Source organism: Musca autumnalis, unplaced genomic scaffold (genome assembly GCF_047663935.1).
Source record: "Musca autumnalis isolate F117 unplaced genomic scaffold, ASM4766393v1 scaffold_2, whole genome shotgun sequence".
NCBI classification, from domain to species: Eukaryota; Metazoa; Arthropoda; class Insecta; order Diptera; family Muscidae; genus Musca; species Musca autumnalis.
In genome coordinates this window covers 47,264,835-47,336,923 of record NW_027411755.1, presented here as the reverse complement: position 1 = coordinate 47,336,923, position 72,089 = coordinate 47,264,835, and positions in this window count along the sequence as shown.

The following is a 72,089-nucleotide window of genomic DNA, read 5'->3' as shown; positions in this document are numbered from 1 at the left end:
AATATGAGAACAATGTCTAACACTGACAACGTAATGCAAACACAAATGGGACCATTTTCCGGAAATGTTCAGATCATTAAGACAAAGTACAATGAATGTTTAGTATGTAAAGTGTGTCAGCTTTGGTGTGTACGTAATACAAAAATACAGATACGTACGCATTTATAGCATTGTGTGAACTTGAAATTTCAAATGGATTTTCAATTGGATTTTTAAACATTGTAAACGTAAAAATTATATATGGTTCATGACACAATTACCCAGGTAGTGGCATCGTAAAATTTTGAATATGAAATGTCAAGGTTGTCTTTATGCTGTTGGGGAAATTACAACAAAAACAAGTGAGCCAAGGCTATAGTCGGGTCGAGGCCGACTATATAATACCCTACACCACTACCCCTGTGCATAAGCTTTTGAATGGTAAAGTTCAAAATATTTAAATTGGGATAGCTTAGCGCATTTGCTCTGAATGTCATTAATACAGGTCAATTTTGTTGAAACGCATTTAAGTACATCGTCAGTACAGCTCAAATAAAAAAATGGAAAAGTGGGATGTACGCCAACCATCAATAGGCTTTTTTTTCTGTGAGACCCCCATCAGCCCCCAAAATTTTGTGAGGATCCGATCAAAACTCCGACCTGTTGTGTGATACACAAAAAATGGAAAAAGGGATGCATTACCTACCTACTTGACCACCTATGACAACCTACACTAGCGATCATCTGAATAGGTTTGAATTTTTTTTTTTATATGTTAAGGTATCTTCTGATGTGTTGTTATTTCAGATCCATACTATTTACTTTTTGAGAGTCCTATACTATGCTAACATTCCCAAGAAAAAAATTGACGATGTTGCCATATTTTTGGAAAATATCCCAATTATAATAAAAAAAATGTACAAAGAAGTGTCCAATTTTTGCGATCATCTGAATAGGTTTGAATCAAATAAAATTGAAAAATTGTACTACCCATGCAAATATTGCGTAGTTTTTTGGTTTAGTTTAGTAAAATGGAACATTCTGATAAATCCTACAACAAATTTGACCCGCTTTTTTAGGAACGTGGGTTCAGCTTTATTAGGAACGTGGGTTCATGGAAAAGTTAGCAAGAACTTTCAGATAAAATCAAGAAATATTCTAACAAAAACGTTTTATAAACCTGCTTTAAATGACTTTTTGATTTCGTTAGATCTCTTCTGAGCTTCGAAAATTGTCTGAATGCAAATACCAAGTGTTAGCCATATTATTAGGATGGATAAATTAGGAAAGTCATTGAAAATAATTGGTATTTTAGCTCAGGTTTAATTTTTAACTATCCTTGCAGTACAAATTTAAGTATTAACATGCTTACAAATCCACCATAGTTGACCAGTGTACTTCCCTCGTTGTAAAGGTGACATTTTCTTCTTTCCTTGCCAGGTTTTACTTTCGATATACCTCTTACAGAAGAGAGATATTGGCTTTGAAATAAAACGTTGGCCTTTTCTCCAAATAAGTTTTTTTTCAAATTCCGACCCCTGAATAATATCCGACCATTACCAAAATCAATAGGTTTTTTTCTCTGTGGGACCCCCATTAAAAACCAAAATTTCGTAACGATCCAATCAAAATTGCGACAAGTAGCGTGATTACAAAAAAATTATAAAATGGGATGTATTACCGACTACTGCGATATCTCCGTTATTTGCCCACCTACACCAACCTGCTTTACATCATTGTAAAGATGGGATTTTCTACTTTCATAGTCAGACTTTGTGTTTGGAAGGTCCCCAACCAAAGATGTGATATTCATCATTATTAATAAAATTGCAAAAATGAAAACTTGTGTTTTATTAGCGGCTATTGCGATATCTTCGTTGTTTGACCACCTACGGCAACCTATGTTACATCGTTGCAAAATCTGGCTTTCGCAATATTTCGTCCAAACTTAGTTTAAGTTCGAAGATGGGTTATATCGGTCCACTCCTGCCGATACCTCGCCCACAAAACTTTGAAAATGTTCAGAAAATTTGTGCGCCCGATTACTCTTGGAGGGAGTAACCGATTTGGTCATAGTGAAATTTCTACTAGACTTAGATGAGGTTCCAATATGGACCCAATCGGTTCACTCCTTCGGGTACCCCCCACACAAAAGTTCAGTTTAGGACCTGTTCTTGAATCGCATCGTTTTTTGTTGTAGCAACTTGTATTCACTTCCCCCATACGATGGTACAAGTTTCAACAGGGGCAGGTCCATGCTTCCTGAGAAAATAGACTGAAAGGTACAAAAAAACCCCTGTGGCGCCGTGTGTAGTTGTTGAAGCTCAAGATAAGTCTCGAAAGGATCTGCCGATTCGGTCCATATTTTGTGAAAATATAGTTATTTCCCTATATGCCCAATCTGGATATTATCATAAAGAATTTCTAAAGGCTTATAGTGGTGTCTTCATAGAGAACTAATGCTGAGCAATTGTGAGTCTATTCATCATGAAACAATAGTGGGGTTGTGAATGACAAATTCTGTCGCCCAATTGTGCATCTGTCCGTAGACCAATTTTGGCGTCCAATCGTAGGTCTTCACTTAAGGAAATTCTTTCATATAGTGGATATTCTCCTAAACTGTTCAGAAGCAAGCAAAACTCTGGCAACCAGTCTTGAATTATTTTAAAATTAAATTCTGGCGCACAATCTAAGAACAAAAACTCTTAGGTCGTGTAAAGAAATCTTGCTTTAACAAAAATCCATGAACACAATTTTGCCTAATCTAAATTTTTCATGCCCTCAGCCTTGAGGCTAATGTGGTTATATACACACTTTCATACGACCAAAATGTGCCTCACCGAAATAATAGTTTTAGGCCTCAAGTTTGTTTGGACGAAATCAATTTCAGAGACCACGATAACTCTCGTAAATCAAATTCGGGTTCGCAAAGTGCCGTTTAATACTTGCTCTTGAAACATTTTGATTTTGTTTACAACAAGTTGTTCTTTTGTCAGGGACAAGTCCATACTTCCTGAGAAAATTGCCTAAAATCTATAAAAAACCTCTTTTGAGCCGGGTAAGGCGTTGGTCAAACTTTGTAATATTTCTGCGAGTCTTGGATGAAGTTCGAAGATGGTCCACTCCATCCGGCACCTTCCCACAAAAGTTCAAACTTTTTCGCTATAACAGTACGTATGATATTTCATGAATGGAGCAATTGATTTGGTCCAAGCTTTGGATTTAGTCATATCGATGCGTTCCTACCCCACAAAATTTCAACATATTTGCTTAAGTGCAGTCTATTCGAGGATCCTTGGACATTTTTACAGAAGGTACTCCTTGCGGTCCCGTTTATAGCGATGCAGGCTATGGGTATATCCCTGTCGGGCCAAAAATCGAAAAAAATGTATCAATTTACACTAAATAGGGTAAAATATTGAAAAAATATATACGTTTTTTCTTTAATAAATAGGTACAAAAGCAGGTAAAAGTGAACCTATTTGGAATTATTATACCATCAGCATTTATGCTAACTAGGGTATATACACTTTCATAGGGGCAAAATGTGCCTCATCGTAATACTGCTTTTAGACCCCAAGTATGTTTGGACGAAATGTGTTTCAGGCAATTTGGAGTTGATTTAGCCATGTTTTACCGTCGTAATGGAGGTAGCGAAGTGATTCGAGAGCAGGTCTTAAAGTGAACTTATACGAAGTTTTGTATGAGAGGTAACAGAAGGAGTAGACAAATATAGTCCATATTCGAACCTGATCTATATCTCGTAAATATATTAGGATGTGCAAAGTATGAATTACATCGGTCACTCCCTTCAAGAGTTATCGTGCGCACAATTTTTCCTAACATTTTTGAACTTTTGTGGGGGAGGTACCTGAAGGAGTGGACCGATATGGCATATCTTCGAATTTTAAACTATGTTTGGACAAAATATTACGAAGGCCAAATGTTGAACCGAATCGGCAGATCCCTTCGAGAATTATCTTGAGCTCCAACCACTACACGCGGTGTCATAGGGGCTTTTTCCATCTTTCAGGCTATTTTCTCAGGAAGTATGGACTTGTCCCTGATGAAATTTGTACCGTCGTATGGAGGACAGTGAATACAAGTAGTTGCAACAAAAGTCGAAGCGATTTCAGAGCAGGTCCTATTCTGAACTTATTTTGTGTGGGAGGTACCCGAAGGCGTGGACCGATTGAGTCCATATTGGAACCTCACCTAAGTATGGTAGAAATTTCACGATATGCAAACTTTGGACCAAATCGGTTACTCCCTTCATGAGTTATCGTGCGCACAAATTTTCCGAACATTTTCAAACTTTTGTGGGGGAGGTACCGAAAGGAGTAGACCGATATAACCCGTCTTCGAACTTAAACTAAGTTTGGACAAAATATTACGAAATCCAAATTTTGGAATGAATCGGTAATCCGGACAATTCGATAATCCGGACACCGCCGAAACATGTGGTGTCCGCATTATCGTGATTATACTGTACATATATGTATGTAGGTTTTAGTCTAACCCCATGGACCGGTATTGTGCAATTTTATGTATTTCGATGGATTTTTGTCAAATTTTCGAACCGAGATTGCAGTAATTTGGTATTGTGTTTAGTCAGAGGATAGAATGAACAACGATGAGCTCTTTTAAAGAGTGTTGCTACATTTTCCTTCTGTAGTGGATGTAACTTCGTATTTTGGAATGAATCTCAATGGGTAGAATACCTCCACACAGAAAAATATAAGTATAAAGTGATTATCAGGGTGACGTAGGATTTATCTTGGTCCTTCTTTCATCTCAAGTGGACAGTGACCTCCCCGTGGTGACACTTGGGGAACTGCCTTTAACACCCGTTAAAGGTAGTGAGCTAACATGTGCCCCGCGTTCACCCATAAAAACGTCAAAAACTTGGGTTTGGGCGTCGGGTTAGTAACCATCCCCTAGAAAAAGCAGCCTACTATGAAAAATCGAAAGAAAAGAAATACAAATCCCTCAAAAGTTGAAGACCCCCCAAACGTTTTAAGGACCATGATCGGCGAATCTGGAATGTTCGCACTCTTTATAGAGAAGGTGCAGTTTACGCATTGGCAGATGTACTTGAAAAGTACAAGGCCGACATTACTGCCATACAGGAAATACGATGGAACGGGAAGGGCATCACAACAACACCTAAAGGTGACGCACTGTGTTATAGCTGCCATGACACAAAGCATGAGTTTGCAATTCGTTTAAAAGCAAAATTCTTCAACACCAGCTTCATTTGCGCTCATGCTCACACTGAAGACAAGGACGAACATACCAAAGATATATTTTACGAGCGCTTAGAAGAATCTTATGACTAGGCGATTTTAATGCTAAAAATGGAAATGAGAATATCTTTGGCCCAACAGTCGGGAAATTCAGTCTCCACAGTGAAACATCTGACAATGGTATGAGACTGATAAACTTTGCAGCTGCAAGAAACATAGCAGTTAGCAGTACCAGATTTAAGCTTCTCGATATTCAAAAGGTCACCTGGCTGTCGCCAGATCAAAGAAGAAATCAAATTGATCACGTTGTGATAAATGGAAACATGCATCAAGCGTGTTGGATGTACGATCGTTCCGATGTGCAAACATAGACTCGGGCCACTACCTTGTTGCAGCAAAGGTACGTACCAGATTAAACGTAGCAAACAAAGTGCGAATAGACACAACACGGAAGTTGGACATCGGTAAGCTGCAATCACAACAGCTAGCCACAGCATATTTCCACTCAACTGGCCCGATTGCTTAATCAAAGCACTCCTCGTCCCGGTAACATATCAGGACAATGGCAAAACATTGCCCAATCCATGCACACAGCCGCAAAATCAATACTTGGATACCAGAGACCTCCACCAAGGAATCCATTGTATGACCAGGAGTGTCGTGCTGCTACCGAAGAGAAAATGCGGAATATAGGGCTACTTTACAATCAGTAGCAACGCGTAGCGCACGAGAGAGGTATCGGGAGAAAAGGAGAGAGGAAAAAGAGAGAGATGGAAAAGCGGGAGTGTGAACAAATCGAGATATACGGGAGACAGAATGAAGTCCGAAAACTCTACCCAAAGAGTCAAGCATCAAATTGATGGCTTTGGTACAAGCACATCCTCCTGTGGAGACCAGCAAGGTAATTTGGTAATATTGTACTCAGGATATGGAAAGAACATTTTTCCAAACTGTTGGTATCCAATAGTAGCGAAGTCGACGAAGATAATACAGATCCAATCCCAGAATATGGTATTGAATGTATACCACCCGGTAAAGACAGCAATAAACCGGCTGAAGAATAATAAGGCAGCAGGAGCTTGATGGCCTACCAGCCGAGCTGTTTAAAACCGGAGGCGACACGCTGATAAGGTGTATGCATCAGCTAGTTAGCTCCATCCGGCAGGAAGACGAGTTCCCGACGATTGGAACCTCAGTATCCTGTGCCCCGTCCACAAGAAGGGAGATAAGACTGTATGCTCTAACTATAGGGGCATAAGTCTACTCCCTATTGCCTACAAGATCGTGTCAGGGATATTGTGCGAACGACTAAACCCCATGGTAAACGAAATAATTGGTCATACCAATGCGGCTTTAGACTGGCAAGTCACCATTGACCAGGTATTTACCCTGCGGCAAATCCTGGAGAAGACCCAAGAGATGCAGATCGACACCTACCACCTTTTTGTCGATTATAAAGCAGCCTTCGACAGCCCGCTACGTTCAAAGGTATTCCAAGCAATGTCTGAATTTGGTATCCCCGCAAGGCTCATCCGACTTTGTAAAATGACTTTAACTGACACGAGGTCCGCAGTTAAAATAGGAAATAACCTCTCCGAATAGTTTGGTACCAAACGAGAGGCAAACGTCAAAAGAAGTGGCACAATCCACACCAATAGTCACATGTACTTGCTTATGCTGATGATATAGACCGATCAGTAAAAGAAGTAACTGATACCTTTATGAAGGTCGAAGGAGAATCTGCTGGCGGTAAACGGCGAGAAGACAAAGCTGATGGTGTCGACGCGCAATGCGTCCATTGAGATCGGACCAACTGCTGAAGTTGGTTCCTAAAATTTTGAGGTAGTAAAAGACTTCGTATACCTCGGCACCGCCGTAAACAGAACAAACGACATCAGTACTCCGATTCTCTAACAAATTTTTTGAGTTACCGAAAAATGTCGGTAAAATTAAAACACAAAATTATGAATGAAAAGATCGAATAAAAGTTGACGACGCTGTTGCTTTCGGTAGAACTTTACGACTACTTTCTGTTGGTCGCTAACTTAGCGAAAAAAATCGTTAGTTACCGAATTTATAAGCATTTTTTACCGAATCGCACTACAGTTCTGAAATAAAAAGAAGAATTGTATTGGCCAACAGATGCTACTTTGGCTTAAATAAGCACTTTAAAAACAAAGTCACAACTCGTCAAACAAAAATAACGCTTTACAAAACACTGATACTACCCGTGCTGATGTATGGTTCCGAAGCCTGGGTACTTGCGCAAGCAGATAAGGCTGTGCTGGGCGTGTTTGAGAGAACAATTCTTCGAAAGATCTACGGACCGATCTGCGTTGACGGTGAATATCGACGTCGTATGAACCACGAGCTGTATCTGCTGTACAACGACATCAATATAGTTAAACGTATCGAGATGCAGCGATTGCGTTGGGTGGCCATATAAAAAGAATGAGCGATGATGAACCCGCTAAAAAGGCGTATAAATTCGAGCCACATGGCGGTGCTCGCAGAATTGGCAGGCCAAAGATTAGATGGGGCAAACAAGCGGATGAAGAGATGACAAGGCGCGGTATTCCAAAAAGCTAAGCACTATACAGAGATAATTGGAGATATTTTCTTAGTTCGGTCTATGGAACAAATGTTCTGTAATGGACCAGCTAAGGAAGTAAGTAGGTAAAGTGATTATCATTAGTTGTTATTGTATGTTATTCTCCTCCAAGGAATTATGCTTAAAGTAGAGAAAGAGCTTAGTAGTTCATATTTACTTCAATACAATGGTGGTGGAGGGTATAACAAGTTTTTCCTAACCGAACTTAACGCCGTTCTTACTTATTTTTCAATAGTAAACATCAGTGGTTTTTAGAGGTATAAATTTCGCTTATCAGAATTTAGATTTGCCATACTCAAAGCAATGGTTTGAAATAGAGTCAGATGTCTTAACGTTCTCCTACTGACGCTTGAAGCAATAGTAATCCTTCAATGTAAACTGAATGTTATTAATGCTATGATGACTTTAGTTAAAAACATGCTGCAAATTTTGATTACTTTTTTGGCCAAAAGTTACTTGTGAAAAAAATTTAAATTTCCATTTGACTTATTTTACATTTATTTTAGTTAGAATTTCGCTAACGAGTAAAAGCAAACTTCCATCAACTGAAATAGTTAAAAATAGTACACTCACTGTCTGTCGGTTATATTTAAAATTCTCAAAAACAATCCTTGCCATCCTGCAATACATACATAGTTGTTTGTAATTTCAACATTGATGGGATGAGGTTGTCTTGTAATGTTTATTTATTCATTAAACCAATACGCCAAAATAGCACTTTAAATAATTAAAACACGTTCTTATTACCGCAAACAGCCAACCACTTGTAATTACTTAACACGAACTTAAACGCTGCTCTAGGATAACACCAGTCACCGTTTGTGCCAAAAGCAACAAACTTTTCCTTGCATTGCAGCAACATGGAGCAATATAGCGCATCCAACAGCTGCCATGCTACTACATACTTGATAATATATACAGTCCTCGAAATTATACTCAAGAACACCTCGAAATCTGGCATGTACCGGCAGGGTATAACTCCATTCATTCATCCATATCCTGTAAGTTTTTTTTAGCAGGATATTGTTGTTGGTTGGATGGTTGGTGTTTAGCCTGATGCTGTCTTCCTTGTTGTCTATGAGTGTGTGTGTTTGGGTGTCCTCTTTGCCACACTAAAGTCAAGAGTTATGTAATGGTATTGGGTTACGTGAAACATCCTCACAAATCTCAAGTCCTGGGTTTCCTGCTTTACGTTTGCGTCCATTCATGCATCCATGAAATGCTAACGTGTCGGTCGGTTTCAGTGTTGTTGCTGACTAGTGGTATTGGCAGTGACAGTAGCAGCTGTTTTGCACTTGCTAAACATGAAAAAGGATAATATGATTAGATAGATGATTTTAAAGTTTATTTGGATAAATGGACATACATACAACACTGGCAGTTGTAAGCCAAGAAGTATACACTACACTCTAACAACACCAACAATAATAGCAACAACAACATTAGCTAAGAGCAACATCATTGCTAAGTACTGCAGTAAGTAGTGATTTTGCTACATTAATTTGTTGTATGCTGGTGGTGCTACATTTTCATGGTACTTCTTTCTCCCTCCCTTCTTTCCGGCAATTTCTGGAATAAACGAAGAGGAACTGCCTCTTGCTACGACGGTGTAAAGGCTAATGTTAATGGCAATGACACACTGCCATCATTATAATCAACATTACCACTTATGTTCCTTTCTTTTCCGTTCATCGTATGGTGTAGTCTGATGCAGCACCAGTAGCAGCATTACCAGTTATGGTGTTTTAAGACAATGACATTTTGACATGACAACCTCGAACATGAAAGAAGAATCATGATTTCCATTATCATGATAAGTCATGGAGGTACTGTACATTAATATTAATTTTTTATTGTTGTTTCCTATGAAAATACGAAATATTTATAGTGATAATATTTCTTGGAGTCTATGCGGAACCAGAACAGTGCGATGAATTGGAATTATTGCCATGGAATTAAATGTCCAAGGAGATGATGTTGAATGTTGTGAAGATGTAAAAGAAGTAAATGATGTGTATTTGTACCGCTTTTTGTTGGGAGTAGCATATCGTGGAATGCCCGCTCCGGACTCTTTTAGTCCCTGTCGGGACGGAGAAAATCACAGGCCGGTTTTTTCACATCCACATCCATTACACTCAAGCAGGGACGTAAGCAGGATTTTATTTCGGGGGGCCCACCTTGACCAAAAATCATGAAATTTTAAAATGTTGGGTAGAGTTACGTAACGCTATTTAAAAGGTTTTCACTTGAGTTTTTATTAATTATTGAGACAAATTATATAAAATCAGTAGAGAAGGATTTCGCAATACTTAATATACAATTTTGAAATTTGGTACAGAGTAATATATATATTATGCATTACTTCTTGGATAGTTTGAATTGAAAACAAGTAAAATAGCGTTAAGTTCGGCCGGGTCGAACTTTTCATACCCTCCACCATAAAATATTCTGAACTAAAATGGAATAATTAGTTTTCATTCCTGTCCCCAACTTTAAGTGGGTACGTTAAAATGTCAGATAATGTACATTAAATGTTTCATTCGGTAGGCCCTTTTTTATGGTGCCTATATCTATGTATGTTAACAATTTTTGGTGGGCTAGAAATTGGGAGGTACCGTTATATAGGGGTTATAATAAAACATGGACCTATGTTGACAGTTTTTGATGGGAGCCTTTAATGTCAAATAACTCCTAATTCGGTTAAAAATTGTAGCTAGAATCCTCAAAATACCGAAAATCGGTACATAACGTGGGAACTTCAAATGTCATTAACAGCTACTTCGGAGGTATGTGGGCTATACGAAAATATGAACTTAAATGAACAATTTTTGTTGGCTTTTAAATTTCAAATTACAGAAAGTTCGTCCAAAAAATAAAGCTAAGGTACCGAGGGATGTTTGTTTTGGGGCTATAAAAACATGGACCTATGTTCGGTTAAACATTTTAAGTAAAATCCTCAAAGTACCGAAAATCGGGAAGTATCGTTATATTGGGGCTATGTTGAAAATTGTTGATGCAGATGTGTGGTGACCACTACAAACTTCAAATGTCAAAATACAGTTAGTTCGGCTAAAATTTTAGCTAAAATTGCCAATTACTGAAAATTGGGAGGTACCGTTATATGGGAGCTATATCCGAACATGGACCTATGTTGACAATTTTTTATGGAGAGGTGTTGTGGCCACTAAGAACTTCAAATGTCAAATTACTGCTAGTTCGGTTTAATATTGTAGTTAAAATCATCAAATTACTGAAAATCGGGAGGTGCTTTTATATGGGAGCTTTATCAATACGTCGACCTTTCTTGACAATTTTTGGTGGAGAGGTGTGGTGACCACTAAGAATTTCAAATGTCAAATGTTCTAATTACAGATAATTCGGTTAAAACTTGTAGGTAAAATTCTCAAAATACCGAAAATCCGTCATATGGGGATACCGAAATCCGTTATACCGAGGTACCGTTATATGGGGCTATACCAAAACATGGACCTACGTTCATAATGTTTTCAAATATAAGTTTTTTGGTCACACAAAACCCTTAATATCAAATTATAGCTAATTCGGTCTAGAAATGTGAATTTAAACGTCAAAACAACTGAAATCGGGCGTTAACGTTATATGGGGGCTATTCCAAAACATTGATCTATGTCCACTAGTTTTGTTATATAAGTTTATTGACACTTAAGAACCCTAAATGTCAATTTATAGGTAAATCGGTCTTAAAATGTAGCTAAAAACGTCAAAATACCGTAAATCGGGGGTACCGTTATATGGGAGCTATACCAAAACGTGGACCTATGTCCACAAGTTTTGTTATATAAGTTCATTGACACTTAATAACCCTAAATGTCACATTATAGATAAATCGGTCTGAAAATGTAGCTAAAAACGTCAAAATACCGTAAATCGGGAGGGGGGGGGGGGGGTACCTTTATATGGGGGCTATACCAAAACGTGGACCTATCTCCACAACTTTTGTTATATAAGTTTAGCGACGCTTAAGAGCCCAAAATGTCAAATTAGAGCTACATCGGTCTGAAATGTAGCTAAAAAACTTCAAAATACCGTAAATCGGGGGTACCGTTATATGGGGGCTATACCAAAACGTGGACCTATGTCCACAACTTTTGTTATATAAGTTTATTGACACTTAAAAACCCTAAATGTCAAATTATAGCTAAATCGGTCAGAAAATGTAGCTAAAAACGTCAAAATACCATAAATCGGGGGTTACCGTTATATGGGGGCTATACCGAAACATGGACCTATGTCCACATCTTTTGTTATATAAGTTTATTGGCACTTAAGAACCCTAAATGGCAAATTATAGCTAAATCGGTCTGAAACTGTAGCTAAAAACGTCAAAATACCGTAAATCGGGGGTACCGTTATATGGGGGCTATACCAAAACGTGGAGCTATGTCCACATCTTTTGTTATATAAGTTTATTTATAGTTAAGAACCCTAAATGCCAAATTATAGCTAAATCGGTCTGAAAATGTGGCTAAAAACGTGAAAATACCGTAAATCGGGGGGTACCGTTATATGGGGGCTATACCAAAACGTGGACCTATGTCCACAAGTTTTGTGATATAAGTTTATTGACACTTAAGAACCCTAAATGTCAAATTATAGCTAAATCGGTCTGAAAATGTAGCTAAAAACGTCAAAATACCGTAAATCGGGGGGTACCGTTATATGGGGGCTATACCAAAACGTGGACCGATATAGCCCATCATCGAACTTGACCTGCCTGCAAACAAAAGACGCACTTTCCCAAAATTTCAGCGTCCTATCTCCATTTTTGTGGATGCTAGAGTGATTACCACAGACGGACGGACGGACGGACGGACGGACGTGCACAGATCGACTCAGAATTTTACCCTGATCAAGAATATATATACTTTATAGAGTCGCAAATGAGTATTTCAATGCGTTACAAACGGAAAAACAAACTTAATATACCCTCCATACTATGGTGGAGGGTATAATGAACCATATAAGACCACGTTTGGTATGGTTATCCGTATTTTGAAGTTATTAACCACATCCACGTTCGCTCTTAATTGGCACATTCGCTCTTAATTGGCATTTTGGTTTCTAATTACCGCAGAGAATTGCCACTGTTTTCGCTATCGCAAGATTTTCACAAGATTTTCTTACCTTAATTTCTAAGAATAGCGGCTGTTATACGGATTTTGGTTGGAGAACCTCCATGCTGAAAGTGATTAAAATAGATCCACGTTTTAATGATTATCGAGATATCGCCCTTTAATTTCTGTCCTATGTTTCAAAAAGTTTTTAGTTGGATAAATCTATGACCCCCATAAATTACATACCTTTTAATTGGAATTTGGTATAATGTAATATGTCAAGGTATTTTTTTTTAAATTATTTATCTGAAAAGACACTAAACGGCTTCTATGAATTAAATATCTCCAAAAAGAAGAATAACTCGCATCGGCTAGTGCATATTGGAATTGTATCGAATAATTCCAAATCGAATTCCAATCTACTGCTATTGTGTCGATAACGTAAGAAAATATTATTTATGCCAGAAAACGCAAAAACTTTCATTCTTTAACCGAAGTGATTAAGTCTGTGCAATTAAAAACAAGTGAGCCAAGGCTATAGTCGGGTCGGGGCCGACTATGTGATACTCTTCACCACTACCCCTGTGCATAAGCTTTTGACTGGTAAAATTCAAAATATTAAAATTGGGATAGTTTAGCGCCTTTGCTTTGAATGTCTTCATTAATACAGGTCAATTTTGTTGAAACGCATTGAAGTTCAATGTCAGTACAACTCAAAAAAAAAAAAAAAAAAAACAAGTAAGAAAACGTTAATTTCGGCCGGACAGAACTTTTTATATCCTCCACCAAAAATTAATTTAAAGAGAATGGAATAATTAGTTTCCTTTCATCTACGAAAGTACTTAGCTCCGCCTAATTACCAAATTTCAACCATTTTGGTAGGATAATGAAGCTAAAACCTTTAAAATACCGAATATCGGGAGGTACCTTTCTATGGGGGCTATATAAAGGCGTGAACCTATATCAACCAATTTCAGGTGGAACGTTTTATATCCTCAACGAAGACTAATTAACAAATTTCAACCATTTTGGTGGGATAATGAAGCTAAAACCTTCAAAATACCGAATATCGGGAGGTACCGTTCTATGGGGCTATATGGAGTCGTGGACTATTACCAACAAATTTCAGGTGGAAAGATTTTTTATATCCTCAACGAAGACGAATTACCAAATTTCAACCATTTTGGTTGGATACAGAAGCTAAAACATCCTAAATACCGAATATCGGGAGGTACCGTTCTATGGGGGCTATATGAAGGCATGAACCTATACCAACAAAATTCATGTGGAAAGTTTTATGCACCCAACGATAACTAAATACCAAATTTCAGCCATTTTGGTGGGATAATGAAGCTAAAACCTCCAAAATACTGAATATCGGGAGGTACCGTTCTATGGGGGCTATATGAATGCGTGGACTTATACCAACAAATTTCAAGTGGAAAGTTATAACGTGTGGTTTTCTCTAGGGCTGAGGTAAGCTCAGTCGCTGCCAGGGTCGACCTAAGGACCCACGAACCTCAAGTAAAACACGAGTGTTTACAATTTCAATGTTTATTATAAAACTCTTTGTGTTTGAGAGACGAACAATATGTGTGATGAATATGGATGAGATGTATCTTAGATAACCAATGGATAGATGACAATATGGTTGTTGTAATCGGCTCGATGGTGATCGGGTTTTAGATATGGGCTCAATGGTAGCCGGGTTGTTGTTGTTGACTCGATGGCAATCGTGTATGCTTGCGTCGGTTCTGATGTATTCGGATGTTGTCGGCTATTCGGGTGACTGTCAACTCGGCAGTCGTCGGGTGTGTGGCTCGGCTCTGTGGTGTTCGGATTGCTGTCGGCTCGTCTACAATCGTCGTGTGTGTGTCTCGGCTCTGTAGTATTCGGGTTGCTGTCGGCTCGTTGGCAATCGTCGGGTATGTGGCTCGGCTCTGTGGCATTCGGATTGATGTCGGCTCGTTGGGTATGTGGCTCGGCCCGGTGGTATTCGTGTTGCTGCCGGCTCGATGGCAATCGTCGGATATGTGGCTCGGCTCTGTCGTATTCGGGTTGCTGTCGGTAGTCGTCGGGTGTGTGCCTCGGCTCGGGTTGCTGTGGGGGAAGAGATCGGTTAATGGGAGCTGGCAAAGAGCATGGAGCTGGCTAAGAGCATGAAGCTGACTGTGAGCTGAGAGCTTGCTATGAGCTGAGAGCTTGCTAGGAGCTGGGAGCTTGCTAAGAGCTGTGAGCTTGCTAAGAGCTGGAAGCGTGCCAAGAGCTGAGAGCTTACTATGAGCTGAGAACTTGCTATGAGCTGGGAGCTTGCTAAGAGCTGTGAGCTTGCTAAGAGCTGGGAGCGTGCTAAGCGCTGAGAGCATGCTATGAGCTGGGTCGAATCGTAGCTAACTAGTATGGTAGACTGCGGACGAGCCACACGTCTATTCGTACTTTGTTCGGCTGGTGATCGACGACCTGGGTGAATAAAACCAGAATACATATTCGGGTGGTTGCACGAAGTGAATGAGAATTATAATTGAATGGGATTGTTGTTGACTCCACTGAACCCAACATATGCTATATGATAGATGATAGACCACTATTGAGTATGGGGTAAGTTTGTTTGTAAGTTTGGTACTGACGGTATAATGGAAATATTAAGGTGGGTTGGATATCAATGCTGGTCGAATGAGATGTGAGAATTGTATGAAACGGTCACGTTACAAAGTTTTATACACACAACGATAACTAAATACCAAATTTCAGCCATTTTGGAAAAATAATGAAGCTAAAACCTTAAAACTACCGAAAATCAGGAGGTACCCTTCTATGGGGGCTATATCAAAACGTGGACCGATATATCCCATTTTCAATACCAACCATCCTGCAAGTAATAAAACTTCTGTACCAAATATTGACTCTCTATATTTAAAATTGCGAGCTGTATCTTGATTTCAACAGACAGACAGACCGACAGACGGACATGGTAAATTCGAAATAGAATTTTATGCTGATCAATAATATATATACTTTATAGGGTCTCCGATGAATATTTCGATGTGTTACAAACGAAATGACAAATTTAATTGTACCCTCCATATGGTGGAGGGTATAAAAATGGAAAAGTGGAATGTACGCCAACCATCAATAGGCTTCCTTCTCTGTTAGACCTCCATCAACCCTCCCCAAAATTTCTTTAGGATCCGATCAAAATTCCGACCTGTTGTGTGATTGCAAAATGGAAAAAGGGATGCATTACCGACTATTGCGATATCTCCGTTATTTGGCCACCTACGATAACCTGCTTTACATCATTGTAAAGATGGGATTTTCTACTATCATAGTCAGACTTTGCTTTTGTAACGTCCCCAACCAAAGCTGTGAAATTCGTCATTATTATTAAAATCGCAAAAATGAAAAGTTGTGTTCTATTAGCGGCTATTGCGATATCTTCGTTGTTTGGCCACCAAAGGTGATATTTTCTACCTTCACTAGCAGATTTTGCTTTTGATATACGATATCTTCGTTGTTTGACTACCTACGACAACCTACGTTACATTGTTGCTAAGGTGATATTTTCAACTTTCATTAGCAGGTTTTGCTTTTGATATACACCATATAGAAGCAGAGATTTTAGCTTTAAAATAAAATGTTGACTTTTTCTCCAAATAAGTTTTTTGCCCATTCCGACCCCTGAATATTATCCGACCATCACCAAAATCAATAGGCTTCTTCCCCTCCAGGACCATCATCAACACCCAAAATTTGTTGACGATCGGATTAAAATTGCGACCTGTAGCGTGATACAAGGTTTAGATGGACAGACTGACAGACGGACGGACACACACCAGATCGACTCAGCTCGTCGAGACGTTAATTTTGGTATATATATGCCAATATATTTTTGGCCAAAACCAACTTATAATACCCTCCCCACTTAGTGGTGTAGGGTATAAAAAGGCGTTTGCAATTGTGGCCATTAAGAACCGTTTCTGCAGAGTTCGTATGTTCTAGGAAGTTGTTTATTGAGATCTAAGGTACAATTTTGTAATTAATTGTTTGCTTAAATTTTGATTGGTTTGATATCTGTAGACCAAAATCCGAGTAAAAACTATAACGGAAATTTGACCTTGACAATTTTGACCTTGAAGACGAGGTTGATGGATTTTATGTGTTCACAATTATAATTCTTTACGACAAGAGCTAAGACGTTGCTTCCACGAGTGAGTCCAAAGTCTTAGCGATTTAGTAGATATAGTCCTTTGGAGGCCTATAACCGCGAAAGTTGATGAGATATGGAAAAACGGCGAGACACGTGTTTTCTTATTTTTGTTGTCAGAATATGGTCAATAATTTTCCTGTGTTATATAGTGTTATATTTTGGAAAGCAAGTAAACCGTATCAGTCGGCCTTGCCGTCTTTGTGGATTGAGACGTTTATCTATCAACAGATCGAAATTCTGCTTTACAGAAAATATATTTTTCCCCAAAATTTTTATTCGGGGAGCCTTCAGAATTTTGTGGCCTTTATTAACGATTGTGGACGTTGGAAGGGTTGGCGTTTTTTATTTGGGATGATGACTTCTATTTTGTTTTTCAAAATAGTCAGGCTTAATCCCATAGTCGTTGTTTTAATATTTTTTTTAAAACAACTTTAATTTGAAGCATTGTGGCGTTTTTTTTATTGGGTTAGCGTTTGCAATTTTGTTTTTTTTATACCCTCCACCATAGTATGGAGGGTATATTAAGTTTGTTTTTCCGTTTGTAACGCATTGAAATACTCATTTGCGACCCTATAAAGTATATATATTCTTGATCAGGGTAAAATTCTAAGTCGATCTGAGCACGTCCGTCCGTCCGTCCGTCTGTGGTAATCACTCTAGCATCCACAAAAATGGAGATAGGACGCTGAAATTTTGGAAAAATGCGTCTTTTGTTTGCAGGCAGGTCAAGTTCGATGATGGGCTATATCGGTCCACGTTTTGGCCCCCATATAACGGTACCCCCCGATTTACGGTATTTTGACGTTTTTTGCTACATTTTCAAACCGATTTGGCTGTAATTTGACATTTAGGGTTCTTAAGTGTCAGTAAACATATATAACAAAACTTGTGGACATAGGTCCACGTTTTGATATAGCCCTCATATAACGGTACCCCCCGATTTACGGTATTTTGACGGTTTTAGCTACATTTTCAGACCGATTTGGCTATAATTTGACATTTAGGGTTCTTAAGTGTTAATAAACATATATAATATAACTTGTGGACATAGGTCCACGTTTCGGTATAGCCCCCATATAACGGTACCCCCGATTTGCGGTATTTTGACGTTTTTAGCTACATTTTTAGCCCGATGTAGCTATAATTTGACATTTAGGGTTTTTAAGTATCAATAAACTTATATAACAAAAGTTGTGGACATAGGTCCACGTTTTGGTATAGCCCCCATATAACGGTACCTCCCGATATACGGTATTTTGACGTTTTTAGCTACATTATCAGAGCGATGTAGCTATAATTTGACATTTAGGGTTCTTAAGCGTTAATAAACTTATATATTAGAAGTTGTGGACATAGGTCCACGTTTTGGTATAGCCCCCATATAACGGTACCCCCCGATTTGCGGTAATTTGACGTTTTTAGCTACATTTTCAGACCGATGTAGCTATAATTTGACATTTCGGGTTCTTAAATGTCAATAAACTTATATAACGAAAGTTGTGGACATAGGTCCACGTTTTGGTTTTAGCCCCCATATAACGGTACCCCCCGATTTACTGTATTTTGACGGTTTTAGCTACATTTTCAGACCGCTTTAGCTATAATTTGACATTTAGGGTTCTTAAGTATCAATAAACTTATGTGACAAAACTTGTGGACATAGGTCCACGTTTTGGTATAGCCCCCATATAACGGTACCCCCCTATTTACGGTATTTTGACGTTTTTATCTACATTTTCAGACCGATTTAGCTATCAATTGACATTTAGGGTTCTTAAATTTCAATAAACTTATATAACTAGTGGACATAGGTCCATGTTTTGGAATAGCCCCCATATAACGTTACCGCCCGATTTCAGGTATTTTGAGAATTTTACCAACAAGTTTTAACCGAATTATCTGTAATTTGAACATTTGACATTTGAGATTCTTAGTGGTCACCACACCTCTCCACCAAAATTGTCAAGAAAGCCCCCATATAACGGTACCTCCCGATTTTCAGTAATTTGATGATTTTATCTACAATATTAAACCGAACTGGCAGTAATTTGACATTTGAAGTTCTTAGTGGTCACAACACCTCTCCATCAAAAATTGTCAACATAGGTCCATGTTCGGATATAGCTCCCATGTAACGGTAACTCCCAATTTTCAGTAATTTGGCAATTTTAGCTACAATTTTTAACAGAACTAACTGTAATTTGACATTTGAAGGTTGTAGTGGTCACCACACATCTGCATCAACAATTTTCAACATAGCCCCAATATAACGATACTTCCCGATTTTCGGTACTTTGAGGATTTTACTTAAAATGTTTAACCGAACGTAGGTCCATGTTTTTGTATAGCCCCAAAACAAACCTCCCGATTTTCCGTACCTTAGCTTTATTTCTTGGACGAACTTTCTGTAATTTGAAATTTAAAAGTCAACAAAAATTCTGCAACAAAAATTGTTCATTTAAGTTCATATTTTCGTATAGCCCAGATACCTCCGAAGTAGCTGTTAATGACATTTGAAGTTCCCAAGTTATGTACCGATTTTCGATATTTTGAGGATTCTAGCTAAATTTTTTAACCGAATTGGGAGTTATTTGACATTAAAGGCTCCCATCAAAAACTGTCAACATAGGCCCACGTTTTATTATAACCCCTATATAACGGTACCTCCCAATTTCTAGCCCACCAAAAAATTGTCAACAGTTAGATATAGGCACCATAAAAAAGGACCTTCCGAATGGAGCATTTTATGTACATTATCTGACATTTTAACGTACTCACTTAAGTTGGGGACAGGAATGAATATTTTATGGTGGAGGGTATGAAAGTTCGGCCCGGCCGAACTTAATGCTTTTTTACTTGTTTTTTTTTTTTTAAATAGTCTGGCTTAATCCCATTGTTGTTTTAATATTTTAAAACAACTATTTTATTAGTGGAAAAGATTTGGCATTGTTCGCCAAGGGGTAAGGCAGGGAATACTATAGTTTCGATCCACGCCACTGGATCTCATCAGTTCCCTTGTTTCTTGTTTGTGGATATTCTCCACCGAAGTTATTTTTCAATTATTTTTTTCTTGTTGAAGAAGTCATTAAAAATATTAATACAAAACAAAAAATCATTTTCAAATTCTTCCCTCCACATATTTGCTGTACAACTGCAAAATCTTTTCAGTGTACCCAAAAAAAAACAAATAAAGCGGCATCATGACATTTAGTACAAGACTGAAGTAAAAAAATCAAAACATTTGCTCTCTTACTTTGCGTTCGGGTCGCGTGTGTGTGATTTGCCGAAAAAACTTCGTAACCATATCAATACCTACGAACGGGTTTGTAGTAAAGCAAGTAAAGAATTTTTGTACAGTTACGCTTTTAGAGACGCTTCTGCTAATATTCGTACATACATATGTATGTTTGATGTATGTGATTCTATACACACATATGTATGTACTTGGCAGATTTATAAATGTGTACTGTTTATGATTGTGGAAAATTTAAAACATTTGTTTAATAACAACAGCAATGAACTTTGACTGTGCCTGGTCTCACAATTAGGAGGGTTGGCGTTTCAAATAATGCCCAGCAAACCAATCGTACCGACATCTTAACGAAATCGGAATAAAATTCGGATGATACGGATGTCTTATCCGAAATCATAACGATATCTTAACGAAAGTTGTATGAAGTGGTTGACATAGTTTCGGAACGAAATGTCGGAGCGACGTATCGATTTCGATCAGATTTCGTAACGAAATCTGAAGAAAATTTTTGGGAAATTCGGAAAGGAAATTTCTTTCCAACATTCGTTCCGAAATCGGAACGAAATCGGTAAAACATCTGAACTATTTTCGCTCCGAAAAATCGTTTGGAAATCGGAACGAAATCTGAACGACGTTGCATCCGAAATTGTTCAGACGTGTCGGACATCCGACATTTGGTTTGCTAATAAAATTAATTTGGATTAAAGCGCAAAAGGGTTTATCTTTTGCGGATAATGTTTCTAAAGGAATGTGCCGAGTTAGTCTGTTAAACAAGTAGATTTCATTATGAAAGTCATTCCTTTCAATAGTAATCTCGCCCACCAGCCATATTGATTAGTCAACGTAGAAGATGACCAAATTGGATATTTGCGCACAATTTTAGCGAAAAATGTTTAGCTTTTGTGGTGGATGTACCCGAAGGGGTGGAACAATATGACTTATACTAAGTTTGGAAAAATATTATGTCGTCCAACATTTGGACCAAATCGGTTAATCCGTTTGAGAGATGTCATGCCCTAAATGACTGCAGATTGTCTGACCCCGGATTTCGTCCAAACATATGTGGAGTCTAAAACCATTATTTCGATTAGGGATATTTGAGGGTAAAATTATACAAATACAATAGGAAAAAAAAATCAAGTGGATAGCAGATTTTAGAAGTTTTTTAAGCACCAATATTAATTTTTCTTCATTATTTTCAAACTGAGACTGTGTAGGTTATATGTTTCTAGATATACAATAACTAGTTACAACATGGACTTATAGTAACGCATACAAGTATTTAATTCCCTAACGAAATTTTTTTTGACGAAAAGTGAAAAATATGAGGCAATTAACAAATCAAATAGTGACAAATTGCCAATGTCGACAGAAATAGAAAAGATACGTATTTTTTACGGAAGTTCATTGAAATAATTCATTAATCTGTTTTTGAAAGTCTGCTGAGAAACAGAAACGTTTTTATAGTAGGAGGCAACGAGTTCCAAAATCTATCAATTTGGGTAGAAAAGAAATTTCTAACAAATACTTGTGGTAAAGAGATTTTATTTCTATCTGAGAGTTTCTAGAAGACGATAAAAACTGGAATCAAATTAAAACAAGTAAAAAAGCATTAAGTTCGGCCGGGCCGAACTTTTCATACCCTCCACCATAAAATAATTATTCCTGTCCCCAACTTTAAGTGAGTACGTTAAAATGTCAGATAATGTACATAAAATGCTTCATTCGGGAGGCCCTTTTTATGGTGCCTATATCTAACTGTTGACAATTTTTGGTGGGCTAGAATTGGGAGGTACTGTTATATAGGGGTTATAATAAAAAAACATGGGCCTATGTTTGACAGTTTTTGATGGGAGCCTTTAATGTCAAATACCTCCTAATTGGGTTAAAAAATTTAGCTAGATTCTTCAAAATATCGAAAATCGGTACATAACATGGGAACTTCAAATGTCATTAACAGCTAGTTCGGAGGTATCTGGGCTATACGAAAATATGAACTTAAATGAACAATTTTTGTTGCAGAATTTTTGTTGACTTTTAAATTGCAAATTACAGAAAGTTCGTCCAAAAAATAAAGCTAAGGTACGGAAAATCGGGAGGTTTGTTTTGGGGCTATACAAAAACATGGACCTACGTTCGGTTAAACATTTTAAGTAAAATCCTCAAAGTACCGAAAATAGGGAAGTATCGTTATATTGGGGCTATGTTGAAAATTGTTGATGCAGATGTGTGGTGACCACTACAACCTTCAAATGTCAAATTACAGTTAGTTCTGTTAAAAATTGTAGCTAAAATTGCCAAATTACTGAAAATTGGGAGGTACCGTTACATGGGAGCTATATCCGAACATGGACCTATGTTGACAATTTTTGATGGAGAGGTGTTGTGACCACTAAGAACTTCAAATGTCAAATTACTGCTTGTTCGGTTTAATATTGTAGCTAAAATCATCAAAATTACTGAAAATCGGGAGGTACCGTTATATGGGGGCTTTCTTGACAATTTTTGGTGGAGAGGTGTGGTGACCACTAAGAATTTCAAATGTCAAATGTTCAAATTACAGATAATTCGGTTAAAACTTGTAGGTAAAAATTCTCAAAATACCTGAAATCGGGCGGTAACGTTATATGGGGGTTATTCCAAAACATGGACCTATGTCCACTAGTTATATAAGTTTATTGACATTTAAGAACCCTAAATGTCAATTGATAGCTAAATCGGTCTGAAAATGTAGATAAAAACGTCAAAATACCGTAAATCGGGGGGTACCGTTATATGGGGGCTATACCAAAACGTGGACCGATATAGCCCATCATCGAACTTGACTGCCTGCAAACAAAAGACGCATTTTCCCAAAATTTCAGCGTCCTATCTCTATTTTTGTGGATGCTAGAGTGATTACCACAGACGGACGGACGGACGTGCTCAGATCGACTTAGAATTTTAACCTGATAAAGAATATATATACTTTATAGGGTCGCAAATGAGTATTTCAATGCGTTACAAACGGAAAAACAAACTTAATATACCCTCCATACTATGGTGGAGGGTATAAAAAGAACAGAGGCATCGAATTTCAAGAAACCGATCAAATGTAAAACCCGAAGGGAAAACTGTGAATAAGTATTTCTGCAACGTCTGCCATACAAAAAATTTAAAAACTTTAAACAAAATATTTGAAAATATTTCTCACAAAACTTGTAAATGAAGTACCTTGTTAGTATATAAACTACAAAACTACATTTCATTTAAAATCTCAAAAAAGTATTTATACATATTTACAAAAATATAATAAAAAGTTCAGCATATTTTGTTCTACCAAATCATTTGGACTTCCCCTGCGTACGTCACTGAACTCAAGCATATTTGAGAAGCAATAGATGTCTCGGCCATATGAGGGACTACAACAAGGACTATTTTAATCCGTGCTATATGAACACAGCCGCCAATGAGTCGTCATCATCAGAATAAAAGAGTAACCCTCAGTCCCCCAAAGCAGTTCTTAACATCAGCCCGAAAATGCATCCTCTTTGCAATGTAAATGCAATGGATTGAGGAAATAGTGGATTTTTTGAGTCGGACGAATATCATGATATTGGCGGTGCAGGAAACCAAACTCAACAACAACTGCAGCTAAAGCGTTGTAGTAGTTACACCTACGTACTGAGAAAGGGTAGCACCAGAACTGGAGTTGAAGGATTAGCTTTTCTATTGCACCAGTCTGTTCAATACAGACCTATTGCACTTGAGCCTGTTTGGGATTGGCAGTCAGGTGTGGGTATTGAACTGATGCGGATTCTGAAACTGAAATGTTCATAGATGAGAAAAATCCAAAAAAACAAAAAATCCTCGGAGCCCTTTTTAAATAAATCGTGCTTAAAGTTCACATTTTTAGGGTTTTTTTTAAGTTTCACGATTTTGCTTGGAAATCGTAAGTCTTATCGAAATGGGATTAGAGAAAGTATTGTAGCTGTGAAAATTCTACACAAGATTGGCGTTTACGATATTTTCAAAGGTTTTACCATTTTTGAGAAATAGAAGTTCAAATTGGGACAATGCACTGACTGTATCCCCTCCTTATAAAACAATGCCAAGTACGGTGCGCCTTAACTAACTTCAAATAAAAACCGCTTACACCTGCGAAGTTTTTGGGGATTCTGAAACAGCAATGTTCATAGATGAGAAAAATGCAAAAACGAAAAAAAATCGCTGGAGGGATTTTTAAATAAATCGCGGTCAAAGTTCACCTTTTTAGTGGTTTTTTAGGTTTTTACGATTTTGCTTGGAAGTCGTAAGTCCTATCGAAATGGGATTAAAAACAGTTGTAGCTGTGAGAATTCTCTACAGGATTGACCTTAATGATATTATCGTAGGTTTTACATTTTTGAGATATAGAAGTTCAAATTGGGACAATGCACTGACTGTATACCCTCCTTATAAAACAATGTCATGTACCGTACGCCCAAACTAGCTTTAAATAAAAACCGCTTACACCTGGGAAGTTTTTGCGAATTCTGAAACAGCAATGTTCATAGATGAGAAAAATCCAAAAACAAGAAAAAATCGCTGGAGGGATTTTTATATAAATCGCTGTCAAAGTTCACATTTTTAGGGTTTCAGGATTTTGTTTGGAAACGACAAGCCCTATAAAAATTTAACTAAAGAAAATGTTGTAGCAGTGAAAATTCTCTATACTATTGAACTTTATGAGTTTTTTCTAGGTTTTACAATTTTTGAGATATAGAAATTCAGGTAATTTTTTTAGGTTTTATTGTTAGGTTTTCGCTTGAAAACGGCAAGTCTTATCGAAATGCGACTGGAGAAAGGGAAAATTTTCGGCAAGATTGGCTTTTGCAATTTTTTCCTAGGTTGTACCATTTTTAGATATATAAGTTTAAGTTGGGAAATTAAAGGCATTATATTGTTTTATAAGGAGGCGATACAGGCAGTGCACTGTCCCAGTTTGAACTTCTATATCTCATGAATGGTAAAACCTACGAAAATATCATAAAGGTCAATCTTGAAGAGAATTTTCACAGCCACAATATTTTCTCCAATCCAATTCCGATAAGACTTGCGGTTTCTAAACAACATCGTGAAAACCTAAAAAACCCTAAAAATTTGAACTTTGGCCGCGATATATTTTAAAAGAGCTCCTGCGATTTTTTTGTTCTTTTAATTTTTCTCATCAATGAACATTGTAGTTTCAGAATCCGCAAAAAACTTCCCAGGTGTAAACTCCTTTCATTTAAAATTCTTTCAAGAGCACTGTGCAAACTGTACACCACTCTAAATATATTAATAGAGATCAACTATATTCAAATCTGAATCGACTTCAATATAATTTGGCAAACATATTTCTAGTCCGAATTCGGTGACATTTTCCAAATGTCATCAAGACTAACATATATATGGGAGCTATATCCAAATCTGCACCGTTTTCAGTATAATTTACCACATTTTTATACCCTCAGCCTTTAGGCTAAAGAGGGTATTTACACTTTGATACGACCAAAAATGTGCCTTATCGAAATAATGGTTTTAGACCCCAAGTATGTTTGTACGATATCCGTTTCAGACAATTTTGAGTAGATCTAGCAATGTCCGTCTGTCTGTCTGTCTCTCTGTCTGGCTGGCTGGTGCGCACGATAACTCTCGAACGGATCAATCGATTTGGTTCAAATTTTGGGTATCGAAATATTTTGTCCAGATTCGATTTAAGTTCGAAGATGGGCCATATAGGTCCACTCCTTGAGGTACCTCCCCCACAAATGTTCAAAAATTGTCGCAAGACTTGTGCGCACGATAACTCTTGTAGGGAATAACCGATTTGGTCCATACTTTGCACATCGTGTAATTTCTACCAAAAAATAGATGAGGTTCCAATACGGACTCAATCGGTCCACTCCTTCGGGTACCTCCCACACAAAATTTCGGATAAGTTCAGTTAAGGACCTGGTCCCGAATCGCTTTGATTTTTGCTTACGCAAGTTGTATTCGCTGTCCTCTATACGACGCTGTAAATTTCATTAGGGGCAAGTCCATACTTCTTGAGAAAATAGCCTGAAAGTTACAAAAAACCCTATGACAACGTGTGTAGTGGGTGGAGCGCAATATAACTCTCGGACGGATCTTCCGATTCGGTCCAAAATTTGGCTTTCGTAATATTTTGTCCAAACTTAGTTCAAGTTCAAAGACGGATTATATCGGTCTACTCCTTCCGGTACCTCCCCCACAAAAGTTCGAAAATGTTCGGAAAATTTGTGCGCACGATTACTCTTGAAGGAAGTAGCCGATTTGATCCATACTTTGCACATCGTAAAATTTCTACCAGTCTTAGATGAGGTTCCAATATGGACTCAATCGATCCACTTCTTCGCGTACCTCCCACACAAAATTTCGGATAAGTTGAGATTAGGACCTTCTCTCGAATCGCTTTGATTTTTGTTGCAACAACTTGTATTCACTGCCCTCCATACGACGGTACATGTTTCATCAGGGGCAAGTCCATACTTCCTGAGAAAATAGCCTCAAAGATGCAAAAAGCCCCTATAACACCATGCGTAGTGGATGGAGCGCAAGATAACTATCGAACGGACCCGCCGATTCGGTCCAAAATTTGGCCTTCGTAATATTTTGTCCAAACATAATTTAAATTCGAAAATAAGCCATATCGGTCCACTCCTTCAGGAACCTCCCCCACAAAAGTTCAAAAATGTTCGGAAAAGTTGTGCGCAAGATAACTCTTGAAGGGAGTGACCGATGTAATCCATACTTTGCACATAATAATATATATACCTGATATAGATCAGATTCGAATATGGACTATATTTGTCTACTCCTTCTAGTACCTCTCACACACAATTTTGGATAAGTTCACTTTAAGACCTGCTCTCGAATCACTTTAATTTTTGTTGAAGCGATTTGCATTCACTACCTCCAGTACGACGGTACTGGACGGTTCTTTAAAAAAATTTCACTAAAATGCTAGGACGATATCACTTGAATGAGGCAAGCAATTGGTCCAAACTTTGGATCTCCTAATATTTTGTCAAAATTTAGTTTAACTTCTAAAATGGCCCACATCGGTCCTCTCTAAGGGTACCTCCCCCACAAAAGTTCAACATTAGTGCAGTTAATTCTAAATTCACATTTTTGTCGGCAAGTTCAAATGTCCAAAAAGGGCCACAAAATTCTGAAGAGACCTTAAATACATACGATCTGTCTGTAGGTGAAAGTTTCACTTCACATTGGCTGAGGGTATATATCCGTCGGCAAAACCGACTGACACTTTTTTACTTGTTTTGACTAAATTGCGTCACACATTTCAAATTTCATCAAAATCGGACATACATAGCAAGGTTGGTACACCAAAACCTCATATCTGGCGAAAATATATATTAGAGCTGTATCCAAATCTGAACCGATTCTTACCAAAATAAATAGGGTTCAACCTTTGGCCAAAAAAAGTATCTTCCCCAATGTTCATGCGAATCGGTCAATAAATGCGACCTGTACATTGTTTACAAAAATACATAGACAGACGGACATGCGTAAATCGACTCAGGTAGTGAATCTATGCAGTTCATCAAAAGGAAATATGGATCTAATTCGTTTCCTTTTGCATATTACAAACTGATACACAAAGACTTACTTAAAATATTGATAATTAAATTAATTTTCAATTGTTAATTTCAGATAAAATTATTAACTGGTCAGATATGTTTGATTGTTTTGACCCAGTCAACCATTCTTCTTGTGTTCACCTATATTGTCATTCATAGAAATTTAAAACCAAATCCATAAACTGACTGAAATTAACTTCATCAAGGATAATTAACTTAAATTGAATATTATCCTTGGTAACGAGTGCATACAACAGATGTGCAACAGAACGATATAGAGTAACATTCAAAGTAAAGGACATACTCGAATAACGTCAAGTTATGCTACATATGTATTTAAATTTTGAAAATATTACAAATATATCTACAGTGTAACATAGTTACTTATTGGGGTGGAACTAGAAAGATGTATGGGAATATAAATCACGGTGACATAGATTCTGATGGCATAAGTTTGGTATCCAAAATTGGAAAAACAAAATAAATTATCACAGGCTTTGGAATTCTGCTCTTAGTTCCGTTTATAAATTAAACGTTTTGTGGCCATAGCACCCTCATCCATTCTTAATACAGGGTCTAAGTATAGGTCTCTGTTTAGCTTCTTCAGGCCCCTTCAAAATTTTTACCTCTTGGCAGTATTACAAATTTGTCCACCTTTTCTTCGCCCAACCCTAATAACCACAGAAAGATATTTTGGTTTTTGGCACATCTGTACCACAGCCAGCCATGGGAATATATCCACAAATATTACCAAAACTACTCATATGTGTTTGATATTGCAGGTGGCATTTGGATGCCAACTACATACATACAAACATTCATGTTGGTTTTCACTTCATCATCTTCTTCTATCTATTACTTCTGATGATACCATACACATAGATATGTATGAATGTAGTAGCATAGTTGTGTTCAGTGTAACTTACATATCAGCGTAGTATTGTGGAGCATGCACGAATACATGAATTCAATCTAAATGCATAAATGAACTCTAACAGAAATATTGGAATGGTAGCGACTGGATGGTACTAGTTGCTATCATACAGTGTGAGTAATGGTTAAAAACAGTTAAATTGAAAAAAGTAGTTTAATCGTGTGGGAATCAATTCACAGCTAATAAAGTATGAAATGAAAAGGAATTCTCATATTATTCGGTGGAATAAAAGGTTTCTATTGGTATAAAAAAAGAGGAGCACAGGAAAAGGAGGTACAGTTGTTAAGAATATTGAATTATAACATGGACTGTCCTCAAAACAACATATTCCCAAGATTGGAACTTGCATTGTTCCTCAAACATATTCTGGAACAAGTAAGAAAAGCTATAAGTTATTAAGGTCGAATTTTCTATACCCTCCACCTCTAACTGTATTGAAGTAAACTGAAACAATTAATTTGTATTCTTTTATGAAAGTACTAAGCTCTTCCACTAAGTCAAGGCTTTTTCCTAAGAGAAGTGAAATATTCTAGCCGAATGAGACATCGATGTTTCCTACCCATTCAGAATCCGAAATACCAAGTTACAGTTATTCCATTTGGACGATGCATATACGAGTACAGTAGGGCGACCTAAAAAATTAAAATTATTATACCCTACATCATTATGTGGGGAGGCTATTATAAGTTGGTATTGGCCAAAAATTTTGTAACGCATCGAAATAATGGTGGTAGACCCATACTTATATATACCAAAATGAATGTCTCGACGAGCTGAGCCGATCGGCTATGTGCGTCCATCCGTCTGTCCATCTAAACATTGTAATCATGCTGCAGATTGCAATTTTGATCGGATTGTCACCAAATTTTGGGGGGTCCCGGAGGGACAGAAGCCTGTTTTTGGTGATGGTCGGATAATATTAAGGGATCGGAATGGGCAAAAAACTTAGTTGGAGAAAAGGTCAACAGTTTATTCCAAAGCAAATATCTCAGCGTCTATAAGGAGTAAACCAAACTAAAACCTGGCAACAAAAGAAGAAATATTACCTTTCTAACGATGTAAAGTAGGTTGTCGTAGGTGGTCAAACAAACAAGTCGTAAACAAAACCCAACTTTCGGTTTTACGATTTCAATTATAGTGACAAATATCAGAGCTTTGGTTGGGGACTTTCCAAAAGCATAGCCTTACTATAAAAGTAGGTTGGCGTAGGTGAGCAAATAACGGAGATATCGCAATAATTTTATTCCAAAGCAAATACCTCAGCGTCTATAAGGGGTATAGCAAGAGCAAAACCAGAAAAGGAAAATAGAAAATATCACGTTTCCAAAGATGTGAGGTATCTTGTCGTAGAGGGACAAACAACGAAGATATCACAATAGTCGCAAATGAAAGCCAAATTTTCATTTTTCCGATTTTAATTATAATGACGAAAATCACAGCTTGGGTTGGTGACCTTCCAAAGGCAAAGCGTGATTATGAAAGTAGAAAATCTCATCAGTATTATGAAGCAAAGTAGGTTGACGTATGTGGTCAAATAACGGAGATATCGCAATAATCGGTAATGCATCCCATTTTCCTTTTTTTGAAATCACGCTACAGGTCGCAATTTTGTTCGGATCGTCAGGAAATTTTGGTGGTTGATGGGGATCCCGGAGGGGAAAAAGACTACTAATTTCGTTGATGGCCGGACAATATTCTGGGGTCGGAATGGGCAAAAAACTTATTTGGAGAAAAAGTCAACGTTTTATTCCAAAGAAAATATCTTAGCATCTATAAAGGATATACCAAAAGCAAATCCTGAGAATGAAAGAAGAGAATATCACCTTTCTAACGATGTAAAGTAGGTTGTCATAGGTGGTCAAACAACGAAGATATCGCAACAGTCGCTAATAAAACCCAACTTTTAATTTTTGTGATTTTAATTATAATGACGAATATCACAGCTTTGTTTGGGGACCTTCCAAAAACAAAGCCTAAATATAAAGGCAGAAAATCCCATCTTTACAATGATGCAAAGCAGGTAGGCGTATGTGACCAAATAACGGAGATATCGCAATAGTCGCTAATACATCCCACTTTCCATTTTTTTGAAATCACGTTCGCAATTTTGATCGGATCGTCACGAAATTTTGTTTTAAATGGGGGACCTGGAAAGGTCCCATTTTTTACTTGAATTGTACTGACGAGTATCTCAGCTTTGGTTTCAACAATGCGTTTCAACAATTATACAAAATGTAACATTTATGGTAAAATCTCAGAGTTATTGCAAAAGGCGATAAGCTATCACAATTTTAATATTTTGAATTTTTACTTTAATGACAAATGCTTCTGCTTTTATTTGGTGTATTAAAGACATGTGAAATGCTATTCAAGAAGGTCAGCAAATATAAAATTAACAAGTAAAAAAGCATTAAGTTCGGCCGGGCCGAACTTTTCATACCCTCCACCATAAAATATTCATTCCTGTACCCAACATTAAGTGAGTACGTTAAAATGTCAGATAATGTACAAAAAAAGCTTCATTCGGGAGGCCCTTTTTTATGGTGCCTATATCTAACTGTTGACAATTTTTGGTGGGCTAGAAATTGGAAGGTACTGTTATATAGGGGTTATAATAAAACATGGGCCTATGTTGACAGTTTTTGATGGGAGCCTTTAATGTCAAATAACTCCTAATTAGGTTAAAAAATTTAGCTAGAATCCTCAAAATATCGAAAATCGGTACATAACGTGGGAACTTCAAATATCATTAACAGCTAGTTCGGAGGTATCTGGGCTATACGAAAATATGAACTTAAATGAACAATTTTTGTTGACTTTTAAATTTCAAATTACAGAAAGTTCGTCCAAAAAATAAAGCTAAGGTACGGAAAATAGGGAGGTTTGTTTTGGGGCTATACAAAAACATGGACCTACGTTCCGTTAAACATTTTAAGTAAAATCCACAAAGTACCGAAAATCGGGAAGTATCGTTATATTGGGGCTATGTTGAAAATTGTTGATGCAGATGTGTGGTGACCACTACAACCTTCAAATGTCAAATTTCAGTTAGTTCTGTTAAAAATTGTAGCTAAAATTGCCAAATTACTGAAAATTGGGAGGTACCGTTACATGGGAACTATATCCGAACATGGACCTATGTTGACAATTTTTGATAGAGAGGTGTTGTGACCACTAAGAACTTCAAATGTCAAATTACTGCTAGTTCGGTTTAATATTGTAGCTAAAATCATCAAATTACTGAAAATCGGGAGGTACCGTTATATGGGGCCTTTCTTGACAATTTTTGGTGGAGAGGTGTGGTGACAACTAAGAATTTCAAATGTCAAATGTTCAAATTACAGATAATTCGGTTAAAACTTGTTGGTAAAATTCTCAAAATACCTGAAATCGAGCGGTAAGGTTATATGGGGGCTATTCCAAAACATGGACCTGTGTCCACTAGTTATATAAGTTTATTGATACTTAATAACCCTAAATGTCAAATTATAGCTAAATCGGTCTGAAAATGTAGCTAAAACAGTCAAAGTACCGTAAATCGGGGGGTACCGTTATATGGGGGCTAAACCAAAACGTGGACCTATGTCCACAACTTTCGTTATTTATGTTTATTGATACTTAAGAACCCTAAATGTCAAATTATAGCTACATCGGTCTGAAAATGTAGTTAAAAACGTCAAAATACCGTAAATCGGGGGGTACCGTTATATGGGGGCTATACCAAAACGTGGACCTATGTCCACAAACTTTTGTTATTTATGTTTATTGATACCTAAGAACCCTAAATGTTAAATTATAGCCAAATCGGTATGAAAATGTAGCTAAAACCGTCAAAATACCGTAAATCGGGGGGTACCGTTATATGGGGGCTATACCAAAACGTGGACCTATGTCCACAAGTTTTGTTTTATAAGTTTATTGACATTTAAGAACCCTAACTGTCAAATTATAGCTACATCGGTCTGAAAATTTAGCAAAAAACGTCAAAATACCGCACATCGGGGGGTACCGTTATATGGGGGCTATACCAAAACGTGGACCTATGTCCACAACTTCTAATATATAGATTTACTAACACTTAAGAACCCTAAATGTCAAATTATAGCTAAATCGGTCTAAAAATGTATCTAAAAACGTCAAAATACCGCAAATCGGGGGGTACCGTTATATGGGGGCTATACCAAAACGTGGACCTATGTCCACAAGTTTTGTTATATATGTTTACTGACACTTAAGAACCCTAAATGTCAAATTATAGCCAGATCGGTCTGAAAATGTAGCTAAAAACGTCAAAATACCGTAAATCGGGGGGTACCGTTATATGGGGGCTATACCAAAACGTGGACCGATATAGCCCATCATCGAACTTGACCTGCCTGCAAACAAAAGACGCATTTTCCCAAAATTTCAGCGTCCTATCTCCATTTTTGTGGATGCTAGAGTGATTACCACAGACGGACGGACGGACGGACGTGCTCAGATCGACTTAGAATTTTACCCTGATCAAGAATATATATACTTTATAGGGTCGCAAATGAGTATTTCAATGCGTTACAAACGGAAAAACAAACTTAATATACCCTCCATACTATGGTGGAGGGTATAAAAATTAATTATTTTGGTTCTGTTGGTATAAAAGCCAGATAGGTAAAAACTTTAAAAGCTTATGCACAGTGGTAGTGGTGTAGGGTATCACATAGTCGGCCCCGTTCCGAATATAGCCTTTCCTCACTTGTTTTTTTTTTCTAAAACGCCTACCCCCTACACTTTTTCCAATTGATCTAAAAACCTTATATCAGGAAAAATGTCTAAAATTGTCTTTTTCATTTCAAAAAAATCAAAAAAAAAATTTTGATACTACATCAATGATTTTTGGCACATAGATTAAGAAAAAAATCAGCATTCCAAATCTGTTTTCGTTACTAACTTTGATCGTTGCGCGCAAAAGATATGACTGTTTTAATTATGATAATTAGAAAAAATTCTAAAAAATCGCGGCTTAATATTGTTAGCTGTTATATCCTATTATCGTGAACTGAATTCGTAACCTTTGCGATGATGCAAAAAAATAATCGCAGTCTCAAAGGATTCGCGAAAAATCAGATTTGTTAAATAATTTCACGTATTTACAAACATATTTTTGAAACAATAGCGCTCATACTTACGAAAAATATATAAAAAAATTATAACAGCATCCAGACATTTTGAGGAGTAAAATGAAACCTAAGTTGTGAAGGTTGGAGCTATAGTATTCAAGTTATTTGCAAAAATACGAAGAAAATATTACGAAAAAATTAAAATGTTTGTTTTGTTTTTTGTTGAAGTTTAATCTCATTTTCGATTGTTTGAGTGGAGTATTCCCCATTGGCTCAACTTCATTTATTACCCTCTATTACAGAGAGTAATGTTTTTCAAAACGAACTGACAGTGTTGCAAAATTTTACTGATCGCTACCAATATCATGATTTCATCCCGGCGAAGGAAATTATCAATTGGCTTCTCAGTTTTGAAATGATGCCTTTTTTAGCGAAAAACCGAACTCTTTAAGTGTCTAGTATTCCCATATGAATGAGAATCACACTCACTTTTCGGCTTTTCCAAAGAAACACCAAAATCAAAATATTTTGCAACATGTCAGCACGTATCAACTAAGAATTCTTCGAATTCTGTGAGTTGAAAAGAACACCAACACAGTTGCCTGTGAGGTTGTTTATTGGAATTTTGTTTTTTTGTTTTTAACAAAGCTCCAATTCGCCCGTGCCTCGGCTGTTTTTTGTTTGTTTTGTTTTTTGTTGAAGTTCAATCTCATTTTCGATTGTTTGAGTGGAGTATTCCCCCATTGGCTCAACTTCATTTATTACCCTCTATTACAGAGAGTAATGTTCGTTTTGAAAAACATTACTCTCTGTAATAGAGGGTAATAAATGAAGTTGAGCCAATGGGGGAATACTCCACTCAAACAATCGAAAATGAGATTGAACTTCAACAAAAAACAAAACAAACAAAAAACAGCCGAGGCACGGGCGAATTGGAGCTTTGTTAAAAACAAAAAAACAAAATTCCAATAAACAACCTCACAGGCAACTGTGTTGGTGTTCTTTTCAACTCACAGAATTCGAAGAATTCTTAGTTGATACGTGCTGACATGTTGCAAAATATTTTGATTTTGGTGTTTCTTTGGAAAAGCCGAAAAGTGAGTGTGATTCTCATTCATATGGGAATACTAGACACTTAAAGAGTTCGGTTTTTCGCTAAAAAAGGCATCATTTCAAAAACTGAGAAGCCAATTGATAATTCCCTTCGCCGGGATGAAATCATGATATTGGTAGCGATCAGTAAAATTTTGCAACACTGTCAGTTCGTTTTGAAAAACATTACTCTCTGTAATAGAGGGTAATAAATGAAGTTGAGCCAATGGGGGAATACTCCACTCAAACAATCGAAAAAAAAAAAAATTAAAATCATATTATTCTAATTTTATTTTTTTATGGTTTTCTAGGAAAAGTTGGAGAAAAAATGTTTGAGTTCTTCGGCATTTTCTTCAAAATTTCACGCAATAATGATGATATTTCGTTGTAACAAATTTTTCGCTTATAGTTTTCCTATTGGATAATATTATTAGAACCTTATATCAAATCACAAGGAATTCCAATGGTGGCATAACGTTAAAATAATGTTATATTGAATATTACAACATTTGAGATGCATATAAACCGCGCAATTGTGAAAATGACATGATGCGCATCCGATTTTCCAACACAGCGAATCAATCCCTCTTATTTGATGTACAGTTTGTCAAATTCTATTTGGCGACCACGATGTAGCATCTGCTGCATATTAGGGTGCAAAACACAGTAAAATGGTCATAATTTCCGCGAAGTTCATTTACATTTTATGCGCATCCGATTTCAATAATCACCATTAAAAAATACATCATTCTATGCCGTTTCAATGCGATCCATCAAGAACCGTGGATGTAGCATCGCACTCAATTTTTAGAAAAAATCTATTATATCTCTGGATTTACGAGAGTTTTTAAATATCTGTTTTCGTGCAGTTTAAACACGCGTATCGATCTATTTATTTGAGTAGAACTGACACATCCAAAACGCGTTTTAATATGTGATATTTTCAAAATAATTTTTTGCAAATTTTCAAAATTTGAGGGGTATCATATCCGCCGATCTAGTGGGTGGATTTTTACGCGTCGTGGCTTGTTAGATTCAGAACGCAAAAAAACTAAATTAACGCGGGTTTCCACGGAAATCGATTGACGTTTGTAAATTTTAAACCAAAAAAATAGGTTTTTGAGAAAAATTTACGCACAAAAATTTCGTGTTTGGGCGCAGATTACTGTGATCCTGTGAGGGCTACACCCTCATGTTATACATTAAAAAATGCGAAATCGTGAGTACTATAATCAAATAATAAGCTTTTAGTGAAATCCAGCTGCGCGTCCCGATTAGAACAAAAATTCAAAAAACCCCATTTTTCTGGTTTCAAAATGTCAGCATCCGTTTGAAGTAGATACAGTGGATATATTAAAAAATCATACTTTAGAAACTTCAACTCTGAAGTGTACTCTTTAACATCTCCTTTGAGCTTTAAGCTCTACATAGTGTTGTAAAACCACTAATTGGAAAATAACATAATGAAACTCGTTTTTTCAACGATTTTTTCCGATTTTTTTACATTAGTACGACCACAGCTTCCGCTCAAAATATTATTTTAAGAAACCCCTCGGTGAATCGGGCTAAAACAGTTTATTTTACCGAAATGCGGTCAAAGGTTATGGTATAGTAAAACTGATCGCGAGTTACAATACCCCATACCTCAGTTTCAACATAAGTTAATTTTCTACAAAAAGCTTGATATATGAAATTTTATGACGACCGGTTGACGTTAACCCATGTCATCAGAGCAATCTTTCTTTCCATAGTAATTTGTAAGGGACCACAGATAATGTTGCAATTTGAGTAATGCGTGTACAACCTTCAAAATAGGTAAAATCGGTAGGTACCTTCATATGGAATCTATGTCAAAATAAGGACCAATGATTATTTTCTTTCAATTGAGTGCAAGAAGTACCAAGCAACAGCCACTTCAGTAGAAACCGCATTTAAAAGACCTTACATCGGGCGGTATCATTATAACTACCAACAATTGTACTTATATTTGCAACTTTCTGAATTGAGCTTTTGTACCCTCTGAAAACCTGCTATGCCAACTTACAGCACTTTCTGTCCTAAACTGTAGAAAAAGACTTTCGAAGTACATATAGTAAACATAGAACGATACCACCCGATTTTAGGCATTTTTATGGGTTTAGCCAGATTATCTAACCGAAACGACTGAAATTTGGTATTTAGTCGATGAAGGTATAAAATATACTTAACTGTCTACAGAAACTTAGTCCTATAGACCGAACGAAAAAAATATGCCCATTCCTCTCTATTTGCTTTTCCAATTTGGAATACCTTTTTTTCGATCTCGTCTTCTAATTGTTTACTCCATCGACGTCTCGGCATTCCGTGACCCATATTTATATACCTTTTTAGCTCCGCTCATTCTTATGACATGGCCTAGTCAACGTCAACATACGTTTAATTATACTGATGTCGTTGTATAGCCGATTCAGCTCGTGATTCATTCGACGTCTATATTCACCGTTAACGCATATAGCCTTATCTGCTTGCGCAAGTACCCAGGCTTCGGAACCATACATTAGTACTAACTACGTTTTGAAATACTAATGTTCTTTTTATTTCACAATTGATTTGTTTGTTGTATCAGGCTTGCTGCAAATACTATGGACACATTGCGCGTTCGTACCCAGAAAAATTTGAAGGATGGGGTTCCATGCGATGACGTGATTTCATTACATCTTTTGCATTGGTTCAAACGAAGTCGTGAAAGATCCGATCTTTTCATTAGCATTTGAACCAATGCAAAGGAAGTCGTGACAGATCCGATCTTTTCATCAGCATTTGAACCCATTCCATCGATCCAATTGAGATAAATTTTGTGTTTTTATTTATACAATTTTTTCTAAATATATAACATTAATTATATACATTAGGCTTGATGTTGTCGGAGACTCGATATCACAACTAACGTTGTCCAAACTCTCGTCGTAATGCTAATGTCTTTGCAAAGGGTTGGTGAAAATGACATGCCAAAGCAGTGGTGAAAATGACATGTCAAAGCATTGGTGTAAATGACATGCTTTGGATCCAAAAATGAATAGCATCTATGGGGTACACGTTCATATAAAATTCATCGATGAAGATGCTAAAAAGATGAAATGCCAGCTCACTTGCACCCATGATTGAATGGCATTTTTGGGATCGAACATTTTGCTCGGTACGATCAACTTGACCATGTCGTCGTATACAGCCACTTTAATAGATTCTTCTCATCCTTCTTAAAGGTATCTATTACACTGCTCAACAAAATTGAAAAAGTTGAATGTTTCAGACGAAGTTGCAGTTGTTTCTAGATGAAATCGGCGAGTTATTTTCAAATCCGGTGCCGGTTTTTCTCCATCAGCTCTTGTTTTTGAGATGTAGCTCAAAATCGGTTTTTACGAGTTTAACCCAGACTTTCGTTATTTTCGGATACAAACAAATATTTTTGTGGGTTCTTCGACATGTATATATTAAGGAGATGTTGTACGCTCGATAGAAATCGTTTTTGAAATAGTTATGGTGAGTATATGGTAAATAACAAAAATGTTTTGCAATCGATGAATCCGAGTTTCAGCCTATCAGAATTCGCGAACTGTTAACATGTTCTATAAAGTATGACTACAATTCTTTAAAATGAAGTGTTTTAGGAGGGATCCCATAATGTCGACCATTAAAATTAATTTTCGTGGAAGCTGTGTTGGCATCAATGTCGAAAAATGAGTAAAAATGGGTTGAAGCCAACAAGTTTTTTTATGTTCCCATACGATTTCTGGCTTAACCTTACATTTTATAGACCTATCCCCAAAGAAAGAATCACAGAATACTCCATGGGCAACAAGATTGTAGTGTATGATTTTTCGATATATCCACTGCATCCACCTAAAATTGATGCTGACATTTTGAAGCCGGAATTTCGGGGTTTTTGAATTTTTTTAATAATCCGGACGCGCAAGAAGATAATATTCCAAACTCTTAACACGATTATAGAACTCGTGATTTTACGTCGTTTGATGCATATCTCATGAGTGTGCTCCTTACAGCATCCTAGTAATTGGAGTCGAAAGGCCAAAATTTGATGCGTGAATTTTCTTACAAAACCTATTTTTTACGTGTAAAATTTACAACTGTCATTCCATTTCCTTTGAAACCCGCGTGAATTTAGTTTTTTTACGCGACGGTTCTAATGAAGCCTTCCGCGATCGAATCCATCTACTAAAACCGCGGATATAGATACCATGAAAATCGGAAAATCAGCAAAAATATATTTTGACAAATCCGCGTACTAAACCGCGATTTTCTTTAAAAATTTTTACATAAATGGAATCCTTTACTGGCGATTATAATATTTGCGAAAACGCGTGTCATAAAAGAAAAGAGATACGCGAGTAATATGGGTCTTTCACAAAAAATTGAATGTGGAGGCACATCCGCGGTTCTTGAAGGATCTAATTAAAATTGGTATATTTTGACGTATTTTTGATAGGCGCTGATGAAACCGGATGCGCATCAAAATCGTATGCACATTGCGCGACTTTTACCAACTTTAAGGTTTTTTGCAGTGTATGATGCAACTGGCGGCACACAATGGCCCCTGAGTGAAACATCGAAAAATGCATAAATTTTGAAAGAGATTGATTCGCTGTATCCAGAAACGGATGCTATAATATGCAATTTATGTACCCAATCTCTATAAATTTGGTATCATATTTTTCTACGCATTGTCTAGATTTCCCATATATATTTTTTAATTTATTGTTTGAGGGTTTGTACGGATTCTGGGACAGGATAATTTGGATTTACTTCAAAATTTTTTTATTATTTGTTGATTTTCCGCGAAAATAATAATAAATTTAATAACTATTTAAACATCTACGAATAGATATGGAATGCTGTTAACGTTTTATGCATACATTTTCTCATAACAACAAAAAAATATATTTTTTAATATTTTTTCTTTATATGAGAATAAAAACCGCTATAACTTTTGCGCGCATTGGCCAATTTCGTGAACGCGAGCAGATTTGAAACCGGATTTTTTTCCTTTACCTCTATACCAAAAATCGTAGATGTGCTCGCAAAAAAATTTTTTAATTTTTTTCAAATGGAATTGTAAAGGAATTTTGTTATTCGCCATATATCAAAAAATATAGAAAATATACGACGGACCTTGTAAAAATTGCTTATTTTGAGTACTTTAAGCTATAATTACGTCATCGGGTTAAGTCATAGGATCTTCATATGGCAATGCGGATATGCTTAGGGTGTCTACTATATAGACCAGTATTCAAATATATAATATAAAGTTCAACCGCCCATGATTCGACCATAACCTAAAAATCATCATGAAGACTGCCATTGAAAAGTAAATGGCTTATGTGGTAATGATATCACTGGTAGATTATTTCCCTTTAGCAGCCTTCATGGCGATTTTTAGGTTATGGCCGAATCATAGGGGCTATGAACTTTATATTATACATTTGAATGCTGGATTATATAGTAGACACCCTAAGCATATCCGGAGTACCATATGAAGATCCTATGACTTCTCCCGATGACGTAATTACAGCTTAAAGTATTCAAAATATGCAATTTTTACAAGGTCCGTCTTATATTTTCTATATTTTTTTGATATATACTCACCATAACTATTTCAAAAACGATTTGTATCGAGCGTACAACATTTCCTTAATATATTAATATCGAAAAACCCACAAAAAATATTTGTTTGTATCCGAAAATAACGAAAGTCTGGGTTAAACTCGTAAAAACCGATTTTGAGCTATATCTCAAAAACAAGAGCGGATGGAGAAAAACCGGGACCGGATTTGAAAATAACTCGCCGATTTCATCTAGAAACAACTGCAACTTCGGTTGAAACAAAAGTCCTGTTGACCAGTGTTATTTATCGAGTTATGATATTAATGTGTCGTTTACACCTCGTGTAATCTTTTCCAGCAGGATTTTGAAGAATTTCTTGTATCCCCGATTCAGACATTGCTTGGAATGCCTTTGAATCTATTGGACTGTAGAAGGCTGCTTTATAATCGACAAAAAGATGGTAGGTGTTGATCTGCATCTCTTGCGTCTACTCCAGTATTTGCCGCAGGATAAATTTCGGGTCAATTGTGGATTTGCATTGGCGTGTCCCAATGAGCACACTACCAGTATCAGTTACTAAATTACCTTGCCGGTCTCTACAGGATGCTTTGCCTGTAACAAAGCCATCAGAATTTTCGGACTTCATTCTGACTCCTGTACATCTCGAATTTCTATTTGTCTCTATTTTCTGCAGAAAAGACTTTTCTCTTCTCTCATTTTCTCCCTATAACCTTCTCATGCGGTACACATTTTTTTCTCTTCGAAACCCCTGGACATACCATGTGTTCCTTGGTGGAAGTTTCTGGTATCTAAGTATGAATTTTGCGGCTATTTGCATGGAGTGGGCAATAGTTTGTAATGTCAAACTTTCGTGTTGTGTCTGCGCGTACTTTATTTGTTACGTTTATTCTGGTACGTACCTTTGCTGAAAGAAGGTGGTGGTCGATCGTACATCCAAGACGTTCGATGAATGTCTTCAATTTATCACAACGTGATCAATTTGAATTCTTGTTTTTTTTTAGGTCTGGAGATAGCCCTTGTAAATATCGAGATGCTTAAATCTGGTAGTGCTATCTACCATGTTTTTTTACAGCTGCGATATATGTATATCAGCCTCATTGCATTGTCGGATGTTTCACAGTGTAGACTGAATTTCCCGCCTGTAGGGCTAAAGATATTTTCCTTTCTAATTTTGGCATTAAAATCGCCTAGAATAATTTTAATGTCATGGGCAGGGCAACGATGATATGTTTCTTCTCAGCGCTCATAAAATGTATCTATGGTATGTTGGTCCTTGTCTTCAGTGTGAAAATTGGCGCAAATAGAGCTGATATTGAAGAATTTTACTTTTATCCGTATTGTAAGAAGTCTATCACTCACTGGAGTGAAGCTGGAGACCAGATGTTTTAACCTCCGTCCCACTGCAAATCCGCAACCAAGCTTACGCTTTGTGTCATGGCAGCAATAAAGAGTTCAAACATTGCAGGAGCAGATTCGCTGGCAAGGGTCATCTTTAGAAGGGGTTGTTTTTCTTTTTCTTCCTTTTTATAGTATGTTGCTTCTTGGAGGGATGGGTCACTAGCCCAACGTCTAACCCATGTTTTGATAGGGGGAACGCGCGCCACATGTTAGCTCACTAACTTTAACGGGTGTTAAAGGCAGCTCTCCAGATGACATCAGGGGGGGCATTGTCCACTTAAGATGAAAGAGGGGCCAAGATATGTTCTATGCTTTGACATTTTAAAGCCGGTCAGGGTCGTTGCTTGGTATCAGCGAAATTATATAAATGTTATATTTTGTAGCGAATAAAGTGACCCGATTGAGTGTAAAAGTCATGGAATGACAGCATTGACCGTTTCACACAGAGTAATACGTCCATTTCATGAGCTAAATATTATCCAATCATCGCTACAAAATTCAAAATTCATAATTTTATGGGTTCCAACGAGTTTCATTATGACAAAAGCTACAACTTTGCAACCGACAGTAAATCAAAATTCCTAACGGTTTGGAAGATATGAACCTGACAAAATGATCAGTTTTTTCACCAAATCCTCAAATTTTTGGCGGCCCATAAGCGCGAAAGTGCAAGTGATGGGAAAAAAGCCGAGACACGATTCCTCTGTCAGAATGTGGGTAATTTTCCATAAAATATTTTAGGCTAATATTTTGTTGGATTTCCCTTCAAAAACAATCCATAGGACGGATCGAAAGTACTACGCGTATGTCAACACTAAACGACTGTTTTTCGCTGTAAGTTTTCTGAATATGAAAAAAAGAACAGCAACAGTCATGGCAGAGATGTTGGCAATACCACAGTGATGTATAGGATTTCTGCACATACACTTCCACATACAAAAACGACTTGAACAATTCGCCTAGGTAACTACAAATACACATTGGTAGGTATTCCTTGCACTTTTAACCAGACTATTGCGGTTATCATATTGTATGCATGTTGAAGCCCTATGAATGTCTCTATGAATTTCGTTTTAATGTTTGTCGCTGTACCTTCTGTTTTGCTGCGGTCATGGTGCACATGTTATGTATGGGCCAACACCACTACCATCATCAACGACGTATCTCTCAACCAAAGGTAGTTGAAAGTGTTTGCGTCTGCTGTCTGATTTTGGTCTTGTGGCTATATGATTGCACATAGATTTGTGGCTTGCAACAGACATTTGTAGTTGTAATGGGATAACCTGAATGTATATGAGTGTATGAGTTTTATTACCCAAAAGTATGGGTGTGTGTGTGCATTGAAAATATTGTAGTTGATTTTGTATGTCATTTTAAATATGGACTCTATTTGAAGAAGGAAGTTAAATTTTATGTGACATAAACTTTGTAACATAATTTGAATTTAAGGCTTACTTTTCCAGGCGGCGGATTATCCGGACATAATCAAGGAATGTCATTATTTAAGCTAATCCAAAGAAAGTGTGGCATTCACCCATCCCATCTGTCAATCATAACATTATGATGAGGATAACGCATCGGACATTCAAGATGTTAAACCATCGGACGTCGACCTAGTGTCAATCGTCGCAGCAGTAAATAGGCTACACACCAATGCAGTCCAACAAGAAACAAATGCTAATAATTGCAGACTGTGAGAGGTCTCTTTGAAAACGCAGTGGGATCAACATAGAAACCGCTGGTCCACAATCCTGAATGCCAATCATTTCTCTTGGGTCAGATTTTCTTCCTATTGCCGTTCCCATCAACAGATCGACTATTTCAAATCAGAACGTTGTAATTTCATCAATTAATATTTTTTCGAATTTAAGCGGCTCGCTACATATCGGCTGGTCTAATTGCTGAAGTAAAACCAAATTTCTCAGCAAAGGCAGCAAAACTAGAAACTGCATGACAAGCTTCGTCAAACAAATTCTTATGACCCCAGAGACAGAAAACAAACTGGTTGGCTGCCGAACATAATCGAAACGAAACTGTTGCAACCAAGGTTCTTGCACCATGGTTGCAACATCGAACAGGTACTAGTTAACTGTGGACACCGGATAAAATAAGTATTGAACCTAGGGAACACCAGAGTAGGACTTCAGCCACTGTGGCTACTTCACATTAATTGATCGTCGAACACTCCGAGAGCGTAGAGTAATATGTCACATAAGACCTCTTCCAGCCGAGGAATCGTACAGACCAATTTTGCTTTTGTCACTATTTGTAAAGTTCATTGAGGATATACTCACCCCAAGGGCCTAGCCATAATAGATTGGCATCGAGCAACCAGCCTAATTTGAAAAAGCTCCAAATATTTAAGATAGATCTTTATAATTTGGTACTGTAGTTTCTATTACTCCTAGGATGTTTGTTATTATCAGTCCACGTTTTGATATAGCCCCGATAGAACGGTACCCCCCGATTATCGGTATTTTGAAGGTTCCAGCCAAACCACCAAAATGGCTGAAATTTGGTATATCTTCTTCTGGCTACAAATGACATCGCCCTATCCTTCCGATGTACCTGAAATTTGGTGGTAGTTCCTTGTTTTGGTTTTCGGTATTTTGAAGGATTTTACCAAATTATCGAACCAACATGGCTTGAATTTGGTACTCAGTCTTCGCTAGAGGTATAAAACAATATCGGTGGCTCCAACATATGTTTTAGTGTAGGCGAGTCGAACGGTAGATATACTGACGCAGATAATATATTGCCATTCTCCTGCATCAGCACAATTGCTTCCGATGTTAATAACTCTGTAGAGGAAAGAAACCATAAATTCTTTTGGCATATTGTACAGATTCTCGGTCGAGACATTCTCCTGCATCATCACAATTGCTTCCGATGTTAATAACTCTGTAGAGGAAAGAAACCATAAATTCTTTTGGCATATTGTACAGATTCTCGGTCGAGACTCCGTATTTGCATAAAAAAGTTAGTAGAGTATATTATTTAGTCCAGAGACCTTGTTTTTAATACTCCAAGGTTCCTGGATTAAAACAATATGATTTTTACCTTGACCAAACACTTCCCATCTTCTTACGTCCAATGCCTTCGTGGCAACTTTGGCGTAAGAAGGCAGCTCCCTACCAGTCTCTGCAGCCTTTTCCCCTTCTGCCGGCTCCGCAGTCGGTTCTGGGCCGGGAACACTTTCTTCACGTTTGAGCTCGCTTTTTCGTCCTCTGCCAAAGGATACTCGGAAGAGTGGCCTTTGCGTGTTTCTTGACGACGTTCGCCCGAAACCTTAGAAGGTTTTGAACTCTTTTTCTTCTTCGCCGGCTTTGCGGTGTTCTGCTCCTCGGGAGATCTGATCCTCTTCCCACTTCCGAAGAAGTGGAGGAGTATTCATGATCCCTTTGGGAACACCCTGCCATTTGGTATTTTTGCTTGGCTGGTGCTTATTGAACATGCGCCGTACAGCCCTACACAGCTGTTTTCTATGTGTTACCCAGACAGCTGTTTCCTATGTGTTGTGAGCTTTGCAATACTCTCGCTCACTTTATCTCCCATCTTGTGGACCTCCTCCTTTTGGGATTTCCATGACGGTTATGTTTGATTTGCTTTCGTTATCGTTATTTGCCCTAAGGATCCTTGTTTGTCGCAGTATCTTCGACCACATCTGTGTGAGAGATTTTTTCACGGTCCTTCGAAGGAGTGAGGCACGTAGGCAGATAAACAACACCCGCCGGTGCTGTGTTATTTAAGTCCTTCACAGTAACTTTTTACTTTGTCCAAATTTCTTCATATTGGTGTTTTTTGTTTTGTGGTTTGTCGGCGGGGAATCAGATATTCCCTGAGGTAGGTGATTACATTAGTCTGTTCCGAACAGGTCTTATCACAGGTGATTTCCCTATTTTAGAACAAATTAGTATGATCATCCGCCGCCCCCTTTCCCGGGGTGCGTGTGGGGTGAGGGACACGCTCGGTAGATGATCTGACAAACAACTTTTAAAATAAAAATAGCTCTCTAGCAGACAGCAATGTTCTCTTGAGCCGAAAAATGGGTTAAGTTGTGTCCTATTTGTACCCTACACCACACTGTGGAAAGGGTATTATAAGTTTGTTTTTCGAAAAATTCATGTAACACCGCGAAATATTCGTCGTAGACCCCTAATGTGGTACACAAAAATTCATATCTCGACGAGATAAAGCGATATTGAGATGTGTGTCCGTCCGTCTGTTCGTCCATTACAAATTGTACGCACGCTACAGGCCGCAGGCCGCGTTAAGACCAGAACAGATTTTCGCGATCATCGTGAAATGTTTAGGGGGTGAAATGGACCAAAAACAAAGGGGTCGATCATCGATAACAATTATCGTTGAGTGGCGTTGCCAGTTGTTAAAATTGATCCACGTATGGCAACTCTCAACAGAAGTTGCGAATCTCAGTTGACGAAGCGGCTGTTTTTCAGCAACCACAAATTTTCAGTTGCAGTGAACATTTTGGAAGAAACAAGAAGTAAAATAGAAGGAAAAATAAACATTTTGTTAACAATTATTGATTCTTTGCATCATAATTAATTTTGTGTATCAATATGGTGAAAGTAACGACAAAGCAACAGTTCGAAATATTAATTGATAAACTGAGTGAAAATCCAAACTTAGCCCGAGGAGTTCGGGAGTTTAGGTGAAACCAAAGCCACAGCGGATGAAGCGTGGAGGTCCATTTCGGACAGTTTAAACAGCCATGAACCTCCAACACGAACACCTGAAGAGTGGCAGAGTCTGGATTCACTTTAAAGCAAAGTTGAAAAAGAAAATTCCTCAAAATAAAATAAACTTCAACGACACTGGTGGTGGTCCATCACAATAAGTGAATTTATCGCCTTTGGAGCGGACAGCAGCAAATCTTTTGCAAATGAATTTGGTGACAAATACAGTAGGTTCAGTTTAAGTACAAATGACGAACATCCTCCATTGGACCCCCATAATGTGCGCATGTGCTCCATCTATATAGCCAACTACACCAGGGAATTTCGTTTTTGAATAAAAATGGTTTTTATTTTGCCTTTTTTTCCTGCTCTGTCAACTTCGAAACACACAATTTGTCCTCTATCAAGGGGACAACTTCCTTCAATACTCTCGACAATGTAGATTGAGCCATGCAATTGTTGAAATCATTGCCATGGGACTTTTGGAAACTTCCGTCCTCAAAGAATCGCAACGCTGCGCACACTTTTAAAAGTGGGGGTATTGCTGTTGATATGTAACTTACTTTGAAGCCATCCTTTAACGTTTCCACAACGTAAACTACGGCATACTTTTGGCAATCGAAAATACGCCTTAAACCTGAAATAATTTACTGATTATACAGATCTTTCCACATGATCATCAGCTTACAGGGCAGATGTCAATTCCAATGGATTCGACTTGTCCCTCAAATTTCTTCTAATAGATGCAATGTCCTGTACATTTTCTTTATCATCAAAAATAATTCCACCGAACTTATCATTTTTTAGGACAGCAAATAAAACTTGACGATCCGAAGATTTAATGGGCAGGTTATATTCCAATCTTGGGTTATTTTCCAAATTTGCTCGAAAACTCAGCCAAAATATTAAAATATTGTCCAGAATACACAAAAGAGTTATCCAAAGCGCAATTATTTTTAAAATGTTTTTTTTTGTTTGGCGAATAGAGGTCACATGTATGAAAAAACACTGATCGATAACATGTTTATCGACCACCCAGTTGAGTTGACATTAATGGTACAACATTTCGTCTAAGTCGCGCAGACAACTGACAACGCAACTCAAGTTTAGTGGCAATACAAGATAGACCCAAAAATTTTTATTCAATTTTGAAGCGGCTCTGTAGGTCTCAATAATAGTCTCGAAATTTTAACTAAGGTAAGCGTATATGACAAAGAAGAAGCTTCCAATTTGAGATAATTTTTAATATGCAGCTTATATATGTATTCCTGGAAGATACATTCCGCCCACATAAATAACATTTGGAAGGCCATTTCTTGATGTCAATTATGTTGACTTACGTGCTCAGATAACAGAGTTACAGCCTAATATATCCAGTTATTTGTTTGTAGTGTAATCAGAAGCACGCTAGAGGTCGCAATTGTATATCAACAGTCACGAGATTTTGCACGATGTAAGAGTTTAGGTCGAAAAACATGCCTACAATTTTGGATGATGATCTCATATTATCTAGTGGGTTAAATGGACCATTACTTTTGCATGACTTTCCCCCTGATGCAACTTGCAATAACATGTCTGCTAGAAAACGGGCCTGCTGTCTAATATATAATGGGTTTTGTGTAGAGAACGACATGTTCCTCCAATGCAACAAATTGTCCCTATCATGACAAAGAAAGTCCAGTTTTTACATTATTGCAAATTACGTAGAGCCATAGCGTATTAATTGTCCACTTTTTCATACATACATGTATTGAAGCATGGGGTCGCTTTGCCAATTTTTTTTTTCAAAATGTCCAATGTCGCTACAGTTAAAGTTTTTTTGAAGTATTAATTTTGGTGAATGCAAAGGCAACCAATTTTAAACAACCAATTTTAATAAAATTTGTCAAGAACCGTGAATGTACACTCACAATCAATATTTGGCATAAATCGGATACAGCTTCCATACCGCTAAACCTTTTCAAACTCTGTTTCCGCAAAAAGGCGAATTAGTCCGCCATATTTTCAAAAACATTTTTCGCAATTCTTTTAATTTTTGCAGTAGCCGTTCTAGTGGATGGATTTTCACGATCTATGATTTATATGATCCGGAACTAAAATAAAAACGGTTTTTTTAGAAAAACTAGTGCACTAAATGCTGGCTTTGGCAGTAAATTACTGTGATGCTGTATGGACTACATAGTCAATATACATATAAAATTATGCGTAATCGCGAGTACTTTAATCCTATTCTTGATTTTTTTGAAATAACCGAATGCGCGTCCCAGTTAAATCAAAAATAGAAAAAAAAACACCTAAAATCAAAATGTCAGCATCATTAAAAGGTGGATGCAGTGTAAATTTTGAAAAGTGATACATTAGAAGTGTAATCTTCACTTTGTATTCCTCTACTTTACTTTGGACAGATATCCGTCATTTGAATTGTTTAACCAGCAATCGAATAGCAACGTAAAAAACCTCGTTAGCTTCAACATGATTTTACCCATTTTTATTCATTCACGCGTGCATAACTTCCAAGCAAATTAATGATTTTGTCAAATTTTTGAGCTTTGTTCAAAAACACTTAATTTGATCAAGCAACAGTGATAGTTACTAGTAACCTACAATAGTTCGCGTATTATAATAGTGCAAACCTTGGCTTCATGGAAACTAATTTTTTGCCTTTCACTCATATATAAAGGCCTGGGTGGTACATAATCTGTCTCGCCTGCTTTCCTGCTTCATTTCTGACATAACATAAAATAAAAGAGCCAATTTCCAACTAGGTTGCCCTTTTCTTCTTTATTCTTTAATTTTTGTTATGCCAGAAATGAAGCAGGAAAGCAAGGCAAGCAGGCGAGGCAGCTTATGTACCCAGGCCCTAAGTTTATATCACAATGATACCACCCAGCAGAAAAGCACAAAATCGTGTGATTTATCAACCATAATTATGGCAAAAGTTCACAATTTTTGGACGATATATCTTCAATAATTTCACAATTTTTATATAGCAATAAATTGGAGGAGTGTCATTGTAACAGGGAATATTTATATTTCAAAAAGGAACCTTACATTCAAAGAACATTTAATGATGTAGCAGAAGGGGCAAAACAATGTCAATTTTCAATTTTTTATATTTATTAGAAATATATGATATATATATAATTACACTGTGAACCGAAATTTTGGGGGGTGGAAAATTCCTATTGGAGATGAAAGCCCTTGTTGAGTACATACAGAACCCCGAAGGACAGATTCACCGTGAGTCGAACTTTCGCGATATGGCGTGATGAATATTTTGCTGGAGACCCTAAAAGCCACCTGAAATCAGCGTTATATCTTTGTTGGCTGTTGTTTAAGCTTATATTTATGATGACATGTCTGCAGTCAAATCAAATGAGGATTTTTTTCGTAGAACATTTCGAGCTTCTAACTCGCTTCCTTCAATGTCCTTTTCGTCCTTTATTTCAAGAACCGTAATAAAAGTGGTACAAGATGACATTTTTCCGCTTCGAAATAGTCTACAAAAATGTGGCTCGGAAGATTTTAGGTACGGTTCCCAAAGACATAAAATCGATAAAATCTTGTTTAAGCGGTTGTTTTTCACTTTTACCCGAATCTTGCTCAGACAGCCCTATATCTATTTATTTCAATATATTATTGTTAACCTATTGATGATCGAGAATTCTCGGAGTCATTAAAACTGTTGCATCTCGTTTTGCTAAGCACGTTAATTTAATAATTTTTTGGAATAAAGATCCGGATATCCGAATTATGGAACCGGTTATTCTGATATTAAAACCGAATTTTTATCCGGTTTTTATGAAACGATTAACCGTATATGTATATCATTAGAAAGCTATTAAAATTGTCAATCAGATATGACTAATATGCATTAGACATTTTAAGCGGCTTTGGTGCTGGAACAAAAAAACCGTATTTTCGAACCGTTTCTTAACGTTTGTGAGATTACATTTCTGTGCGTGAAAAAAATTATGATCATGACCTGGGGGTGGAAAATTCTTTTTGGAGGTGAAAGCTCTTGGTGAGGACATACAGAATCCTGAAGGGTAGATCCGCCGTGAGTCCAACCTTTGAGTTATGGCGGGTTGAATTCTGGGATGGTGACCCATATTGCAAGTGTAAAAAGTTACGTAACTGAATTTCAAGTGGGTTTAGGGTTCTACTGGGACAGTATGTGCTAAGTCAAATCGATTTAAGACGATTTCTGTAGAACATTTTGTGTCTTACTCTTATCCTGCCTTGTTGTTTATGTCCTTGTTGTTGAAAAAGGTATAAAAATATACTTTAAAAATTCATCCGATTTGGCTAGGGCATATCACGAAAATAATCTTACGCTGACATAACACATATTGTCCCAGTAGAACCCTAAACCCATATGAAATTCAGTTACGTAACTTTTAACACTTACAATAATGGGTCACGTAACTTTTTACACTTGCAATAATGGGTCACCATCCCATAATTCAACCCGCCATAACTCAAATGTTGGACTCACGGCGGATCTGCCCTTCAGGATTCTGCATGTCCTCACAAAGAGCTTTCACCTCCAAAAAGAATTTTCCACCCCCCAGGTCATGATCATAATTTTTTTCACGCACAGAAATGTATCCTCACAAACGTTAAGAAACGGTTCGAAAATACGGTTTTTTTGTTCCAGCACCAAAGCCGCTTAAAATGTCTAATGCATATTAATCATATCTGATTGACCATTTTAATAGCTTTCTAATGATATACATATACGGTTAATCGGTTCATAAAAACCGGATAAAAATTCGGTCTTAATATCAGAATAACCGGTTCCATAATTCGGATATCCGGATCTTTATTCCAAAAAATTATTAACTTAACGTGCTTAGCAAAACGAGATGCAACAGTTTTAATGACTCCGAGAATTCTCGGTCACCAATAGGTTAACAATAATATATTGAAATAAATAGATATAGGGCTGTCTGAGCAAGATTCGGGTAAAAGTGAAAAACAACCGCTTAAACAAGATTTTATCGATTTTATGTCTTTGGGAACCGTACCTAAAATCTTCCGAGCCACATTTTTGTAGAATATTTCGAAGCGGAAAAATGTCATCTTGTACCACTTTTATTACGGTTCTTGAAATAAAGGACGAAAAGGACATTGAAGGAAGCGAGTTAGAAGGTCGAAATGTTCTACGAAAAAAATCCTCATTTGATTTGACTGAAGACATGTCATCTTAAATATAAGCTTAAACAACAGCGAACAAAGATATAACGCTGATTCCAGATGGCTTTTAGGGTCTCCAGCAAAATATTCATCACGCCATATCGCGAAAGTTCGACTCACGGCGAATCTGTCCTTCGGGGTTCTGTATATACTCAACAAGGGCTTTCATCTCCAATAGGAATTTTCCACCCCCCAGACTTTGAGCTCCATTTTGTTGCACAGTGTTATTGCACAAACATTTCCTGGCCAGGCAACATCAATTTTTCAAGCCCTCAGTAATGTTGGCGACATTTTCTGAGTATTTCAGTCATGTAAAACTTCTACACAAGTGGTATCTTAGGAGACGCCGTTCGTACTCGGCGATAAACTGTATGAGAGCAGAGAATTTGTTCCATAAAGGAATTTTGATTTGTGGGTGTAGGGTATCACATGGTTGGGCCCGTCCGACTATAGCCTTTGCTTACTTGTTTAATATATATACATGTAAATATATATTTTTTGAAAAAATGGTTTGTTTAATCGATCGATTTTTAGAGCATTTTCTTTTTTTACAAAAAATAGTATTTTCTTAAATTGTGAGAATATTTTTTTTCGAAGGTATTGGCATTAGGCCGGGGCGATTTGTATGGAAGGAAAAAAGTGTTATCGGGCGCCTGGAGTTTCTGATTCTTGGGATTGTACTGAGCAAAAAAGTCAACTAGACCATATGTCTACGGTGAAAATCGAGCCCCCGGATTTTGACTTGAAGTTTTTTTTTCAGGGATTTTCGGATATTTTGGCATATAACAACCAAACCACTGATATTTTCGATCCAACACAAAGACAACAATTGTAGCCAAGACAATAATTAAGAACTCTCTAGTACATCGCAAAAGCATTGGAACGCTCCTTCAGGCAGTTATGGCCTCGAGAAGGTGCACATTTTTCGGAAAATATCGATAAATGACACTGTGCTACAAAATGGGACTCAAATTCAGTGGGTGGAAAATCCCTTCCGGAGATGAAAGCCCTTGGTGAGTGTACTAAGAACCCAAAAGGAAATTTTCACCATAGGTCAAGTTTCCGAGATATCGCGTGATTAATTGTTTAATTTTGGGCCCTTAATTTGCGAGAAAATAGCTTTATATCTCTGTTAAGCGTTATTGTAGCTTCATTTTGAGATTACATGTCTTCAGTCAAATCGAGTGGTGAATCTTTTTGTAGATTATTTTATCCCTCTAACTCCATTCCTTTTATGTCCTTTTCGTCCTTTAATTTTTGAACCTTAGTAAAAGTACCACAAGACGAGATTTTACAGCATCCAAATATTCTACAAAAATGTTGTTCAGAAGATTTTAGGTACGGTTCTCATTGATGACCAATCGATATTTCCCCGTTTTCATGGTCCTTTTTGACATTTACCCGTATTTTGTTGAGAAAACTATGTTTTGTTTTTATGTATATTCGTTATTGGTCTGTGGTGCATCTGAAATACTTACCATAAATAGCTCTTGTAATGACGAACACGTTAATAACAAATTTTATTGAAGGATAGATCCGGTTATCTAAACTTTTGAACCGGATATTCTGATATCAAAACCGATTTTGGAACCGGTTTTAAGTAACCGATTAATCGTATATGTATATCATTGGAAAGCTAATAAAATGGTCAATCAAATGACAGCAAGTAGCTGATTACAACTTTCTTGGTTCCGATGCTAGAACAAAAAACCGCTTTCTTAAACCTATATTGATGTAAAATATCACTGGGTTGAAAAATTCTTTTTGGCGATGAAAGCCGATCAGGATATTTTATAAATCTGAAAAGACAGTTATGCCATAGGTCAAACTTCTGAGTTATTGTGAGATGAATTTGTGTTATGTTGTTTTGTTATCATGCACTTAAAGTTCATCAAGAATGAATTAATTTCGCCATAACTCAGAAGTTTGAACCACGTCAACCCAGTGATATTTTACATCAATATAGGTTTAAGAAAGCGGTTTTTTGTTCTAGCATCGGAACCAAGAAAGTTGTAATCAGCTACTTGCTGTCATTTGATTGACCATTTTATTAGCTTTCCAATGATATACATATACGATTAATCGGTTACTTAAAACCGGTTCCAAAATCGGTTTTGATATCAGAATATCCGGTTCAAAAGTTTAGATAACCGGATCTATCCTTCAATAAAATTTGTTATTAACGTGTTCGTCATTACAAGAGCTATTTATGGTAAGTATTTCAGATGCACCACAGACCAATAACGAATATACATAAAAACAAAACATAGTTTTCTCAACAAAATACGGGTAAATGTCAAAAAGGACCATGAAAACGGGGAAATATCGATTGGTCATCAATGAGAACCGTACCTAAAATCTTCTGACCAACATTTTTGTAGAATATTTGAATGCTGTAAAATCTCGTCTTGTGGTACTTTTACTACGGTTCAAAAAATAAAGGACGAAAAGGACATAAAAGGAATGGAGTTAGAGGGATAAAATAATCTACAAAAAGATTCACCACTCGATTTGACTGAAGACATGTAATCTCAAAATGAAGCTACAATAACGCTTAACAGAGATATAAAGCTATTTTCTCGCAAATTAAGGGCCCAAAATTAAACAATTAATCACGCGATATCTCGGAAACTTGACCTATGGTGAAAATTTCCTTTTGGGTTCTTAGTACACTCACCAATGGCTTTCATCTCCGAAAGGGATTTTCCACCCACTGAATTTGAGTCCCATTTTGTAGCACAGTGTCATTTATCGATATTTTCCGAAAAATGTGCACCTTCTCGAGGCCATAACTGCCTGAAGGAGCGTTCCAATGCTTTTGCGATGTACTAGAGAGTTCTTTATTATTGTCTTGGCTACAATTGTTTTCTGTGTGTTGGATCGAAAATATCAGTGGTTTGGTTGTTATATGCCAAAATATCCGAAAATCCCTGAAAAAAAAACTTCAAGTCAAAATCCGGGGGCTCGATTTTCATCGTAGACAAATGGTCTAGTTGACTTTTTTGCTCAGTACAATCCCAAGAATCAGAAACTACAGGCGCCCGTGATGGTGTTCAAATCGCCCCACTCTAATTGGCATATTTTTACAAAAACTTTTTATTTTCATAATAGTGAAAATCATTTTGTAAAAAATCGCACTTTTTTCAACAATATTTTCGCCTTCGTCGCTTTTCCTTTTTCAGAAAGTACTTGCATATTTTTACAAACACACCTTATTTTCTTAAATAGTGAAAATATTGTTCTAAAATATCGCGCAATTTTTTTTAAATTATATTCGACGGCGGCCCTTTCCTTATTTGGAAATGGTAATTATATGCATATTTTTTACATGTTTATATATTTTAAAAATAACTTTTTTATTTTTTTTAATATTTTGGCCAGCGACGTTTTTCCAATTGCCGACACATAACCAATTAGGTTTTTCATTTCCATTCATCTTAATGGTTACTAAAAAACAAAAAAATATACACATCCGGCAGGCAAAATAAAATTAAAAAAAAAAATATTTTCTTAAAAATTATAAATTGTATTATGAAATGAAAAATCTCTATGAAATCAAAGTTTTTTTTTAATTTTCTTATACATTTAAATTAAATATTGTATATAAAAACAATTAAATTTTAAAAGCTCCTAAAATCGTTTTGAGAGTTATCCCACGGCACCGATTATAATATTCCCTTCCAACAATAAGAAAACACTCATACATAAGTGCAACTAAAACAACATGACTTTCCCAACAACTGACACTTTAAAAACTTGTACATGTGCACTGTAAAATGCAAATTAGAAAAAAAAACTGTTTTACAAATTTGCGTGCGAAATTCTAGGTTCCTGTACATTCCAATTTTAGATTATTCTCAAAGTTTTCTTTTTCTAAACAAACACTCAAATGAACAACTTTGGTATTGTCTAAAGTTCATTTACTTTGCATTGTTGTGGGTGACAAAGGTGATTGCCATTAGAAAATGGTTTAACAGGGTCTCATGAAATGTAACTGTGGCCTGTTTGTAAGACAAAGATAAAGTATGAATGCCTTGTCAATTTTAGTGATATTAACGATCGCATTCATCAACATTTTATATAAACCCTTGATTTCACTACAATCGGTTTATATAGAACATTTTACCTAAACCATTGTCTGGGCTATTCCTTTTTAGAAGCCTGAAGTATTTTCTCTTTAAATACTACCAAGTCTACTACTCTGGTCAACCACTGAAAGACACACTAATATATATCCAGAATTTTATAGACTACCAGCTGCTTTTCAGAAATACATACATTAGTTCCAGCTACATTCCCGAGGGACAAGGGATACTTCTCTCAGTTCAGAAATAACTCTAATATATTTTTTTATTAAGGCCCCTAGATCTCCGCTCCAATTTTGGCAACCTTGTATAATCTAAATATATAACTTTAACATTACTCACATGCAAACCCTTCAAAATATATCCAAACACCACACAATCAAAAGAAGAGGAAAAGAAAACTAAAATTTTCCAATTAAAATCTTAACAAATTAAAAACTTTTTAACGAATTATTTTACCATTTAATGAATTCCTGTTTGCATTCGCCCATCCACCCTTCCTTCATACTTCCCTTGTTACTCATTTAAAGCTAAGAGTCAAAAACTATTGTTTTGACGTTGTACGTTACAATAACAACGATATAAGACGAAGACGCAATGCAATCTGATGTGTCTAACCATAGTCATCATCATCATCACTAGCATCGTCAATATCTCCAAAGTTAACGGTAACTTTAACAAGATGATGATGAAATATCATCATGTTCTTTCTATTGTGTCCACAACAAAAACAGTCAACTTTAATTTCCACCTATGATGAACTTCACGTATCCATCCAGATGGGACATGGTTTTTTTCCGGAAAGTAGTGCAGAGTGTAATAACGTTTGCATGGAGGTGGTAAAAGTTACATTTGCTTAGATGAATTTCCATGTGATTCTTGGTATTAGAATGCACACTGAGTGATGTTGTTTGGCAAGCACGTTGCAACTGACAGTGGACAGTGAAAGTCAGCGTCAATTATGGAGATGGAGTATGCAACTTTACATTTTTATACCCTCCACCATAATATGGAGGATATAATTAAATTTGTCACTCCGTTTGTAACACATCGAAATATTCATCGGAGACCCTATAAAGTATATATCACAAATATTGTCAATTATTTCATATTCTATTCCCACACAAAATTTCGGATAAGTTCAGATTAGAACCTGCTCTCGAATCGCTTTGATTTTTGTTGAAGCAATTTGCATTCCCTATCTCCATTACGACGGTAAAAACTTTTTCAGGAGCAAGTCCATATTTCCTGAAAAAAATGGCCTGAAAGATGCAAAAAGTCCCTATGACACCGTGTGTAGTGGTTGAAGCGCAAGATAACTCTCAAACGGATCTGCCGATTCGGTCCAAAATTTGGCCTTCGTAATATTTTGTCCAAACATAGTTTAAATTCCAAGATAAGCCATATTGGTCAACTCCTTTAGGTAACTCTGCCACAAAAGTTCAAAAATGTTCGGAAAAAATTGTGCGCACGATAACTCTTGAAGGGAGTGACCGATGTAATCCATACTTTGCACATCCTAATATATCTACCAGATATAGATCAGGTTCGAATATGGACTATATTTGTCTAATCCTCTCACACAAAATTTCGAATAAGTTCACTTTAAGTCCTGCACTCGAATCACTTTGATTTTTGTTGAAGCGATTTGCATTCGCTACCTCCATTACGACGGTAACAGCTTTTTTTGGGCAAGTCCATACTTCTTTAGAAAACAGCCCGAAAGGGGTAAAAATCCCTTTGGCACCATATGTGGCGGTCGGAGAGCACGATAACTCTCGAACTGTTCAACCGATTTGGTCCAACATTTGGTCTTCGTAACAAACTTAGTTTCAGGGGGCAGTACCGGTCCACAACTTCCGGTTCTTCTCCCCAATATTTAAAAAATGTCACTAAAGTGCTAGGACGATATCACTTGAATGGGGCAACCAATTTGGTCCAAACTTTGAATCTCCTAATATTTTGTCAAAATTTAGTTTAACTTCTAAAATGGCACATATAGGTCCTCCCTCACTTAGGGTACCTCCCCCACAAAAGTTCAACATTTGTGTCTTAGTGCAGTTAATTCCTAATCCACATTTTTGTCGGCAAGTTCAAATGTCCAAAAAGGGCCACAAAATTTTGAAGAGACCTTAAATACATTCAATCTGTCCATATGTGAAAGTTCACTTTACAGTGGCTGAGGGTATATATATGTCGGCAAAGCCGACTGACACTTTTTTATTTGTTTATATTGAAGATTCTAGACACATTTTCCACACTATTGAATGCACAAAAATCACATTAATTGGAAGTAGTGCAATGTAGACTAGTTCTATCACGGCATTCTTTGATGCAGTTCTAACGGAGTCGTGAAAAATGCACACAATTTCCCACATTTTATGCGCATTCGGATGCGATCCAACGAGTGACATAAATTTCTCTTATTTTAACTGCATCCGGATGCAGTTCAATCAGAGTCGTGAAAATGCACTCCATTTCCTTACATTTTAACCGTATTCGGATGCAATCCAACGAATGACATAAATTTTTAACATTTTAACTGCATCCGGATTCAGTTCAATCAGAGTCGTGAAAAAGGCACTCCGTTCGTTACATTTTTTTAGCAGCTGTTAGAGGTCCCTACAGGTACATAAGTCAGTTTGTACAACCCTACAAGGGCGTCGGCATCAATTTTTCCAACAACAGAAAAACGTGTTAACATTTCCAAAAAATTGTTATAAAATAAAATAATTTGCGAACATTTTTGCGGTAATTTATGAGAAGAAAATTTCTTAATGGAGTGCTGTTGGAGAACATGTCGAAATCGTAACTGATGGGAAGACAATATAAAAACGCATTTAACATTCGAAGCTAGAATAGAACAGCTTGGATTAAATGAAGAGCGGAGGAAACAAACACTGTTGCGACATGTTCACTTCCGAATGCCGCCCTGAGAACAGCAACAGGGTGCCTTCTCATGACTCCGATGGACCATCTACATGAGGAGGCAAATATTCTTTCAGTGCAGCGACACAATAACATGCTTTCGTTGCAGTACCTGCCCGGGTGTTACCGTGAGATCCATCCCAATCACCATATGGTGGATAGGTCCAGCCCATTCAGACATATCAAGAAAATATTCATGATCTAGAAGAAGAGGTGCAGCGTTACAAGAGAGAACCTCTAGATCAACAAGCATATCAAGCGCGTTTAAATAGCATTCATACGGCCGCAGTTGCAGGTGTTATAAGCAGCTACAGTTTGAATGCGGTCCTCGGAGAACATCCCCCATTTATCGCAGCGGAGGAGATTCAGCTTCTACGAAAAACCAGAGTAGTTTTGGCTCAACTATGCTCGGAATGGTGCAGGCGTCTGAATTGCTATTGGGCAAGAATCGACGGTACTGTGCAAAACATCTGTCCAACATGCGGCAGAGGCCCGCACAACACACGACAACTTATCGGCTGCCCGCCGAACCTACTCAACTTATTCGAGTGGATCTATGGTTACATGCCATCGAAGCAGCCACGTTCCTGAAACTGGAGATTGACCCAGAGCCAGATTAAGCAGAAGAAATAATATACAAACATGTAATACAAAACAATGTTACAAGAACAACAGTTGCGATTGAATTTAATGAAGAAATTTCATAATTTTTGTTAATGTAATAAAGTTCGTAATATTTTTGTTTTACTCGTATACAAATAATAAATTCTTTTTATTTATTGTGGGATATTTAGCAATGGCTTGCATTTTTATTGCATCTTTGAACTGCATAAAAACACATTCCGAAGAGTGCCTTTAAACTCAAGCATTGCATCAAACCACGTGCTTTAGATCCAAATTGGACTGCATCCTGTTCTACCATAAAGAGTTAGTTAAAATTCCATTCCGAAGGGACGGTTAAAATGTACTGCCAAAGGGTTAGTTAAAATGCAGTGCTAATGGTGTGCATCTTTCAATAGTCACGCTCTTGTATAATTTGATGCACTTCCAAATCACTTGTACATATGATTTAACTGCATCCTTGGAGGCAAACTTTTTGCTTTTTGCTCAAAACACCAAAAATCTGGAAGTACCGAAAATCTGGGATTTATACCAAATCATGGGCCTACGTTAACTAATTTGGATGAGGAAGTTTTGTGACTACTGTGGACCTTAAATATCAAATAACAGGTATCAAATAACAGGTAGTTCAAAATACCTAAAATCGGGAGGTACCGTTATATGTGTGCTATACCAAAACATGGAACTATGTTAAAAAATGTTGGTGGAGAAGTTTCGTGACTGTAGGGAACTTCAAATGTGAAATCACGGATAGTTCTGTCAAACAATGTATCCTCAAATTAACGAAATTCGGGAGGTACTGTTATATGGAAAACTATACCAAAACATGGACCTATGCACGATGGGGCCAATAGCAGGTTTTCGAGGCAAAAAGTCAATTTTTGAAGTGAACAATTTGGAAAAAAATTTAACGGATTTCGATTGCCAACACTCTGACTCACTAAAAATAAAAAGATAAATCAATCTGGTAACATCACATAGCGACATACTGATCTGGCAATGGTGGCATATCTCCTTATGCATCATTTTCTGACATTCATCATAAAAAAGTAGTAAAAGCAATTTAAGCGCCAAAAAGAACATTCCAACATTTTTATATTTTTTTAAAAATGGAAAGCTCTTCATTGGGTATGTAAAATAAGATAGTGTTAACAAATAATAAAAATGTTATGTGTGGTAAATGTATTTTTGAGTTAAGATGTGATGTCGTTTTTGAAGTATTTTGCTTTGTTATCCATGTGTTCTCTGGAGTATAACTTTTGAGATCTAGGTAGATCTAGGATATTATATATATGTTATGAAAGGTATTAATGTGTACTATCATGTTGTGAAAAAATTAGCTGCGCCCATCTGCGCCTTTTCATACAAATCTGATTTCAGATGTCGTAATACTTAAAAATATGGAAATTTTTATGTTTTGCTTGGAGAATAATCGGATTTCGGAAAAATTTAATAGACATATTGGCGACAACCAAATGGTGAAACTAAAAAAGGCGATTAATATAGTCTGGGCGCACCTTTAACAGAAGTTGTTTAAATACGGCCGGAAAAAATACCTTTTTCTAAAAAATTATCGAGTCTGGTTATCTACTGAGACCATTTTTAAACTAGTAGATAATGATGTTGTGAGGAATAAGGTCGTCCATATGTTGGATATAGTGAGCTGTTGCTTCAAGCCGCTTCTGTTGCTTCCAATAAAGTAAAAGAAACTGATTTAAATTTCATTCTTAAGGAAGCTGCTTCGTCTCCATCTCACCCAATTAAAATGAGAAAAAAAAATTAGTTCTAACGAAAAATTGTCAAAATTGCACTAAATTTTAAAGGAATTGGATGCATATTCTGGCTTGGGTGGATTGAAAGAATGACGTCGGGGTTCAACGGTTATATGGGAGCTTTAATTATATCTGAAACAGAACATATAATTTCAAAGACATCGCAGACAAATTTTGGCTTTTGTGGCGGAATCTTAGTCGATTTGTACTAAATTTGGAACATCTTTTTATTAACTTATAACAAACCACAGACAAAACCATGAAATTTGAACATATGTATATAGGGGAGCTATATCTATATCTGAACCGATTTCAATATAACTTGACAAACTTATTTGTAGTCCGAATTCCGTAACATTTTCCAAATTTTATTGTAATTTGATGGAATTAGCATGCTTGGTCAATCATTTGCCTGAAATCGGGCGAACATATATATGGGAGCTATATCCAATTATGAACCGATTTCAATATGATTTGCCAAAAATGTTTCTAGACCAAAATCCGTCACACATTTCAAATTTCATCAAGATTGGACATACATAGCGGGATTGGTGCACCAAATACCTAAAATCGGGCGAAAATATATATGGGAGCAATATCGAAATCTGAACCCATTTCAATATAACTAGGCAAACTTATTTGTAGTCCTAAGTCCGTGGTATTTTCCAAATCCCATAAAAATTGGGCTGAATTTGCGTGTTTGGTACATCAATTGCTTGAAATCGGGCGAACATATATACGGGAGCTATATGTATATATGAACCGATATGAACCAAATTTTGCATATTAGTTTCTAAGCCCATTATAAACATCTGTACAAAAATTTGAAGGTCTAGCTTGCCCCAGTGATTTATTGCCTCGAACACCTGCCATTGGCCCCATCGTGCTATGTTGAAAATTTAGAGTGGAGATGGTTTATAGTGAAGACTCTTTGTGACAACTGGGAATCTTAAATGTAAAATTACAGCTACATCGGTTAAAACTAGTAGCTAATATCCTCAAAATGTCGAAAATCGGGAGGTACCAAAATATGGACCTATGTTGACAATTTTTAATGAAGTTTTGTACCCAATGGTAATTTCATATACCAAATTCTAGCGGCTTAAAAAATTACATAAATCCTCCAAATACTTAAAATCGGGAGGTACCGTTATATGGGCATATGACGGGGGGCTTTGCCAAAACATTGACCTATATTGAACATTTTTGGTGGATAAGTTCTTTGAATATGAAATATCAAATGGATTATGAAATGTCAAATTACAGGTAGTACGGCCATAACATGTAGCTGCAATTCTCAAATTACCTAAAATCGGGAAGTAGCGTTATATGGGGGCTTTACCAAAACGTGGACTACTGTTGACAACCTTAAATGTCAAATTACGAGAAGTTCTGTCAAAAAATTTAGATAATAATCTCAAAACACCAAAGAACTTGATCTGAAACCGTCTTTAGATGTATGTTACAGTTCTTAGAAAGCAACTAACATGATAATCTTATAGGAGGTGTAGAGACTAATATTAAGCTCCAATCCTGGCGTAAATGTTTTGTTTTCGCGAGCAGCGAGAAAGGAATTGCCACCACGTCTGGATACAAATCTAGTAAGAGCTGCGCTAAATACCGGGATGCCGGGGTAAAGCAATCACTAAAGGCTTTCAAGTGAATGACATTTTTGGCGAAACAAACTAATTTATATATAGAAATGGTGCTGAGTTAAAATATACCTGCGTAGTCAACTCCTGTGTTGGCGAAGGGTTGACTTAAAATTGTCCTTTGAGGGGATGTGTACCCATTAAATGTCTTCGAGCTTGAAACCCCTTCATACATTTGATGTGCGAGTTTTTATCGAATACTTCCCTCGAATAACCCAACATTCTAGGCGAATGGTCCCCATTATTATTTGCGTTCCACCACGTTTAGTGATGTCGTGGGTATACTAGATATAAAGTCCTGTGGATGTACTCCTTGGGGACCGCATAAATGGAACAGGAGAGGACTTCACGGTCGAATTGCTTTGCGGATGCCCTTCGCTATGAGACTAAGATATTGTAGATTTAAATCGGCGTATTCATCGTACAATTATATCGTTGTCCAGGTAGAGTCAAGGATAGGAGCTTCTTTTTTTATACTGGGATATGAAGAAGTCGGAATGACAGTATTCGTCCTCAGTTTCTCTTTTGCAATTGTAGCCTAAAGGCTTCCAAAATCTAAGACAATATTGTCTTTATACCCTACACCACTATGTGGAAAGGATATTATTAGTTTGTTTTGGGAAAAATTCATATAACACCGCGAAATATCTGTCGGAGACCCCCAATGTGGTATACCAATCTTCATATTTCGACGAGATAAAGCGATTTTGAGATGTGTGTCCGTCCTTCCGTCTGTCCGTCTGTCCATTATAAATTGTAATCAAACTCCAGGCCGCAATTATGGACCGATCGTCACGAAATTGGAGGTCGGGTTCAGACCAGAATAGATCCCTATTTTTATTGGTGATGATCGTAAAATATTTAGCGAGTGAAATGGACCAAAAATATATTATTTATCCAATTTTGTTCCTGAAAGACACATTGCTCCCTCGTGAGTGATATATGAAAGAGGATCTCTTGAACTTTCCATTGATGTCAATTATGTTGATGTACGTGATCAGATAATATATCCAGTTTTTTTGTTTGTAGTGTAATCATATAGCTCAGTAGTCACGAAATTTTGCACGAGGTAAGAGTTTAGGTTGAAGAAAATGTCTATAGTTTTGCATGATGATCTAATATTATTTAGCGGGTGACATAGACCATTACTTTTGTATGAAAAATTCACAAATTTTATTTTTGGTCCATATTTTAATTCCTAGAGGGCATATACCGGAAAAATAGCCTACATATGGAAAAATAACTACTACGTGCCTACTGACTAATATATAATGGGTTTTGTGTAGAGAACCAAAATTTCCTCCCATGCTACAAATTGTCTCTATCATGACAGAGAAATTTTCAGTTCAGTTGTCCAATTAGATGTTTTATACAAGTATTGCAGTCTCTCCACCTAATTTATACCTCAGGATTTACAGTAAAGGAGATACATACAAAATAGACCAAAGATGTGTCTCATCGAAATAATGGTTTTAGGCCCCAAGTATGTTTGGACGAAATTCGTTTCAGACAATTTGGAGTCGATTTAGCCCTGTCCGTTCATCTGTCTCTGTCTCTTCTCTTACTGTCTAGTTGGCTGGTGCGCACGATAACTCTCGAACGGATCTACCGATTCGAACCAAATTTTATACTTCGTGTCTGCGCTTCCAAGGACAACAAATTGGTACAGGTTCCAATGACCACTTTCCAAAGAAGTAAGGCGACGACAGTATACATTTATTTTTATCTTTTTGCTCACTTGGGCAATTTTATAGACAACTTTTCGTCTTTAAACTTATATAATTTTCTTCTAAAATACAAATCAGTTCTTTTGACAATATAATTCTATTTCTAAATTCCACTTTGATATGTCTTGTTTTGCTTTGTTTTACAACAGCGTTTCTTTACTTCTTATTACGGCGATTGTTCAAAAGACAATTTGGCGCGACAGAAAAAAAATTTCAAAATCAAAAAGAGAACAAAACATCCTATGTCGGCCACATAAAATATTTACAAGATAAAAAGATAACTAAATAAATTATGGAAAAAGACTTATTTTGTAAAACAACTTATTTTGTAGTTTGTGGTGATTGTTTTATTTTTAAGCTATCAAATCCCAGCAAAAAGCGGCACACCTTCGATTGTTAAATTAAATCTTATCAGCCAAACTTCTTGTTTGTTAAATCATCTGACTTCTTGCAAGTTTTTGCAAATTGTCGTTCGATAATATTCTGCAAATTTTTAGCTTTGAGAGAGTAAAATTAGTGGAGAGAAGTTACTGAGAACTTGCTGAGTACTTGCAAGTACTTTTTATTTGCGAAGTTATCGTACAGACTTAATATCCACGCTGTAACAAGAATCGCAAATGGCTATTGTAGCTGTCACGAAGCGAAACATTAGATACGTGTTTGAGTTATATTAAATCGGAGACCCAAAATTCACCATGACGAATGAGAGATTTCCACAATCTTTATAAAGACAAAGTTTTTTTAACAGTAGATTCATATGAAACCAGGCCTAATCTTCGGCCATGCAAAAGAAATTTTGCATCAGTATGCATCAGTTGATTAGCAAAATTTGCGTGGACGAATGCATACCAAACAATTGCAACCTCAGTCTGATATGTCTTCTTCGCAAGAAAGGAGGTGAGAAGTTTTGTGTCGATTACAGAGGCATAAGTTTCCTAACCATCGCATATAATAAAGAACTGTTTAGAGTATTGTGTGGATGGCATAAACCTAGTTTCAATGGAATAATCGGGCCATACAAATGCGGGTTTAGTAGACCTAGGGAATCCACAGAAGACCAAATCCTTGAAAGTACCCACGAAAAAGATGGGAATTTGGTATGTAAGCAAACAGTGTAAAATCAAAGCCACCCCTCGTCAAACAAGAATCACACCCTACCAGGCACTGACATTACATGTACGGATCCGAAGCAAGGGTACTTGCGAAAGCAGATAAGGCAGAACTTCTCTCTGAAGACAAATTACGTATGTTAGATTTAGTCACATGCTAGACCAGGTAACACGATTGATAGTTCGTCAAAACTATAAGTCTCTGCAATGTCTTATGCTGTAATCCTTTAAATCCACTAATAAAGATCGGACATATAAAAATCCTATACATGGGTTTGCTGTTAGGAAAACTGTGGTTGAATTCTTAGCACCCATAACACGGTGCGCCTTAACTAATTTTAAACCTTGTTTAAAAACCATGGTTTTATAAGGTGGCGATACATTCAGTGCATTGTCCCAATTTGAAATTCTCTATCTCAAAAATGGTAAAACCTAGGAAATTGTCATCAAGGTCAATCGTGTAGAAAATTTTTACTGCTACAATATTTTCTTCAGTGTCATTTCGATATCACTTGCGGTTTCCAAGCAAAATCGTGAAAAACTAAAATAACCCTAACAAGGAAGAAAGGCGTTAAGTTCGGCCGGGCCTAACTAGTTATACCCTCCACCACAAGTGTTGAAGTAACTGGAACAATTTGTTTCCTTTCGTTTATAAAGAAGACTAAAGATCGAGTTTCAGCAATTTAGGTAACCTTCAAAATACCGAAATTTGGGAGGTACCGTTCTAGACCCAAAGAAGACTAAATACCAAATTTCCGATATTTCAGTAAAATAATGTGGCTAAAATCCTCAAAATACAGAAAATCAAGAGGTACATTTTTATGGGGGATATGGGAAGACGTGAACCTATACCGATAATTCTCTTCTAGAATATCTTATAATCCCATGGAAGACTAAATAACAAATTTTAGTCTTTCGGTGGTAGTAGTAACCGTTCTATGGGGTCTATATGAAGACGTGGACCTATACCGACGACTTTAGGGGGGGAAGTTGAATACCCCCAACAAAGACTATCTACCAAATTTCAGCCATTTCGGTGCTTTATTGTGGCCATTCCGGAGGAATATTGAAACCACCACCTTCAAAATATCGAAAATCGGGAAGTACCGTTATATGGGGGCTATATGAAGGCGTGGACCTTTACCGACAAATTGCATATGGAAGTTTTATACCCCAAATGAAGACTAAATACCAAATTTCAGCCATTTCGGTAGAATATTGAGGCCACATCCTTCAAAATACCGAAAATCGGTAAGTACCGTCCTACGGTGGCTATACATACGAAGGCGTGGACATATACCGACAAATTTAAAGAGGAAAGCTGAATACCCCCAACGAAGACTAATTACCATATTTCAGCCACTTCGGTGTGATAATGGGTCTAAAACCTTAAAAATACCGATTTTTATACACTCAGTATTTATGCTAACGAGGGTATATACACTTTCATACTAGAGCTGGCAAAAAATCGATGGTAATATCGATAAAATCAATTATTTTTTAAAAATTAAATATCGATAGATAGTTTTGCCTATCGATATTATCGGAACAAAAACCCGCAATCTAAAATTCATTGAAATAAATAGAAATTTCGCTGCTTTTCGGTTTTGTGTGTGAGAGAAAGTAAGTCCGTAGTCACACGTACACATTTTTCGGAAAAGTAAAATGTATTTTTTTAAAATTTTTATAAAATAAAAGCAATTGTTTACTCTCCTTTACATTTCTGTGAGCTACTTGTACAAAATGTCAAGAAAAGCATTGATATTTGCGCCATTTTCATGTCCAATTTAATGGTGTTGACAACTTAACGATAATATCGATAGCAATCGATATTTTAAAATATTATATCGAAAATATCTAATGTTGGAAATATCGATGGTTTGCCAGCTCTATTTCATACGGGCAAAAATGTGCGTCATCGAAATAATGGTTTTAGACCCCAAGTATGTTTGGACGAAATCCATTTAGACAATTTGGTGTTGGTTTAGTCCTGTCAGTCCGTCTGTCTGGCTGGCTGTAGTTTAAGTTCGAACATAGGTTATATCGGTCCACTACTTCCGGTACCTCTCCCACAAAAGTTCGAAAATGTTCGGAAAATTTGTTCACACGATAACTCTTGAAGGACTTGGACTTAATCGGTACACTCCCTCGGGTACCTCCCACACAAAATTTCGGATAAGTTCAATTTAGGAGCTGCTCTCGAATCGCTTTGATTTTTGTTGTAAAAACTTCTATTCACTGCCCCCTATACAACGGTACAAGTTTCATAAGAGGCAAGTCCATTCTGCCTGAGAAAATAGCATGAAAGTTGCAAAAAAACCTACGATTTTATGTGTAGTGCTTGGAGCTCAAGAAAACTCTTGAACGGATCTTCCGATTCGGTCCAAAATGTGCCCTTCGTAATATTTTGTCCAAACTAAGTTTGGACAGAAGTTCAACAATATTCGGAAAAATTGTGCGTACGATGACTCTTGATGGGAGTGACCGATGTGGTCCACACTTTACACATCCTAATATATCTGCCAGATATAGATCAGGTTCTATAAGGGACCACTTCTTCGGGTACCCCCCACACAACATTTCGGCTGAGTTCACTTTAAGACCTGCTCTCGAATCACTTTGATTTTTGTTGGTAAAAGTTTTTTTTCAGTGGCAGGTCCATACGTTTTGAGAAAACAGACCGAAAAGTATAAAAACCCCCATTACACGATATGTAGGGGGTGGAGAGCACGATAACTCTCAAACTGATTAACCGATTTGATCCAAAATTCGGCCCTCGTCATATTTGGTCCAAACTTAGTTTCAGTTCAAAGATGGGCAATACATGTCCACAACTTCCGGTACTTCCCCTCACTATTTAAAAAATGTCGCTTAAATGGTATGAATCTAAAACGGGTTAACCAATTTAGTCTAAACTTTGGATCTCCTAATATTTTGTCCAACTTTAGTTTAACTTCTTAAATGGCCCATATCGGTCCTTTTCATAGAGTACCTCCCCCACAAAAGTTCAATATTTGTATATAAGTGCAGTTAAAGTCTGTTCGAAGATCCTTTGGAAATTGTGATCAATTTTAAAGCGATATTATGTTTTCCGTTGATAAATCCATGCATATTGGTCCAAAAATTATACGATGACCCGCTGAAATGACTAGTGGGCGCGTTGTCTATCGAAAAGATATGACTCCCAAAATAAGATCAACTTCCATAATGAACGAAGTCTGTCCATTATTTTAAGTACCTCCTCCGCAATACTTCTGAACTAATCCACATCTTTTTTGCCAAGTTCAATTACCAAAAAGGGCCACCAAATTCTGAAAAGACCCTAAATACATTCGATCTCTCCGTAAATGAACGTTTAATCTCACATAGGCTGAGGGTATATCTCCGTCGGCAAAGCCGAGACTGATACTTTTTTATGAACATTGTAGTTTCAGAATTCGCAAAAACTTCCCAGGTGTAAGCACCTTTCATTTAAAGTTAGTTAAGACGCAATGTGTTTAATGCCTCTAAAAAGTTTCTTACCTCTAAAATGCACCTTCTACTGACAATAAATACATTGGTCTGTAATGATATTGACCTTTATCACTACACTCAAACTCAACACTTAAATGGTCCAGTTAATTTGGTTAAGCTGGAGAAAGTTTTATAATTTACATGAATCAGAATGAATTTAGAATTCACATGAGTCCCATTATAACCTTAAAGGCAAAATTCTACAAATTGACTTTTGTTTTGCTCCACTGTTTTCTGTTGCTTTGCAAAATTCTAATGACTTGCTGTAAAAGGGGGGTTACCCTTTGTTAAACTTCTAAGTTTTCTTAAAAGTTTTACTTAGAAAGTTCTAAAGTAAACTTGTAATATGTGTGCTTGGTCACAAATTGTATTTTAGAAAAAGTTTACGCTGCAATTCAGGACGTCCTCATTGTCCTAGCCAGTTTTTCCGTTGTCGTCACCATCATCATCGGTGCACGTCGATGACATTGCTGCTGCATCAACTTTCTTCTTAAAGACTTCAAATGCAATGTAACTTTGATGTTTGATGGAAAAACTTGACAACCATTCTCCCCAGAGTACAAAAATAATATGTGAGTGAAAGTTAGGGTGAGACCACCGTGTGTATGTGCCAAACACATGACTGTTTTGTAACAACTTAAGTGCGTAATGAAATGTCTTTAACATTCTATAAGAAACACAAAGAAACAGATACACATACACCCATCCAACCACTTGCTCACACTCAATCATCCAACAAGCAATTTAACGGAAACCGTTGAGAAGGACAAGGATATTCGTAACGGATCTCACGTTTCTACACAAATATCTTAGACTCTCTGCAATACAGGGAAGTGTTAGCGTGGAGTGTGAGTTGCTAGTGGTAATGGTATCTTTTAGAACAGTTCATACACTCAAATCCAGTAAAGAAGTATTGAAGTTTACATGAGTTAAGCTCAACATCCGACTTTTTTTTGTTGGTTAAAAAGTTTTTAAAGAATTTCCATGGCGTTTAGTTGCATTTAATGAAATTGGTTTTCTGATGCATAACATGAACATTTCACCAAAAATTGAGTATAGAATTTATTAAAAAGTTTTGAAAGCTTTAGTTTTTCTGCAAATTTCATTTTCTTTGTTGTCTATCTGCCTGCATACTTATTTGTGTTGAAAGATCTGTTAATGAAGTGTTTCATTTGCTGTGATGCATGACGAGATAAAGTGTGTGTGTGTGTGCTGTGTGTTGATTAAGTTAGGAACTGCATAACTTGATCTGCAGTAGAAATGCTTCATTTAGTAAGAGAACAAAGAATATGAAAATAATATAATGGTTATGCCAAATGAAAACAATAGTCCATGTAATGTGTATTACATTGATTGCACTCATTCCTGGTCTAATCACGAAAGCTCTACGAAGTTATTGTCTGGCCAATCCCCATAATACTCCCATGTTGTATTCAAAGTTTAAAATATGTTCATTCCCGGAGTGTCTCAAGAAGATAGTTCTTATAAGTAATGGCTGGAAATATATCTGAGTAAACAATTGTTCAATTGTGAAGTAAAACAAGTAAGAAAGTATCAGTCAGCTGTGCTAACGGAGATATACCCTCAGCCACTGACCAACAAACAAAAAAAACCAAACCAGTGTTTCGGAGTTGGAATCGTGAAAAAAGCTCGACTCCGATTCCGGGCAAAATTCTTTCTTTCTAAATTTGTCAAAAGCATTTTTATTTATTGGAGAGAGATGAATATTTATAAATTTTGAGAGATGAAGAGAGATGAACATTTATAAATTTTGGGAATCGTTTATTTATTTTATAAGAAAACTTTGAGAAAACGTGTAAGCAAAGGCTTTATTATAATTATTTTTTAGACCAATTGATCCACTTAATTTTTGCAAAAAAAAATGTAAAGTTCCATGAAAATACTTACTTAGCTAGCCCATTACGGAACATTTGTTCCACAGACCGAACTTCACTTTTTTGATTACCGCGCCTTGTCATCTCTTCATCCACTTGTTTGCGTCATCTATTCTATGGCCTGCCAATTCTGCGTGCACCGCCATGTGGCTCGAATTTATACGCCTTTTTAACGCAATCGCTGCATCTCGATACGTTTAACTATATTGATGTCGTTGTATAGCAGATACAGCTCGTGGTTCATACGACGTCGATATTCACCGTCAACGCAGATTGGTCCGTAGATCTTTCGAAGAATTTTTCTTTTTTTTCACGCCAAGCACTGCATTATCTGATTGCGCAAGTACCCAGGCTTCGGAACCATACATCAGCACGAGTAGTATCAGTGTTTTGTAGAGCGTTATTTTTGTTGGACGAGTTGTGGCTTTGTTTTTAAAGTGCTTAATTAAGCCAAAATAACATCTTCGTTTTATTTCACAACTTATGTCGTTTGTTGTGTTTACGGCGGTGCCGAGGTATACGAAGTCTTTAACTACCTAAAAATTATAGAAACTTAACAGTTGGTCCGATCTTAATGGACGCATTGCGCGTCGACACCATCAACTTGGTCTTCTCGCCGCTTAGCGCCAGACCCACTTTAGCAGATTCTCCTTCGACCTTCATAAAGGTATCGGTTACTTCTTTTACTGATCGTCCCATGATGTTCATATAATCAGCATATGCAAGTAACATGTGGCT